The 62,867-nt window shown below is 32.4% G+C and overlaps 6 protein-coding genes and 1 long non-coding RNA gene across 7 annotated transcripts; 3 read left to right on the forward strand and 4 right to left on the reverse strand.

The window, feature by feature from the left end:
- Positions 1-2,068: 2,068 nt before the first annotated feature.
- LOC125609569 (transcription factor bHLH95-like) lies at positions 2,069-4,704 on the reverse strand. The gene is made up of 3 exons (XM_048781079.1): positions 4,115-4,704; positions 2,743-3,252; positions 2,069-2,653 (listed from the first exon to the last, which is right to left on the reverse strand). Exons 1-3 carry the CDS (start codon positions 4,439-4,441, stop codon positions 2,549-2,551), a joined length of 942 nt encoding a protein of 313 aa, XP_048637036.1. The 5' UTR covers positions 4,442-4,704; the 3' UTR covers positions 2,069-2,548.
- A 10,428-nt stretch (positions 4,705-15,132) lies between these two features.
- Positions 15,133-16,216, reverse strand: LOC125608517. The gene is made up of 3 exons (XR_007339400.1): positions 15,978-16,216; positions 15,723-15,902; positions 15,133-15,630 (listed from the first exon to the last, which is right to left on the reverse strand). It is a non-coding gene; the product is annotated as an uncharacterized LOC125608517 (long non-coding RNA).
- A 5,006-nt stretch (positions 16,217-21,222) lies between these two features.
- LOC125608719 (uncharacterized protein At4g06744-like) lies at positions 21,223-24,572 on the forward strand. The gene is made up of 3 exons (XM_048779180.1): positions 21,223-22,388; positions 22,533-22,693; positions 24,046-24,572. The coding sequence occupies exons 1-3, from the start codon at positions 21,298-21,300 to the stop codon at positions 24,459-24,461; spliced, it is 1,668 nt and encodes a 555-aa protein (XP_048635137.1). The 5' UTR covers positions 21,223-21,297; the 3' UTR covers positions 24,462-24,572.
- A 23,694-nt stretch (positions 24,573-48,266) lies between these two features.
- Positions 48,267-49,445, forward strand: LOC106451693 (probable carboxylesterase 5). Its single transcript, XM_013893654.3, has one exon. It carries the CDS (start codon positions 48,310-48,312, stop codon positions 49,348-49,350), a length of 1,041 nt encoding a protein of 346 aa, XP_013749108.2. The 5' UTR covers positions 48,267-48,309; the 3' UTR covers positions 49,351-49,445.
- Positions 49,446-49,827: 382 nt separating this feature from the next.
- LOC125608925 lies at positions 49,828-52,825 on the reverse strand. Its single transcript, XM_048779579.1, has one exon. The coding sequence runs from the start codon at positions 51,977-51,979 to the stop codon at positions 50,249-50,251; it is 1,731 nt and encodes a 576-aa protein (XP_048635536.1). The 5' UTR covers positions 51,980-52,825; the 3' UTR covers positions 49,828-50,248.
- A 3,764-nt stretch (positions 52,826-56,589) lies between these two features.
- Positions 56,590-59,325, forward strand: LOC106451694 (polyadenylate-binding protein RBP47A-like). Its single transcript, XM_013893655.3, has 6 exons — positions 56,590-57,137; positions 57,462-57,942; positions 58,014-58,081; positions 58,156-58,286; positions 58,375-58,468; positions 58,912-59,325. The coding sequence occupies exons 1-6, from the start codon at positions 56,787-56,789 to the stop codon at positions 59,038-59,040; spliced, it is 1,254 nt and encodes a 417-aa protein (XP_013749109.2). The 5' UTR covers positions 56,590-56,786; the 3' UTR covers positions 59,041-59,325.
- A 1,213-nt stretch (positions 59,326-60,538) lies between these two features.
- On the reverse strand, positions 60,539-62,279 carry LOC125608926 (transcription factor HHO6-like). The gene is made up of 5 exons (XM_048779580.1): positions 61,974-62,279; positions 61,709-61,893; positions 61,349-61,610; positions 61,176-61,252; positions 60,539-61,091 (listed from the first exon to the last, which is right to left on the reverse strand). The coding sequence occupies exons 1-5, from the start codon at positions 62,191-62,193 to the stop codon at positions 60,852-60,854; spliced, it is 984 nt and encodes a 327-aa protein (XP_048635537.1). The 5' UTR covers positions 62,194-62,279; the 3' UTR covers positions 60,539-60,851.
- Between the last annotated feature and the right edge of the window lie 588 nt (positions 62,280-62,867).

The following is a 62,867-nucleotide window of genomic DNA, read 5'->3' on the forward strand; positions in this document are numbered from 1 at the left end:
TTACTCTTTCATTAATGGCAAAATCGTCATTTCCCTTTAATTGGTCCATGTTAGATTTTTTTTGGATGTTGTAGACTTTTTTTTGACCATTTGGTCCATAATAGATTTTTGTCCGTGGCAGCGACTTGTGGCTCCTGGTTTCATCATCGTGGATCAAGTCTACCCCGGTTGGGTTTGATCTTTGATCAATCGTACCATGCTGGCAGTTTTCGTCAGTCTTGAGCGATGAATCAGTTCAGTTGTCTCCAGCGAGAAGTTTTTTGCACTGGTCTCGAGCGAGATGTCGGCTTCCTCAGTCTCGGGACGTTGGCTTCATCGCGATCTCATCAGATCTGTTGGGCCTAAATTATCAAACCAAATGTGTAAAATAATATAAGGCAAGAATTGAATAGAAATGGGCCTACGGGTTAATAAAAAGCCTTTTGGCTTTAATGAAGAAACTGAGTAAAGTTTCACATCGGTTGGGAGACTCAATGTTGAGTTATATATATATGGCTTCATGCTATGAGAGGTTAAACAGCTCAAGGGAGAGAAGGCTCACCATGCGCGCCGCTGCCGCCGTCTAGTCGGCTTGGACTTTTGGCCCGATAAGAATTATTTTTTTTTGACCAAGTTAAGCTCAACGTTGGTGGGCCAGCTTGATGATAATGAACCGTAGAGAGTACTAGACCTAATGCTTGTATCATATAGATGATCCAGTGGTGGGCTTCGCCGACTAAACCCAACTCTATCTTGCCCATATAATATCATCGACAGTAGGCCAGAAGTACTGATGGGCTATGCATGAGCCAGACCTCACAAAAACGATAAAAAAATGGTAACTCAATCATGAAAATGTACAGTTTTGTAGCTGATAAAATCTCTTTGTTGTTTTGAGTTTGTTTCTTTTGTGTGGATCTTGTGTGAGAGAAACTTAGATACCGATTGTATAGCAAGTATATTTTAGCTGCTGAAGAAGTCTTGATAGATGTTGCCTAACTCTTATTAGAGTTAATGAAATTGTTGTAGTTTATTGTTTATTTTTTGGGTTGTTGTGGAGGTCACACTATTGTCAGGCTTGTATGAGGATTATTTATTGTCGAGTGGTGGGTCTCATGTGGGGTTATTGTCGGGATTACTTATTGATTTTAGGCCTTGATTTTATGTAAGGTTAATTTTTTTTTTTTTTTGATATTCTATATTGACGAGAATTCAGTGAAAGTCAATGGTGGACAATTTAAAAAGGAAGAAGGGGTCTTGACTTTCGTTGATGGAGAACTCGTTTTGTTCACGGTGGATTTAGCTTTTGTCTTCACAGCTTTGGTGTTAAAGCTGTTTGAGAGAAGGATCGTTATTGGGAAAATGTGGTTCAAGCTCCCTTCTGAAAGTCTTGACGTGTAAGCCTTTGTGCGGAAAAGTGGAGCTTAACAAGAAGAATTTGGAAACAGCAGCTCGATGGTATAAATAAGTTGACATATACATTGAAAAATCTGTTTCTGAAGAGGATAAAGAGACGAGCTTACATGAAAAAGAGAAAGAGAATCATGAAGAAGCAGAAGGTGGTAATGTACAATTCACACCCAAAAAACCAGCGGCCAAGATTCTTATGTCCAAGACGTGAACACCTTTGATGGCATACGACAAGCACACATTTTTGCTACCACCACAACCTATGTAACTAATGTTGCTTGATGACCACGATCTTAGATCCATCTATCGAACAAATCAATAACACCCTAACAATTGAACAAAAAGGAAATATCTCTATACAGTGTTTAACGATTATTACATGTTTCGGTATGTGGAAATGCGTTCCTCGACTTCGATTTTGGTGTATAGGTTCTTCGACTCTCTAATCTTCGAAAGAGACAATATAGAGTTGAAGCAATCGTGTTGGGTCATATTTTTATTTAATTGGGTCGGATGGGTCAGAGAAATCATTTAGCAGACCGACCGAAAAACTGACGGTTTTAATGTCTTCGGCGTCCATGTGACGACTTCTGATTAATGTAATTAGGCTTGTGATGTTCATTATATGACATCATAAATTTGAAGGATGTTAGCATGTATAACATATATTTCATGTGGGTATATATACATTAGTTTATTTTGCATGGTTAGCCATGTGATGTGATGGTCAGTATGTACATCAGGTAGTTATCAACCATTTTTCCAAAATAAAATACACCAACAGTATTGTTGTTTTAAATTTATTACGTATGTTGGAAACATGTATTGGACAATAAAAAATAGGGTAAATATAAATGCATCTTCATCATACAGAACAATGCATTCTATATTCTATTGGACAATGTTTGCCAATATACATTGATTAAGGAAAAATAAACTAAAATTTCCGGGAACAAGCACTAAGACAACAATGTTCCAAGAAGATATCACTTCTCTTTATTCTTGTTTTGTTTTCTTATAATGGGTGTTAAAGTTCAAAGTCCAAACTAATCTATACATGCACATAAAAACAAGGACTTTGCAAAAGACCCTAAAGTGCTTAAAACTGAAAATTCATTTTATGACCTGAAAATAAATTTAAACCGAAGCCATATTTGATTCAAGAAGATGAAAAACATAAGGCCATTTCTTGAGCAGCTTGCTTGAAAATTTCCGCAGCTCCAAACCCATCTCCCAATAACTGATTCTCATAGCTCGGCTTTACCTGTTCCATTACAAAGAAAAGAACCATCATAAATAACAAAAACTACAACATATAACATGAACATGTTATGACCATAATATATATTATACTTGTGCTTGGATCATGTAGGTGCTCCGGAAAACATTAGAGGAGACACTAGCAAATATAACGTCAATGTTATACTTCTCAAACAAGTAACACATATTAGTGAAAACCCCTGATTTGTCTTTAGGGCAACACAAACTGAAGAAAGCTTCATTTCCACAGATATTCAGCACGGCGTTACGTGTGGACCAAGTATCAAACTCAGCAGTCGGGTCATCACAAGGGTAGGGCAGGTTCATGCTGGAAGAAGATATCTGATTGGCCAATAAAGCTTCACGGGAGTAAGAATCTGCTGAGGCGGCACCTACGGGAAGGATATGGGGCTGGTTTGATATTGGTGTGAGGAGAATTGTAGGAGAAGAAGATGGATCATAAGGGAAAGCAGTAGTAGCTGTTGTGTTTGAAGCCGAAGAATATTGAAGTTTCTCGAGTTTTCTCATCTGGAGATTATGTAAAGTTTGTTCAAGGGATTTGATGGAGCTCACTGCCTCGTCTACGATTGTTGATTTGTCTGCCTGTGAATCATGGATTAAAATAGTATTTAATACATGATTTTGCGTAACGTAAGATATCCGACACATTAACATCCCCACAAATAAAGTATAACAAAAAGGAACCAAGGAATCGAAAGCCTGGCAGGTTTGCCAAATTACACCAAATCTAAGTGACATATATATATATATATATATATATGTTTGTGTTTATATAAAGCGAAAGGATACGAAACTTAACTTGAAAAGGAAGAAGCATAAATAGTTGAATAAATCGAAATCTAAAATATAATTTTTTTTTTTTTTTGAGAAAATGGCTAAACATAACTTTTTCTTGCTACTAAAATTAACATAAATTAAAATTCCTCAAACCAATGAAGATTTGACATTTTGATTTATGTGCGATCACATCATCTGCGCCTTAAACAATTGTTCTAGATGAAAAAAAGACCACAAACGATTTAGATAAATTGTTCTAAAACATAATCTTATGTTAGTTGTTTGAGAAATCGTTTGTAACTAATATATATATATAAGAATGAGAACCGTATCTAAGTTGATACTAACTATCTTTCATGATGTAATAAAAAGAATGAACTTTTTTAAAGGTAAGATTTGCAGAACTAAATAAGATGGATGAGGTTGACAAAAAAAAGATGGATGAGTATATAATTTCATTTCACAAAAATTCCTCTTTTGAAGAGTTGGATAAGACTGAACCATCTCCACAGTATTATATGATTAGTGTTCATACGCATAATTTCTTTATAAAACACAGTAACCTGATCCACATGCAAATTACCTATCGAAAACTGGACTTAATACGAAAAAAAATATGAAGACTAAAAAAGCATTGATAAGTCGTTTATTATTTAATCAGGTATACCTTAGGAGGAAGTTGGGGAAGCAAAGCATGTAGTTTAGCAAACATATCTCTCATCTTCTTCCTCCTTTCTCTTTCAGTCCATATATGTATTTCATGATCGGGTGATTCTTCTACATGATTTTTCTCATTTCTTTGGGTCCTCTTTTTTCCTTTTGAAGCTTTCTTATCGGATGTCGGAATTTCAGACGGATGAGAAGGACGCATTAGAGGCGGTTGCTTGTCGATTCTCTTGCAGCCACCTTGAGAATCATCAGAATTGGATATGCCCCACACAATACTCTCTTGCCCCAACTCTTGAGCATTAGTCATATTGAACTGAATGCTCATTTTACCTTTTTGCTTTGTTGTATTTATTATGCTTCTATGAATGTCTTATATAAAAGAGAGAGACGTTTAAAGATGGTGAAAGAAAGAGAAATAGGAGGAGATATAAATAAAAAGATAAGTGAACTATTAGGAAAAGTCCAAAATATTATCGAAACCGTTACTAAGGCATCAAAATAAAAACGATGTAAAAGTTTTTATTCGAAGCAGTTGTGTAGTTTTAACCTGATAGTACTAAAATATGATACGTAGTGTACCATTAGTCTACCACGATCCTACGTTATAACGTTCAATGCACTTGCCCATATATTACATATAAAATGGAAAATTCGTTTCTATGAAGGAAACAAAAATTTACCAGAATATTGATTTACGAGTTAACTCATCATTATGCCACAACACCCTGATTTGTCTTTAGCATATTTTGGTTCTCAACGTTCGGATTATTGTGTGGAACAGTGAAGTTAATCAGAATAACAGTTGTACATGAAGTGTATTTTGTAAAACGTTCAAATCAAATAACGTATATTGTATAAATTATTTGTTTTTATTGTTCTTTGGAAATGCCGAAAATAGGTTCCAAAACATATTTATTTTTTTTACTTTACTCAAAATTTCCAATCTGTGTCAGTACTACTTTAAATAAATCTATATAAAAGTTTGAAATTTAGTTATAATTATGAGATAGACACACAAAAATACAAAAGATATACATAATACAATGCTTAATCAGAAGATTTCTCTTGGGGATCATGGTACCATTTTTTATCTTTACCACCACTAAAGACACATTTTCAAAAATCTCTTCTTCATTAAGTAACAAAATACTCTTATATCTTTGTTATCTATATATAATAAATTATTATTTAAATAAATAAAAAATAAAAAAATATATAAAAAACACTCTAATTATGACCAATTTTCAAAAATATAATTTCTCTATCAAAGACTAATTTAGAAAATTTAATTTATTAAACTAGAAATATCATTAGAGTACTAAGTATTTCAACGAATTTTTCAAGATTTTTCGCTATTCATTTACCAGTTTATTTTATCTGAGAAGCAAAGAGCTCATGTACCTAGTACTAATAAAATTGGAAACCACTAGAGAAAACAAACTGAATACTTAAATATTTGATGGTAATATATTATAGAATATATTTAAAATAATAAAATGCCAATGATTAAAGAAAATTTCTAATATGTCATGCACAACTCACTAGTCAAATATTTTATGTGATATTTCATTTGATTAATACTACGCGCTAACTCAAAAATAAAGCAACATAAATGAAAGAAGTTACTCTTAATTGAAAAAGTTGTTACTCTGATTTTAAAAAGATGAAAAGCTAAACTTAAGATCCTTAATTAACTTGTGATTATGTTAACTGTCTAATAATTATGTGGTGGTAAAAGCGAGCGTTATCTTCATGGTTTTCAGTGCATGTAATCATTGACATCCAGAGATTCAATTGTCTTTTTCTGATTTTCTTTTGAAGTTAATATATAAAAAACACTTTTTACACTTAACTTTAAATTGTCTGAATATGCTCATATTCACTTGTGAAGTTGCAAGTTTAAACGGACTAGATTTCGATACACTTTTACATGTATAAGCAAAATTTTGGTAAGTCTTGTGTTATGTAACGTGGCAATCATTCACACATCACAATTCTCGAGTCCAATATCTGAGCGATAGAAAAGGGGAAAAAACTATTAAGAAACTCAAACACATTATTATTATTATTAATTTTCCACACTTTTATGGTTCAGAAAAGTTTCACATTTTCTATGTTTCCATAATTTCTTATGTACAGAAATCTACACAAACAAAATAATAAATTAAAAATTAAAATTTATTTTCTAAAAAGAAGATGATTTCACCTTTTTGCTGATAATCCAAATAATGTAATATATTTTTTCCAACGAAGATTGAATTCGAGTGGTGAAGTGCATACTAAACACTCTTTTATCACTAGGCCAACAACTTGTTGATAGAAAAATATTAACATTACGTGTTCATAGTTTTCTGGGTAACCTAGCATTTCATAATCTTAATCTTCAAACATACAGTAGATTGAGAGAAATTATACATCTTCTTTTATTACAACAATGAAATTTTAAAACAACATAAGTTAAAGTACATATTTTCTCCTGAAGAAAATGATAGCGAACATGTAACTATTTAAATGCATGGATAACAGACTCACGGTGTAACTGCATTCAGAAAACATAATTAATCACTTGTGTGTTTTTGATAAATATGATGTGATGTTGAGGACCACCTGTACCTCATGAATTCATCGATAAGAAGAATCCAATTACATTTTTGGTCTCGTATAGAACACTATACAAATATCAAAACAGTGAAGCAGTTGGGAAACTTTCTGGTATTGCAGCTATCTCTCACAGAGAGAAGGGATGGTGGGAATTTTTCTTTTTGACCGGAGAGTAAGATGATGAAGATCTCCCATTCTCCCCCGTTGGGAGGAAGGTAATAATCAAATTTACCAATAGTCTTGGGACAGATCCTTTAAAATTCACACCTGTTACGGGGTGATAAACAAATGAATCAGACCTACTAACCAGATAATGGCTGCATGTGTTATAAATTAAGTTTTACAAAACTATGTTTATAATTCTTAACATTTAATGTTTCTTATAATATGATTTATACAAATTTAAAGATTACATACAATAAGTCAACTATATCACTACAAGAAAACATATTTTTTACGAGGGCAATATACGTTGTAACTTCGTCGTAAACGGGGTGTTACGACGAATGAACCGCGAAACACGTTTCGTCGTAAAACGCCCGTCGTAACCGACGTTTCGTCGTAAATGACTTGTTAAGTTTACGACGAAATATATTCCTCGTAAAGCGCAGGGCAGAGATTCGTCGTAAACGACATGTAAAATTTCGTGGTAAACTCCACGTAATGGATTCGATGTAAAGCACACGTAAACATTTTCGTTGTAACATCCTCGTAAATGTTTCGATGTAAACTACACGTAACAGTTCGATGTAAAGACCACGTAAAATCTTCGATGTAAAAGACTCGTAATTATTTTCGACGGTAATCAGTTGTAAATGTTTACGTCGAGCCTACATCGACGTTTCGTTGTATAATATATTTTGAATATTATTTTTAACCTCAAATATATATATATATATATAAATTTGAATTTATTTAAAATTCTGAATTTTAAATAATTTTAATTTTAAAACGAAATATGAAAATAAAAAACATTTATAAAAAAGCATTTAATATTAAAAAAACTACATATCATCGAAGTAGTCGGTGGGGTTGCTCGGCTGTTGACGGGTTGGATCGGACTCTTGGGGATCTCGTACTGGCAACCCAAGAGCGGCTCGTCTCTGACTCAACATTCTCTGCATAACCGGGTTTCCCACGGCCATCACGTCTAGCAAATCCTCAAGAGAGTCTAAACGAACCTGCTGGCTATCCATTCGAGCTTTCATCTGAGAAGTCTCTTCATCCCGTCTCGAAGTGTATGACGAAGTTGCCCTTGCAACTTGGTTAACAGAGCCTATACCGACTATTCGTCCCTTCTTTCTAGGAGCCAGCTATAAAATTAAAACATATATTAATATAGTTATTAAAAATAATGTAAACAAAAATTTTTAGTTGTACTACCTCTTCGAAGATTCTGTCGGCTTCTTCGGTGGACAATGTGACGGGTAATCCATCGGGAGACTCCTGAGTTAGTTGCGTCTCCCGTTCTTCAATCCGAGTAGCCACTGCTTGAGCGAGTTTCTCAGATGCAGGATCCACAAAAACTCCGTCGAATGTGGCGTGAGTCATCTTGAATAGGTCAGACAGAGATGGTAAGACTCCCGTCTTCTCCAACTACAAAAAAAAAATATTAAAAATTATATTAATTGAATATTTTAAAATAAATATTTAAAAACAAAACTTACAACTTCTAGACGGATGCCTGCATGTGGTTTTTGGCCGGTTCTGTGAAGCATGGGCAAATTACCATCTTTATTCTTCGTTCTTCGAGAAGCCGAGCACGAATTGGCCTTTTTGATCGAAGAGGGGTGCTTCCAGTAGGCGATGAGGCCATCCCACACATCCTTCGTGAGCTCAGTGGGCTTTCCCTCATACCCGTCGAGCTCCCACTTGTCCTTCCAATCGGAGACTGTGTTGCAGAGGCGGATCTTTGCTTTTGCAACGAATTCCGCCTTCACCATCTCGGTGATTCCCAAAGACCAATGCCACTTTTGCTGAAACACAAAAAATTTGAAAAATTACAATTAATAATAATATTTAAAAAATATATACATATTTAAAAGTGAAAATTTAATTAAATTTAAAAATCTTACCGCAAACATTTTAAACCAAGTGATCTTAACGTGATTTGGAGTCTTGCTCCAGTTCGGATATGCCCCGTCGTAGTAACCTTTAATCGTTTTCGAAACGCTCCGGCCAACACGGTTGTTAGCCCCAAACCTGAAAGGAAAACAATTTAACCGTTAAAAAATAAAAATAATTTAAATTTTAATGTAATAAAAATTAATAACTTACCAATAAGTTCCTCGGGGTCTATCGGGGTCTAGAACATCCAAACCCTCCCGTCCAGGCTGGGCAAGCAAATCCTCTACCGTATATCTCGCGAATGGGGCATATGAAGGCACACGCAAATCCGGATGAACTGCACCTTCTGGGACAGGCTCAGGTGCAGCCGCTGGAGGAGGAGGTGGAGGCATATGCGGTGGAGGCATTTGCGGTGGAGGCATATGCGCTGGAGGAGGGTTGTTTTGGCTGCTGATGACAACCGGAAGATGGGAACAGGAACGTTTCCATTGCTCTTGATATGTAACTCACTTCTTGAGCAAATATCAGGTAAGTCCATCCTTGACTTTTTGTTATCTTTTGTCTTCCCAGGGACGTTAAGTAATGTATTCATGATGTTCTCAAAAAAGTTTTTCTCGATATGCATGACATCCAGATTGTGGCGTAAGAGAAGATCCTTCCAATAGGGTAGCTCCCAAAATATACTCTTCTTATGCCAATTGTGAGATACACCATACCCATCAGGCATATTTCCAGGAACATGCCAATTTCCTCCAACCTTAACTGTTTCCTGAGCTCCGTAATAATCAATGTCCGCTTCGATCTGCTGGCCGGTGAGATATGGAGGAGGACTGTCTCTCACAAATTTTTTGTGTCGAAACAATGTCTTATTTCTTCTGTACGGATGGGCAAGTGGAAGAAACCGACGATGACAATCAAACCAACAACTCTTCCTACCATTCTTCAGTTGAAAAGCATCCATGGATCCAAGACAATACGGACAAGATAATCTTCCATGTGTTGTCCAGCCAGACAACATCCCATAAGCAGAAAAATCACTTATCGTCCACATCAGAACTGCTCGCATCGTAAAATTGTTTTTCAAGGAACAATCGTACGTCCTCACCCCTTCTGACCACAATTGCTTTAGCTCTTCTATCAACGGTTGAAGAAAAACATCAAGAGACCGTTTTGGATGCTTCGGCCCTGGGATTAATATGGTCAAAAATAGAAATTCTTGTTCCATGCACATATCCGGCGGTAAATTATACGGCGTAAGAATGACTGGCCACAAAGAATATTGTCTACCAGACATTCCAAATGGACTAAATCCATCGGTGCATAACCCAAGATAGACATTCCTAATATTTGTAGCAAAATCTCCGTGTACCTTGTTGAAATGTTTCCACGCTCTTGCGTCTGATGGATGTGCAACCTCACCATCTCTCTGGACATGTTCGGCATGCCACCTCATCGACGCAGCAGTCCTCTCAGATAGATATAATCTTTTCAATCTGTCTGTAATTGGTAGGTACCACATCCTTTGGTACGGTACCCTATTCCTCCCACGGCCTTGCGGTTTGAATCGTGGTTTTTTGCAGAACGACACTCTTCTAACTTGTCATCTTCCTTCCAGTAGATCATGCAGTTGTCGATGCAAACATCAATCATCTCCGAGGGTAACCCAAGACTATAAACCAATTTCTGAATCTCATAATAAGATTCAGCAGACACGTTGTCTTCTGGCAAATACTCTTTAAACAACTCCGCCCATGCATCCATGCAATTCTCAGGTAAATTATGATCCGTTTTAATATTCATCATCCTAGCTGCTAGAGACAATTTAGAGAGACCTTCTCTACAACCAGTGTAGATTGGTTGATTTGCAGCATCTAGCATTTCATAAAACCTTTTTGCATCCAAATTAGGTTCTTTTACATTTCCAGTTCCATCTGCTATTGTTGTAGTTGTTTCTAAAAATGCATCACTAATCATATCTTGAACCCTATCATGATCTACCATCTGCTCCTCTTGATGATAATTATGTTCATTATGCACATGATTCAGTTCTTCATTATGATAAGCATCCTCAAAATTAGCATTACTACTACTAGCTTCATTTCCCCCATAACCCTCTCCATGTTGATACCAAATGTAGTATTGTGGTGTAAATCCTTTGTTTACTAAATGATTCCATACAGTTTCACTACGTGCAAATTTTGAATTCTTGCATTTTGAACAGGGGCAGAACATCTTACCGCTTTCCTGCGTGATCGGTGTACAGCCCGCCTGGTGCATGAATGTCTCTAGTCCGTTCAGAAATGCATTCGTCACTCTCCCGTCGGAATCTTTGTGCAAATACATCCAACTTCGTAACTCGTAAATACTACCGCCACCGACCATTTTTTCTTCTATTTTTTTATAAATTTTTTTTTTTCCGTTTGGGTCTTGTGAGGAAGAGAGTTGTGTGTTGTGAGGAAGAGAGTTGTGGGAAATGACATATATATAGAGAAATTTTCGAGTTGGGTAGTTGAAATATAACAACGATTTTACAAGGAAACTTTTACATGGATTTTACATAGTTTTTTTTACAACGACTTTACAACGAACTTCGATAAGTTTTTCACCTAAATATAACGGTAACATGATTCGTTGTAATATTGATGTAAAGTTTTCTTTTCGACGTACTTACGTCGTAATATTACATGGGGTTTACGACGAAATTTGGTTTCGTTGGTTTCGTCGTAATTGCGTTGTTAACCCACCATTTACTATTTCTAAGACAACGATAAGGAACCTGTGTCGTTCGTCTGTCTGCCAATTCAGTGGAACGGCAAGGAGAAAGTGGACGGAAGTGCAGCTGGTTTGTACTTGAGAGGAACCTTTGACGATGATCGGAGGTTCCACTCAAGTATAAACCAACTGCACTTCCCTCCATTTTCTCCTTGTCGCTCCACTGAATTGGCAGACAGACGAATGACTCATGTTCGTTATCGTTATCTTCGAAATAGTAATTGGTGGCTGAATGAGGAGTTGTGTGTTGTGAGGAAGAGAGTTGTGTGTTGTGAGGAAGAGAGTTGTGGGAAATGACATATATATAGAGAAATATGAGAAGTTTTACATGGATTTTACATAGAAAATTTACAACGCGTTTACAACGAATTTAGGTAAGTTAAAGCACATTGAATACACGTTTTCACCTTTATATAACGGTAACACGATTCGTCGTAATGTCGATGTAACGTTTACAACTATTTTGCATTCCACGTACTTTCGTCGTAAACTTACATTGACTTTACGACGAAAACGTTTCGTCGTAAATTACCATGGAGTTTACGACGAAGTTATGTCTCGTCGTAATTGCGTTGTAAAGCGTATGTAAATTTACGAGGAAATTATTTCCTCGTAAAACGCCGTTGTTACTGCTACGTTTTCTTGTAGTGTATCTTAATTTATCTCAAGTAATTTTTTTTTTCCAAAAATCTCTACACGAAAACAAATCAACAATCTCCGTTTTCCGCTATCCCTATTTTCTACCACTCACTTTCTCCATACATTTATCGTTGATTACCATTTTAATAAAATCTCCAAAGAAAAAAATCCATCAATTTTTTATCAGAAGATATAACTTTTTTTCTATGTTCGTTTAGATGGATTTATCACAACTAATACTAGTACTACTAGTAAAAGAAAAAATGAATTGAATATTATAGAAAAATCCTAACAAGTTTACCCCAACAAATTTCATTTGAAATCCCAAGAAATTTCAAATATTAAACATAATATTATGAGTAGATCCGAAGAGGTTGTACTAAAATATAACATGAAAACTTATAACACATAATCTCAAATGACCACTACTCAAACAGTGATTTAAAAAATTAACTTTTATTGGATTTTTTCCAAAAAAATAATTCTTAATATTTTTCGAGTAATATTGTTTTTCCAAAAATCTCTACACAAAAACAAATCAACAATCTCCGTTCTCCACTATCCCTATTTTCTACAACTCACTCTCTCCATACATATATCGTTGATTACTCTTTCTATAAAATCTCCAAAGAAAAAAATCCATAAATTTTTATAAGAAGATGTAACTTTTTTTTTCTCTGTTCATTTTGATGGATTTATCACAACTAATACTGCTAATACAATTAGTAAAACAAATCATCAATCAAATATTATAGAAAATCCCAACAAGTTTGAAACCCCAACAAATTTCAATTATGAGTAGATCCGAAGAGGTTGTACTAAAAAATAACATGAAAACTTATAACACATAATCTCAAATGACCATTAATCAAACAGTGATTTAACAGAATAAAAGCTATGCTTATAAGTTGCCTGAACAAAGTTGCAAAGTTGTATTAATTATACATTTTCTAGTTGTACCAGCTATACTAATTATTTGTGTTCTAGTTGTATCAGTTATAGTAATTATATGTGTTTTAATTGTAAATGTTATGCTAGTTATATGCGTTCTAGTTGTACTAGTAATACTTTATGTTCTTTGTTGTCGTGAATCTTGTACACTGAAGATAAGATTCAGTTTTATATGAAATAAAACTGAATTGAGAATGATGATGGATTGATCAATTTGGGATAAGAAGAAAAATTGAAGGTTTGAAGATTTTTTTCTATCTCGATTTGGACTATGGGATAGCAAATCTTGATAACCAAATGTGAATTTAAAAGTTGGGTTTCTAGGGTTGTGAATTGGGTCAAGTATCAGGTGGGGAGGTGGGGCATGATCCATGTTGGTGTAGGATGGAAGTTGCATGAGGTTGTAAATAAATTTAATTACTTAAGTTTTTTTGTCATCAACATAAATAGATTCAATTAAGTTTCTCGTACATTACATTGTCCATATGAGAGCTTCTACCTCAGAGTGTAAAGGTGGTAGAGTTGGTTTCGTATTCCTTGCACCCATCAATCCCTTCAAGCCTTATAATATACTATACAACCATGTGAATATTTTTTTGGTCCTTTAAAATTTACTAAATTTAATTACTTAAGTTTTTGGTTGTTTTACTTACTTAAATTTAAATATTAAATAAAAAAAATAAGACGGTCCATTTTTGAAAATGTTAGTCCCTTGAAAGCCGTGTGAGACAATGATACGAGAAACATTTAGCCTAAATTCTTGTGACCCAGTTTTACCACACTAAGCGCATGAAACAATTAAGTTATATAATTAATGTCAATGTTGGTTAATGTCCTTGTTCTACAACGCGGAAAATAGAAAAAACAACTTGAATCTTTGATGATTTTTGGCTCGGAAATATGTGTCTATCATATGTTTTAGAGCAATTTTTTCAAATGGCTATTTTTAATTTTTTGTCACCAAAAGATCTCACAAGGAGGAAAATGACCAAATTTTTTTTATTTAAACGGCAAAAGATCTTTATAACTCTTGCTTTACTGATATAAAAATATAAATAAATGATTAAAATAAATTATATTTTCGAATTATATGTTTTCAAATTTGAGCTTTATTATAAATTTTCTATTTTCAAATAAAATTTCAAAATTTCTTTTCAAGATTTTTCTTTTTCAAATTTTCTTTTTGAAGTTCCAAAAATGATGTTTGAAACTAATTTAAAAATTTTGTTTTGAAATTTTTAATTTTAATTTTAATATTAAACTCTAACCCTTAACTCTAAGAGCATCTCCAAAAACACTCTCTTTTAAAGTTTCCAAAACTTTATATTTGAAGATTCAAGGTGTTATTTTCCAAAAGCAAAACTTCAAACGTAACCTGAAAATTATTTATATTTTACACTATAATCTTTATATTTGTCATAATTAATCAAATCCATATAACTTTTATAAATAACTAGCACATATATAAAAATATTACAACAATATTAATTACTATAATCTTGCACTAAAATATAAAATTGTAAATAGAAATACATAATTAATTATTAAAATACAAGCAAAATACCACATTATTCCATAAAATTATTTCCATAATGCTCCATCTTTGGTTACAAAAAAAACAATTTGGATAATATTTTGGAGATTTTGGAGGTTCTGAAAAAAATTAACAGATTATTTTTTTCGTTTGATATTTAAATTTGTGTAATAATTATGTCTTCATGTACCTTTCTAAAATTTTTTTTATCAAGTTTATTTTGTAATATTCTTGTTTTCTAATTCTCATTTTCAAATATTATAAACCTTAATCTAAAATTTTTATTTAATTTATGTGTAAAAATTCAATTTATAAAAACAAATTTTAAATATTTATGAGATATAAAAAATTAAATTAATATGATAATTGAGAAAATACTTCAAAATCATAATTGTGATGTGTAATTAATTGTAAGGACAAAAATGTAAATAAAAAAATGAAACTTCAAATTTGAAGTTTTGAGTTCCATTTTGGATAGAAAAAACTCTATATTTAAAGTTATAGTGTTTCTTTTGGATATGCTCAAAATCCTAAGTCTAAATTAATTAAGGGAGAATTGGGAAAAACAGACACTTTCAATTTTTATATGTCCAAATAGGATTTTTGATACTTTTGGACATGTTTTACCCTTCTATAATGGAAAAAATAGTAAACTAAAATTTTAAAATATTAAAAAATATGAAAACCATTTGAAACATTAGTATGACTATTTATATATTTATTTAAACAAAGGTAAATGTTCAGAAACCCTATAAGTTCTGCATCTTAATTATATCAAACAGAAAGCGCAAGAGACCTTGGATAATTTACGGGATGCAAATAGGAACTCTCCTGTCAGCACCACGCGGTCGCTCTGTATCTCTGATGCTACAGTTGGAGAGTCCATCAGTGACTTCCACAAACTCTGTTGTGCCACCGCATGGTTGTTATCAGGGTACAAAACACAAGCCCTGCAAAACATAAGAGCATAGACTCACTGTACTGTTCCCAAAAGAATCCCAAATCATCAAATGTTCACAGAATAGTTATGCTCGGAAAGTACCTAGGATACATAAAGTTCGTTGGCTCTGATCCATCCAAGTATTTTTAAGCATCTTTGGCTGATACTCGAGAGACTCCCTATAAATGAGCTCTCGCACGTCCTCTTCTGTTATCCTCTGCCTCTCAAAGAGAGCTCTCTTTCAACCTTAGCTAAATTCTTGAAGTACGGATCTGCAAGCGCCTGTGAAGTAAACACATAAAACCATAATTTTAATTTTAATCCAACCCCACTTACAATATTGTAATAAAGGAATACCTCTTCAGATGTAAGCCTGTCTCTGGGTTCAAAAGACAACATGTTCTCTAGAAAACGAAGAGCGAGAGGATTGGCATGTGGGAACTTATGTGAAAACGGAATAGGCGATTAGAGACGAAAAATCGATGATTTCGGATGAAGAAACAAGGATTCTCACACTAAATCGCCATTGACATGGCTTGAAGGTTTCAGCGGAGAAGATGAGTAGAGTGAAACCCGAAATTAGGGTAAAACACGACAGTTAAGTGTTTTTTTTTTTTTTTTTTTTTTTTTTTTTTACCTCTTTCACGATTTGTTTCCTTTCTTTTTTCTTTTTATATAAAATTAAATAAATTACCATTAATAAAAATTAATTAGGCTAATTGAAAGGTATAATGGTATTAAAAAGAATATAAATCCTAGCTACCTAAACAAACTTCTACAAATCCTATTGGGATAAATCTAAGTTGATAATGTATCTTTTTCCCAATTTTCTCATTAATTAATCCTAGTGGTATAAATGTATGTTTTCCTTTTAATTAAAAAAATTAGTCATTTTACTACATGGGGTTCTTTTGGTGAAAAACAAAAACTAGAAAAAAAAAACTGTTTTTCTTGAAATACTCAAAAACTAGAAAAACTATCCTAATGAATTTCTCTATGTTGCTGACAAAAAAAAAAAAAAAAATGAATTTCTCTATGTTTTACAGATTTTTGTTTTTGAGAAAATATGTTTTACAGATTTAGTATATAGATCTATTGAGTTTGTGTTAAAAATTGTTGAAATTTACTAGAGTATAATCTGCACGCCCATGCGGATTTGTTCTTACAGTTATATATATCAATAGTTTTCTATAGTTTTTGGTAGTGTATATTTTTTACATTTATTGGTATTAAATATTTGTTTATATAACATTTATACACCAAAGTTTTTATTTATATGTGTAATTTTATTTATTTATCTAACTGTCAATTAGATTAGTTTTTATAATTTGTCTTAGTAGATTCGCATTGGCATATAGTTATATAAAATATGCATGAAATAACATATTTAAACAACCATTTTAATTTAATATATATTTTTATTGATTATTTACATGGGTTTGTAAAGTTTTATTTATTAGTAATAAATATTAAGGAATAGACTACAATAATTTAAAGAATATTTTGTTGAACAATTATCTCATCTGCTTAAGGTGAAACATATAGCTAATGAAAGATTATAAGTGAGCTTAAGAAATTTTCATCAACATTAATATTTGGGACTATTCAGATAGATGTCTAATTTAGTTTTTCCAGCTTTGATATTGTATATTTACTTATTGTGTATTTTTTCTTATAGATTTTTAATATAATATTTCTATTTCTTATATTGTATATTTTTCTTATTTATTTTACTATACACTTTTGAGAGAGATGTTTAATTTATTATTTTCATTGCTTAATTGTATTTTACCTATTACGATAGATGACCAAAATAGTTTCTTTTAATTTAAAAATTTTAATTTTTTTTTCTTTTTTTTATAATTTGAATTATATCTTCAAAACTCCACTCATTAACTCTAAACTTAGGTTTAAAATAGGTCATTTTTCTCATTGAGTGTTATTTTGCGACAAAAACTTAAAATAGGCTATCCTAGAAAATTTCTCTATATTTTATATTAATTTATTCTAATTTTCTTGCTTTTAAATCAAATGGTAATATTACGAAAGAAGTTTAATGTAGTATTTCTATTTCCAATATTTTATTTGCTTATTATTTATTTAACTATACATTTTCCATTTAACTATAGATTTTTCAGATAAATATTTAATTTAGTTTTTCCATTTTTATATTGTATATTTACTTACCGTTTATCTTTTTTATTTTGTATATTTATTTATTCTAAATTTCTTGTTATATCAATTTTAATATTATGATATATATATTTAATGTAATATTTTTATTTCTTATATATTATATTTACTTATTATTTATTTATTTTTTTATTTTATTTTATTTAACTTATTATAATATGTAACAATTATATTTCTTATATTTTATATTTACTTACTATTTATTTCTTGATATATTGTATATATATTTACTTATAGGATTATTTGTAAATAATAAAAATGTAAAACAATACATTTTTCAGGTAGATATTTAATTTTGTTTTTCTATTTATTATATTGTAAATTTATTTATTATTATTATTTCTTATAGTGTATATTTACTTCTTTTTTTTGCTTTTATATCAAATGGTAATATTATTTATAGATGTTTAATGTAATATTTATATTTCTTATATTGTATATTTACATATTATTTATTTTACTTTACGTTTTTCAATTGTTCAATTAGTTCTTAGATTTCTTATTTTGTATTTTAATTATTATTTATTTTTGTTGTAATATTTTGATAGATGTTTAATGTAATATTTGTGTTTCTTATACTCTATCTTTACTTATTACTTATTTGACTATACATTTTTCAAATAGATGCCTAATTTAGTTTTTCCAATTCTGATATTTTATATTTACTTATTGTGTATTTTTTCTTATATTGTATAACTTATTCTAATATCACGATAGGTTTTTAATATACTATTTATATTTCTTATATTGTATATTTACTTCTTCTTATTTTACTATACATTTTTCAGAGATATGTTTAATTTAGTTTTTTAATTTTTAATTGTATTTTATCTATTGTTTATTTTTTCTTATATTGTATATTTAGTTATTATAATTTTCTTGCTTTTACATCAAATAAAAATATTATGATTGATGTTTAATGTAATATTTTTATTTCTTATATTGTATGCTTGTTTTTTTATAATGTATATTTACTTATAAAAATATTTAGAATTAAGAAAAATATGAAACTATACATTTTTCAGATAGATGTTTAATGTAGTTTTTTCATTTTCTATATTGTATATAAATATTTATTATTATATATTTTCTTATCTAATTGTTTAGCTTTTATATCAAATTGTAATATTACAGTAGATTTTTAATGTAATATTTTTATTTATATATGATATATACACCTTTTTAATATTTTAAGATAGATTTTTTATGTATTTTTTTATTTCATATATTTTATATTTACTTATTATTTATTTTTCATATATTTTATATTTACTTATTATAATAGACGTTTAATTTAATATTTTAATATTGTATATTTACTTATATTTATTTAACTATACATTTTTCAGATATATGTTTAATTTTATTTTTTTTCATTTTTATATTATATTTACTTACTGTTTATCTTTTCTTATTTTGTTAAATTTTGAAGGAGTTATAAAATTTAGAAATTCTATTGTTATTGGTTTATGTATTCTTAAAATATTAGTAGAATCTTTTTTTATTGATTTATGGATTTTTAAATTCCATACAAAATCTTTTGTTATTCAAAAAGTTTAGTTTTTATTAATTTTGTAATTCAAGTAAACTGGACATAAATTCTTTCTAGTTTTACTCATAACACTCAACTTTACAAATATCATCTATACTCATAAGATTCTTAAAATCTATGTAACAAAAAACACAAATATACAAACACAAAAAGTTTTGTATTACATTTTTTATTTTCATGTGAAAGATAATTGTAAAAAAAAAGAAAATTAAATTTTGAATGAGTTATAAAATTTAGAAATTCTATTGTTATTGGTTTATGTATTCTTAAAATACTAGTAGAAATTATTTAAAAAATAACAAAATTATTGAAGTAACATAATCTAGAATTAGAAAACTTTAAACAAAAATCAAACAAGACAAATCAAAATGTCAAAATATTTAAAAAATCAATAAAATTTATTTTAACATCAAATAATTATATTTCTTGAAAGAAAAATTTAAGTTTTTTATAGAAAGATAATTTGGAAAGAAACTATATATATGAAAATACATGATAATCAATCATAAGCAATGACAATTTATACAATATGTATGGCAAAAATTCATCAAATCTACTTAACTCTTAAAATTCTTTTAAATTTAGAAATTTTCAAACTCCACTCAAATTCTATTTTCAGTAGGCCCCCTTAGTGTATGTGAAAGCATGATTAAGGCATTAATTCAAATACTTATTAGGTTAAAGTATGTTTAAATATATGTAATTAATATATCACTGAATTGACTAGATAGGTACTGTTGAAGTGAAATTGGCAGATTTCCAACTTTAAGATAAGGACAAGTCATCGCCTTTACCTTAAAGCATGGGTGTAACTCATCATAATTTGGCCCAACTTTTATTTGCCATTTTCTTCTCGACTGTAAAAAGCACTTTAGGCGAGATCAACTAGGCATCCACAGGCATTAAATGTTACTTCAAACGAAAGTGCGTTTATTATTCTGAAATTTTTGATGTCTAATAAACTACCATCAAAATATCATAACCCATCAATCGAAAGCATATTGTATTTAACCATATATTTCTCTACAACTAAAAACGACTTGATTTGATTCAATCATCTAGAAACTCGATCTACTAGCAAGGAAGGATCCGGTAGTATACTCTTTCATTTAAAATAAATATGGGAACAAAAATTATGGGAACAAAAGCCTTACTGGATTTGAAAATTTCAACACCTTGCATAAGAAATATGTGACTTTTTTTTCTTCTTTTGAATACTATGAGGTTAAACCTGTAATCTTCCAAATCTGAAACCACAACATTCAATGTTAGTTTCGTCTCTTCCGTATAAACTTTTGACACAATGGCCAATGTCATTTTCAGTTGAATTAAGGAAAAAAGTTCTCTGACTACATAAAGTATTGCTTCCATTCATGAATCTTCTTTTTTTCTGGGATTTCGGGAGCTACCACAGAGAAAACGAAACAGTTAGATGATAAGGGTCGGGTCGGGTCATTTTAGTTGGATTTCGGTTGGATCATATTATATTTTAAAGAATTTGATTAAGCGCCAAAAACTTTTGATTAGATCTAATTACACCCCTAGTGATGAATTCGATATATTTCAGTGAGTTGATGTAGTTTATGACACATTTTAATACTTTAGGGGGTTTCAGATACATTACCCAATAGTTTATGTAGCTAGAGAATTAATGAACTATGTATGGTATGTTAACCTTTTACCTATATGCAAGCTCATAATAATAGTTATCTCAGAATCTTATTTTCTCTTCTTTTCTCAAAGCAATTTAAAAATTTTCTTTTCTTTACCAAAATTTCTACAATAATAACAGACCCACCCACCATTTCCAAAAAGATGTCCATAGACTTTTAAATTCTTATAAGTCTTCTCATTTTCTCCTCTAAAACAAAAGTCTTGCTATATATAGTCCCAAGCTTCTTCTCAAAATTCACCTCATAATTTTTCTAATCAATGGCTTCAATCTATTCACTTCTTTTTCTTTCACTTTTACAACTACATTGCACTCTATCTACTGGGAACAACCATATTATCCACAGAAAATCCTTAGAAATCATTTCCGGCAGTGGTGTCGGTGGCATTCCACCACCGTTACCTTCACCGCAACCAAAACCTGAAGAATGCCCTCCTCCGTGCCCGCCACGGCCACTGCCTCCACAACCTGAAGAATGCCCTCCTCCACCACCTCCTCCATGCCCTCCTCCACGGCCACCGCCTCCACAACCTGAAGAATGCCCTCCTCCACCTCCTCCTCCATGCCCTCCTCCACCGCAACCAAAACCTGAAGAATGTCCTCCTCCACCGCCTCTTCCTCCTTCTCCTCCACCGCCTCCTCCTCCATCGCCTCCTCCTACACCTTCCCCCAAAACACCACCACTTCCTCCGCCGGAGTCGATACATTCACCACCCAAAGCACCGCCACTTTCACCGTCGGAGCCATCACGCTCACCGCCTAAACCACCGAAATCACCACCGCCGCCGCAACTAACTTTTGCGAGTCCACTACTAAAGAAAGTCTACCCAGTCCTCCAAGCTTTCAAGAAACTAGTCGAAGTCGATTCAAAGAACATTCTTGCTTCTTGGAATGGTTCCGACATTTGCGGCAAATACCGCGGACTCGAATGCGCGACGTTCCCTGGAACAAAATATCAAGCAGTCGCCAGCGTCCAGTTTAACGGGTTTAACTTCTCCGGCAAGAACCTTCGATTAGATAACTTTCTCGACAAGTTAGACACAGTCACCATCTTTCACGCAAACTCCAACAACTTCTTAGGCTCTGTCCCTAAAGTCAGCAACTTGAAGTACTTATTCGAGCTTGACCTAAGCAACAACAAACTTACCGGAGAGTTCCCAGCTTCTGTCTTAAAAGCAACAAATCTCACGTTTCTCGATCTCAGGTTCAATACTTTCTCAGGCTCTGTTCCACGTCAGGTCTTTAATCTCGATCTCGACGTCTTGTTCATCAACAACAACAATCTTGTTCAGAAACTTCCACACAATCTTGGCTCCATCACCGCTCTTTATCTCACATTCGCCAACAACAGGTTAGATTCCCGATTAAAGTTATTGGGTAAATTAAAGTAGCTAAGTTATTTTAATTTTAAAGATTTATTTTAAAATTATTTATGGTCCCTCCCTATAGTTTTTTAAACCGTAAATTATTAAAGTAGCTACTTTCTTTATGACAGGTTCACTGGTCCAATTCCTGCTAGCATAGGCAACATCAAGTACCTACAAGAAGTACTTTTCTTGAATAACCAGTTAACCGGATGCTTACCATATCAAATAGGCAAGCTAAACCGAGCCACTGTTTTTGATGTTGAGTATAACAACCTAACTGGTCCTATACCATATTCTTTCGGTTTTTTTTTTTTTTTTTTTTTTGGTAAAAATGTTAAGATATTATTACCAATTTTCAATTTTTGACAGAAATACAATGGGAAACAAGAAACAGAGGAAATGAAATGCAACTAAACACATACTCTTCCTAGACCAGAATGGGACTGACACAACAAGCTGAACAGCTAACCACAAGCCTCGCCAAGTCGAAACATGCCACTTGCCGCAAAAAGATGAACCACAGTGAAATCGAGAGTCGGAACCCGGTAGAATTTGGCTTGCCCGATGATCCGCTCTTTATGATAAGGCTCAACCAAGAACAGCTCGTGGTAGACCAACTAAGCTACAGCCAAAACAGCCAGACAGTAAAACCCGAGACCAAGCACCCGCACAGCCATGGTCGAGCAAAGGATAGACAAGCCTCCAAGAGCTACACAGGTCGAAGACCCACACAGCCCGAAAGCCTCCTCATCTCTTCCTCTTTGCGATTTGCTCCGGTTTGCCTCTCTTTCTTCTCATCTCCGTTTTGCTCGGTTCTGTGGGCGGAGCTCTGGCTCGGGTTATCTAGAGTTGCTCCGGGGAAGTTTAGATCCGTGGCTAGGGGTTCCTGTTCTGGAGATTCGGCACGGCGGTGAGGGTTGTGGGCCGCCGGAGTCGGCTTTTTAGGGTGAAAGCTTTGGTGGTTCAGGCTTTTCTCCTTCTCTGTCCTATTGAAGCTTTCGGTGTTGTTGGCGGGTGGTGTTCGTCGACGTCTCTCTCCTCCAGCTGCGAAGTGGTCTTCGTCGTGGTGAGGAGTCGGGGCTTTCTTTCTTTCTCTTGCTTGGTGTCTCGCATGGGAGGGAAGATCGTACCTGGCTCAAGCGAGGTGATAGATGTCTTCTATCGGTTCGAGCACGGAGGTCTGGTGACTGTGTGGTGGCCGAGCTTCTGTGAGTCCTCGTCTGCAGCTTTCTTGCCGGTTTGAAGGAATGTCGTCTATGGCTTCTCCGTCTTCGGTTGTGGCGGTTGCTCTCTCTTTGATGTCGTGAGCCACTCCTTCGTATCCAGTATGCTCTGTCTCTTGTCTGAGGCTTTGAGTTCTTCAGTCCTTCTTCGTGGGCCGTTTCAACTATGGCGAGTACTCCGGTGTGTTCCCGTCGAAGCGCAGCAGTGACCGGCGGCAGGTTCTCTGTATCCGGGACAAGGCGTAGAGTAGAAGCGTCAGTGTGTCATCTGCATCTTCTTCTCGACGATGGAGACTTGTTTGAACTTTGTTCATCCCTGTGCCAGATTCACCGGTGGTGTGATCCGGTAGAACATTGTTCATCTCTATTGCAGGTTCTGGAGCTGGATTTGGTTGGTGCCTCTTCGCTACCCGTCTTTCATATTCTTTCGGTTGCTTAGACAAGATGGAACAACTCAACTTAGCCAGAAATAAATTCTTTGGAACCATACCAGAGATCGTATGCGAGATTTCTAGTCTCAAAAACCTCTCCCTCTCCTATAATTTCTTCACTCAGGTCGGTCCAAAATGTAGGAATCTCATCAAGAGAAACATTCTCGACGTTCGTATGAATTGTATACTTGATCTTCCAAACCAGAAAACGCCACTGGAATGTGCGAACTTCTTCATGCGGAAACATACATGTCCTAATTCCAAGTCCATGTTTCGGATCCCTTGTGGTAAAAATCCAAACAGGATCAGACTGGATCAAGAGCAGTTGAAGGACGAACAAGCTCAAACTTCTTCTCCGGTATCTTACTGGGCACTTAACCCGGACCGGATTCAAAACAGATAAACTTTTTTTGATGTATTATGGCGTGTTACAATAAGTGTTTATACCATTTGCGGTTTATAAATTCTATATTAAGTATTAACTAAATAAATGCATTTGTTAACTAGTTACGAATCATGACTTCAGATATATATATATATATATCTTCAAAATAATTTTAAGTTTTAAGAACATCCACATGGTAGAGTATTTTCCAAAGGTTATCTAATATTTTAATACCAATATAATATTATTAACAAGGAAAATCAATCCAACTGATGTAAAGAGAGTATATTTAGGGTTTGAATAAAACACAGAACACATGCAGAATAAATGTAGTTTTAATAGGATGCAGATTGGACTGTATGTTTTTTTGCCATTCACCTTAAAATATGCAGAACACAAAAATATCTTAAAATAATAAAAAAACTGCATTCAGATTAATGTTATCATTAAATTGTCTGATCTGCAATGAAGAAGAAAAAAGGGCTGGACAATTGCTCTCCATTAAATTTGCACTAGGTGACCGGCCCGCACCCTGTGCGGGCATAAGAACATGATCGGTCTGCACCATGTGTTCTCTATCGGCCTGTACCTCACGAGAGAAAACACAGTAACGTCAGTATGAAGAAGCAGATATTGTGTGTATGTATAATTGCAACGTCACAAAATATTTTGTGTGTTTACGAAGATACTTTCATTCAAAAAATGGAATAAATAGTGTATAGTTTTAGAAGTAACATATTTTATATTATCATTAATTAGAATTGTATTGTATATGTTTCGTAATTCTTTATTTTAGGTGAATAATATTATTTTTCCATAAATAATAAACAAACATTTATGTAGACATATTAAAAGAAAATATAATTAAAATCAAAATATTATCCATAAATAATATAAATTATGAAGTACATTTCTCGATAAAGAAAGCGAATTCAATTAGAAACGTGCAAAAAATTAAATAAATTTTGTAAGCAATTTGACGGGTTAACATTATTTGATAAATTTCTAAATTTCTAAATTTTATTGAACATGAAAAATATTAAATTGACATACCGTCATCGGTCTCCTAACTCATCACAACCCATCTGGCAAATACAAAAAATAAATAATTGTAACAGTTTATATATTTTAAAATTTGTATTTGAAAAAAATAGATTAAAATTACGTACCGTGACTACGGAATATTCTGAAAAATTTGTTTGTAGACAACATTCAATGGTTTGATTTGAAAGTGCAACTTTGCCTTGCATTTTGTAAGCATTTTATAAATTATTTTAAAATTATGATAAATTTATTCTTTAAACAACGATAAATAATTTAAAAAAATATTAATAAACATTTTTGGATTTTGTAATATTTAAAATAGTTATTATATAATTATATTCGAACACTGTTCATCAAGTAGAGGATAAAACTATTATAATTATCTTATATAAAATTTCGTTCATTTTATTTTATAGGTTATAAATATTAAAAGTAATAAATAAAACATTATTAATCTTTCAATAATTTCGAGAATAGTTTCCATAAATTGTTATTTGTAATATTCGTTAGATTATATGGCAAGTGATGTTAAACGTCAATAAGTTAAACAATTCTTCCATATTTGGAAAACATATATATATATATATAACAATGACAAATTAAATGGTAGAGTATGTAAACACATGTTTTCTACCAGCGTGAGTTAGAACACAGCTGTATTTAAGAATCATAAGGGCCTCTACAGGTCTTTAATCTTCGCCTTCATCATCCCACTTCAGCGGCTTCAGTTGAACCTTCCTGTATATCCCTGAGAAATTTCCTCCCTGCGCCATTCCAAAAGGTTCTATGCTGTGAGAAAATGACCTCATGAATTAAATAAAAAATGCATAATGCTAGCTTACTTATAAGATAGTATATTTAACAAAAAAAAATGATATAAGATAGTATTACTAAATGATACTATGTAATACTTTCCCGGACAATATTCAACAAAGAGAGAGAAAGTACTAAAGAACCTCTTCAAGAACTGCTTTAACTTGGCGAAGCTTCTCAGCATGTTCAATCAAAGTTTTCTGGATCACTATCACTCTCACGACCTGGTCTACATATAAGAAAAGGAAGACCATATTGTCGTTACCAGTATTCAACACATGGAAAAGATAGACCAGAAATGCTTTTTGGAGACAAGACACAAATAGTTGAGTTCAGGGTTCTAAAGATGAGGAGCCTTTGCGTCTAAACACATTTTTCTTAGCACACAAGCAACATTGTCGTAATACCTTAATAGTATGAGAGGAGAGATTTGTGAATAATACTTTAAAGAGTGAAAAGAGAATGTTTGTATTTTAAGACCTTGGGTGTCTCCTATATATATACAGTCGATTTATTCTCATATTAATGATTTTAATATTTTGCACAATAAATAATAAAATCGTTTAAAGAAAGATATTAAATGTGTATTGTCAAAAAATGATTTGCATATGATATGATGTTAACTTGCGCAATTAATCTACATTAGAAAGGTAAGTTATTAAAAACAAACAACCTAATTAGAAACATTAAAATATTTTGTAAGCAATATAATAAATATGATATCAACATGCGCAAGTTTACCGTTTGAATAATAAGGAAAGTTTTTAATATTTGTCTTAATTCTAAATCTTGCCCAAGGGTAAACTAAATCGATAAAATTTAATGATTTCAATTTGCGCAAGTAATCCATATTGTGAATAAGTGATTTGCATATTTAATGATTTCAACTTGCGCAAGTAATCTATATTAAAAAGGTAAGTTATTAAAAACAAATTTTGTCAATAAGTTATTTGCATATTTAATGATTTCAACTTAATCGATATTAAATGTGTATTGTCAAAAAATGATTTGCATATGATATGATTTTAACTTGAGCAAGTAATCCATAGTAGAAAGGTAAGTTATTAAAAACAAACAACCTAATTAGAAACATTAAAATATTTTGTAAGCAATATAATAAATATGATATCAACATGTGCAAGTTTACCGTTTGAATAATAAGGAAAGTTTTTAATATTTGTCTTAATTCTAAATCTTGCCCAATGGTAAACTAAATCGATAAAATTTAATGATTTCAATTTGCGCAAGTAATCCATATTGTGAATAAGTGATTTACATATTTAATGATTTCAACTTGCGCAAGTAATCTATATTAGAAAGGTAAGTTATTAAAAACAAATTTTGTCAATAAGTTATTTGCATATTTAATGATTTCAACTTAATCGATATTAAATGTGTATTGTCAAAAAATGATTTGCATATGATATGATTTTAACGTGCGCAAGTAATTCATATTAGAAAGGTAATTTATTAAAAACAAACAACCTAATTAGAAACATTAAAATATTTTGTAAGCAATATAATAAATATGATATCAACATGCGCAAGTTTACCGTTTGAATAATAAGGAAAGTTTTTAATATTTTTCTTAATTCTAAATCTTGCCCAATGGTAAACTAAATCGATAAAATTTAATGATTTCAACTTGTGCAAGTAATCCATATTGTGAATAAGTGATTTGCATATTTAATGATTTCAACTTGTGCAAGTAATCTATCTTAGAAAGGTAAGTTATTAAAAACAAATTTTGTCAATAATTTATTTGCATATTTAATAATTTCAACTTAATCGATATTAAATGTGTATTGTCAAAAAATGATTTGCATATGATATGATTTTAACTTGCACAAGTAATCCATATTAGAAAGGTAAATTATTAAAAACAAACAACTTAATTAGAAACATTAAAATATTTTGTAAGCAATATAATAAATATGATATCAACATGCGCAAGTTTACCGTTTGAATAATAAAAAAAATGTTAGTTTTTAATAAAAAGTTACATCCGAAATTTAAAAAAAAATAACTAAATTAATGTCTTTTTAGTTTTAAAATGTTATGTCCAAATCTATTAACTATTCAATCTATTAAAAATAAAAATTAGCTAACTGAAAGTTATATTTTTAAATATAAGAAACTTGAGAAATGAAAATTTTAATTTTTTTTTTCAAAATCTAAATATCCGAACCAGATCCGAAATAACCGAATCCGAATTAAAAATACTCGAACCCGACCCGAAGTACAGAAATACCCGAACGGGTTCTACACTTCTATACTGAAATACCCGAAAATCCGAAATACCCGACCCGAACCCAAACGGGTACCCAAGGCTAAACTAAATCGATAATTATTATCCCCTAGCTATATATGGGCTTAACGAAATCGACAATAGTTTTGGGTTTGTCTACATAAGCGATTGATTAAAATAAATGAAAAAAGAAAAATTCAAAAAAAACCAGCCAATAGAATTATAACGTTTTTCCTGAGAAGCTCTATATGAGTGCCACCTCAGCAAAAATCACTAAAGTGACTTCTCTTTTAATGTATAGGGGGATATCTTTTAAAGTAAAATATATACCATATAAAACTAACTAATTATTTAAATTTAGATTTTAATAGTTTCATTGTATTTTTAATAATAATTATGGATTACTAAAAAGAATATACTATTTGAATTTTATTAATATGTGATTGATTATTTTATTTAACAATATTATGGCTGTACAATTTAGTTATTTTGTTTTTTTAAATTATTACTATTATGTTTTTGCGCTTGTAATTATGACAAAATAATTTATGGTGTATGGATTTTATTTTATGCAGTTATGTCACGCACCAGTTGTGTTGATTTATTCGAAATATATTTATTTCATTTGTTGTGTGAATAAGGTAGTACAATATATTTCATGGATATATTAAACCGTTGGAACACAGTAAATACATATTAGGGACTTTGTATTTGAAACCACTAATTTGACTTATGTGTAAGTTTTAATATGATGATTTTCATCAGAATGGGAAATGTAAAACTCTAAGATAAGAGAGAGTCGTTTGTTGACGAAATTTTAAATAAAACAGAGTCAAGAGTCTCAAAATATTAGCATTTGTAGCTTTGAAAACGATGTTTCCGTCGAATCTTAAAAGTGTTGGAGAACACATTGGCTGATGTTCCTGGATGAAAGTGATGCAGTCAGTATTTAAAAAAAAACTCATTAGAGATAACAGACTAACAGAGTTTCCGTATGTCAAATGCCTAAAATCTTTATTATAAAGGCTGCCAAATTTTGATTCAAGCAAATACAGTGAAACCTCTATAAATTAATAATGTTGGGACTACACCAAAACTATAAGCTTTTTATTAATTTATATAGATATTAATTTATCGATATACTAATTAAGCCAAAACCTCAATTTAGGACTAAAATTATATTATTTTAAATAGATTATTAGTGTATATTAATTTATAGAGTATTAATTTAAAGAAGTTATACGGTATGCACATCTTTTTTTAGTACCTGTTTTTTTCTAAAGGAGAATACCCTTATTTTCTTTTAGGGTATATTTTGTGGCCTTATGGTTTATATCATTCGAGTTTTGGTTAACCAGTTTATACGTTACATAAGCATCGGTAATTTTTGGATGCGTTCGATCCATATCTGAAATTGACTATTCAATTATTTGGCCATCGTTTTGTTCTGGCAAGAAATTATTAGTATCTACTAATTAATTTATGCAATGAAGCAGTTATAATCTCCAGACTTTTCACTAAATCGTTCAATGTGTATATTTTTCCTAATTGAAACTTTTTATAAAAAGCTTATTGTCTATTTGTTTAGTGAATGTGTTACCATGATAACGAATAATAAATAACTGCAGTAAACGTTCCATTATACATAATGAATATTGTAGTAATATTCTTTTAGTACCTGTGTTTTTTAGAGATCATGTGATATAGAATATTTTTTTACATTTTAAATGTAATTAGTGGAACATAGGACACCCAACATAGTGCTTCGCGTGCATGTCAAGTCAGCTAAGACGTGGACCATTCTAGTATTGAAATATAATCTCACCGTTAATGTCCCAAACACAAAGTGATTTGGTTGTTTAAATAGAAAATGGTAGTCTCTAAATTTGGTCGTTATATTATAACATAAACTCATTTTCGCCTAAATTAAACCAATACGATTTAAATACCTGTATAAAACAAAATAACTTATACCGGAATGCAAATAAACTTTATAATATAAAATTGAATAAAGATAGTCTGAAACAAACTTAAATTGTCCATATAATTGGAATATCCAAAACAGAAATAACATAATACGTGAAATTCAACAAAGATGCATAAGCATTATTTAAATTAATATGTCGTGTCGCAACTTCCAAACTCGTGTGCAATGAAGTGAATGCGTTTCATCGATCTGTAAATTGGGTTGGCTATTAGGCTAAATTTTAAATTGTATTCGGGTTGGATGGGCTTTAATATTGCTTCACCATGTAATAGCCTTTGGGCGTTTCCATAAATGAAAAATGTTGACAAAAAAAAAAGTTTTCTCCCCTCTTCTATCGTCTTCCTTCTTTCTCTTCTTCTCTGGTTATTTTGTTATTCATCTTATTTCTTTTGTTTCTTATTACTTTTCTGTCAAAATCCGTTAAGCACAACCATGGGCTTAATAATTTTTTTATCACCTTTTTGTGTTGTTTATTAAGAGAAATGAACTGATGATTTTTTGGAAGAGAAGTTTCATATTTATAGTGGAGGAATAACACAAAGGAATGAATGAAGGGATTATTCAATGTGAGATTGTGTGAGAAGTGGAGAATAGGTATTAATGCGAATGTTAATGAAGATGCATGAACCAAGTTAATTTCCGTAACGGCGCCAGATTAAAGAAGTCTATTCGCCAAAAACGATGGCTTCTAACTGACATTGATCGGAATTGTTCGTCACTGGTGAAACAGTTGGATTTCTATTGACAGTTAACTGAGCAGGAATTTTTTTCACGGCTGCCACATTCCCTAGGTTTCGTATACAGTTTTTTTTGAAGAAGATGTATTTGAGCCGTAGTAGGCACATAAAGCTCAATAAACTCAAAAATAAATGAAACATTGAGTTTTGATTAACCGTGACACGTGTCGCCACCACAGACTCAAACTTAGTGACATGGAATCTGATGTGGATGGCGTAGAAGTGAAGGAAACCCTTATATATATATATATACTAGGGCCGACCCGCCCTACGGGCGGGATGAAGATTTGAAAATTATTTAAATAGTTAGAATAATTTTTTTAATATAAATTTTTATGTATTAAAATATACATATTAGCTTATTTTGGAAGGGGTTTTAAGACTAAAATAATCATGCAATCTCGATAATTAATTATTTTGTCTTGGGGTGGCATTATTAGTATTTTAGATTAGGTAAATATATCTGAGAAAAGTTAGTATTTGGACGGTTTATTATTAGGCATATGTGAATAAGTTTGTACGATATATTCCATAGATATTTTTAATCGGTGGAATACAAAATATACATATTTGGGTCTCTGTATTTGAAGCCAATAATTTGACATAAATGTAATTTTTAATATGATATTTCTCATCAGAATGGGAAATATAAATCTCTAAGATAAGACATAGTAGTATGCTGGTAAAATTTAAAATAACACAGAGTCAAACGTCTCAAACTAATAGCATTTATAGTTTTGAAAATGATGTTTTCGTCGAAGCTTAAAACAAATATTGGCTTGTTGATTTTTTATGTAATATGTTTTGTTTTTTAAGTGGATAAATTAATTGTTGACAACAAAAGTGAATAAATTAATTCTGTATTGGTAAATACGAAGAAGACCAGTTTTATTGGTTCACAGACTAACCCATGACTTCTACATTTATATTCTACAATCGTGTTTTGCGTGTGTATGACGTAACCAACCCTAGACAAATTAAAATTAGCAAATAGAAACTTTATAAGCTTAAAACAATATTTAAATTTAAACTTTAAAATAAAGTAACAAATTTTAAACTTTATAAGTTAACAAAAAAACTCACCAAATTCAATTGTCAAAACAAAAAATTTTAAAATCTGACCAATACCAAATATTATCTCACCATTAAGAAATGGTAAGTCTCCCAAACACAAAGTGACTTGTGACTGTTTAAATAAGAAATGGTAGTCTTTAAATATGGTCAGTCAAATTATAACAGAATTTCACTTTCGTCTATAGGATCTATATTAAGAACAATTTATACTGGAATAATAAATATACTCCATAATATAAAATTGAATAAAGACTGAAACAAACTTAAAGTACCCATATAATTGGGAATATCCAAAACATAAATAACCAAATACTTGAAATTAAACAAAGATGCATAAGCATATTATTAAAACTGAGATTCTGATCATAAATTTGTTGCTGCTACATCCTAAGCAACACGCGCTTTCTTGACCACCTTAGAGGATGAGACGTCCGGATTCTTACGTGCAGTACCGTATAGACCCGTCTTAGCATCTGATCCATTACCAGTGGCCCTTCCAGATGCAAACCCAATAGGAGCTGGCTTGCCATTAGGCATGTTGTCATCATCATCCTTGTTACCTCCCTGATCCATTGAGATTGTTATACATATGTGTATTCGTAAACAGCAATAAGACAGTGAGATAACGTATTACAAATTATATTTACATTGTCGTCCACGTCATCGTCTCGCACACGACCAAGCTCATCAACAATGCTGAATATCAATCTAAAAAGTGTACAAAACGTGAGTGGAATGCTGTCAATAACCTAACAATATTAACACTATTACACATTATGCTTACATTGTTGTTTCTTTCTGAAATGTTGCTTCATATATCATGTTATGGTGAACGTCTTATGATTGCCCATGAAGTTATACGCAGTGACCATCACCTGAAAAGTGTATGATTTTCCTTCCATATCTGCAATGAACGGAGGTATCCTAGAGTCTTCAGGGTTCACTACGTCTACAGCCTAATTGACAGGAAACCAAATACAAATTAAGCTTTTATTTAATAGGCGATAAAAACCCAAGTAGACAGAGGTGTATTTTACCAGCATCTGAACAGCCTCACTTGCTCTGAGATTATGTAGTTTCGTCATCACACCATCAAACCAAACAAATGTTCCTTCGGCAGTATTATCAGCAATAGCGTCTCAACACGATAGCTGAAAGAAGATGGTAATGAGGAAGCCAAATTATTAAGATAAACTTGTATATGTGTAGATGTATACATACATAAATATATAGTAGGGATGTAACTCACCGAAGTTTGAAATATACGTCATAGATATATATATATATATATATATATATATATGGGTCACCTGAAACATATTTTGAAATAGATCAGTGCTGATTAACAGAGGAAAGTTAACCGGAAATAATTATCAATGCTAATTAACAGCAATCAAAATCAATGATAACAATCAGGACGAATTTTTACTGGAAAATAAAAATCAGTGCTAATAAACAGGAAGAGGAACTATCAAAATCTGGAAAAAAGGAACTTACATTCACGTCAACCATTAACATATGGACCCACATCAGTTCACCACCACGCTTAACATTTATAGACTCCCAGAACCGCAGGAGCCTCGCCTCGACGACGGAGGAGCAGTTGCCGGACTTAAGATCAGAGAAAAAAAACCCTTGAGTTAGTCATAACACAATCTATTAGTATGAGATTTAAGAGATACGAAGATAAAATCTCACACGTATTTATACCGTAATCACAACATCTCAGATCGAAAAGCATTGAAGAAGACGAAGTGGGGGTGTGAATCAATGGGAGTAATCAAGTAGCCTTTACTCGAACCGTTTCAAGTTTCAGATGGTGAGAAATCGCAAACGTCGCTGCAGCGCCGTCGCATGTAGAGGATAGACAGACTTCGTTTCTTCGCTACAGTGGATTAGGGTTAAAGGGTCTCCTTCACTCCGGGCCCTGATTATTTCCAATCTAAAGCCCAATTACACAATATTTACAACACAAAACCCATGACGACAGATCTTTAAAGAACCGCTGCGTTTTTATTAAAGCAGCCACGTGTCGGCTTGACATCATCCAAATTACTGAGCTGGAATCCTAGGTGGACACCCTGGAAGAGAAACAATCTCTACTTTATATATAAAGATATATATATATATTACACTTTCTTTAATTTTTAACTAGATCTTGATCCACGCAACCGAGCATGTATTTGATTTCATTTTTATATACATATATTTTTTACATCATTAGTGGTATATATTTTTAACGTTAATCATTTACTTGAATGTTTATACAGCTATTTTCAAATACAATAGTTTTATAATTTACTTGTTATAGTTAATCAATTATTTAAAAATTAAAACAATATGTATTTGTCATTTTTTATTATATATTTATTTTATTGTATTTGCATTTACTTGTTAAGAAAATTGGTATATATATTTAAAAATTATTTTGTGTTTAATTTATGCAAAATTTTAGATAATATATTATTGTATATACAAAAGTTTAAGAATGTTAATTTGTAGACATGTATTATATAGTTGGGATAATGCCAAAAATACAATTTTCAAAGTACCACTTTTCATATTTACACTAACCACTTTTATCATCATCATTATTGAAGGATAAAAGACATTTATAACTCTTTGATTAACTTTGACAAAAAAAAAACATATGGTTAACTCTAAACATAAAACATCAACTTTAAACCATATAAATCATCAACTCTAAACTGTGAAACATCAACTCTAAACCCTAAACCCCGAAACATCAACTCTCAACCCTAAACCTTCAAATCTAAACCCTAAAACATCAACTCAAAACCCTAAACGTAAACCCTAAATCTAAACTTAAAACATCAACTCTAAACCGTAAATCATCAACTCTAAACCCCAAACCATGAAACATCAACCCTAAAACTTTAAATCTAACCCTAAAACATCAACTCTAAACCCTAAACGTAACCCTAAACCCTATATTTTTCTGAAATTCAAACCCTAAACCCTTAAACCCTAAACCTTCAAATCTAAACCCTAAAACATCAACTCTAAACCCTAAAACTCTAAACCCTAACCTTTCAAATCTAAACCCTAAAACATCAACTCTAGGGTTTTAGGGTTTAGGCTTTAGAGTTGAAGGTTTAAGGTTTAGAGTTGATGTTTTAGGTTTTAGGGTTAATTTTTTGGGGTTTTGGGGTTAGGGTTTACTTTTTAGGGTTTAGTGTTGATAAATTAGGGTTTAGTGTCGATGGTTTAGGGTTTAGAGTTGAAGTTTAGGGTTTAGAGTTGATGTTTTAGGGTTTAGAGTTGAAGGTTTATGGTTTAAAGTTGATGTTTCAGAGTTTAGGGTTTAGAGTTGATGTTTCAGGGTTCAGGGTTCGTATTTCAAAAAAAAATATGGGGGTTTAAGATTGATAGTTTAGGATTTAGGGTTAACATTTAAAAAAAAAATAGGGTTTACGATTGATGGTTTATGGTTTAGAGTTGAGTTTTAAAGTTTTTGAATTTCGAAATAGTATAACTCCAAAAAAAATTAAAATTATTTTTTAGATTTTTTATTTATTTAAATATTTCTTTATTATATATGTAAAGAACAATATAAGAGTTTTTTTAACACTTAATGAAGAAAAGTGATAGCATGAAAGTGGTAAACATAAAAAAAAATTTATATAGTTTGCTAATTTTAAGCTGTTTTGTCATAAATAATATATATTGTTAACATAAATAGTTTATATTTACGAAAGTAAATTTTATCAATTTAATATACTTTTATCATATTTTGGTGGATATAATAATTATAACTTGATGATTATAATGATAAAGTAGATAAAAATATGATAGAATATTAATTTTTCATTTTATAAACAAAAACTTAACATATATTAATGCATAATAATAGTTCATTGCTAATTACAAAATTAGTGAAAATATTTACATAAACTTTTTGAAAATTAGGATATCGCTAAAATAGTTTTAAACATATTTATCAGAATTTTTAGAATATAATATATATATAAATGTTTATTTATATTTAAAATAAAAAGATATCATGATTAAAGTATACATTGTTTTTCTATTAGCTTTAATGAAATACATGTTAATTTTAATACATATATTATATAGTTTACTAATGTTAATCCGTCTTACCAACGTATAATTTGTTTTATTTTAACAAAAATATTTTATACTTATGAAAATAAAAATTAAAAATTTAATACATGTCTATAATATTTAGCTCAATATAATAATTTTCTTTTAATATTATTGATTATGATTTACAATAGATAAACATAGGAAATAAATTTTATTTTTCATTTTAAAAAGGTTAACTGAATATATTAATGTATAATGTTTCAAAACTAATTTCAAAATTAGTGAAAATATTTAAATAAAAATTTTGAAAATCAACATCTTATGAAAATCTTTTAAAACAGATTTGTATGAATTTTCGAAATAAATATATTTATATTTAAAATGAAAAGATATCAAAACATATTATGATTAAAATATTTCATAGACTCTATATATTATTAGTCTTAATAAACTACGTTTAATAAAAAATTTCAATAATGGTCCAAATAAACAAAATCATATATAAAATAAGTCATAAATTCTATATTAACAGATTTTTTTTTTGTCACCGACTATTTTAATAGATAAGATGTGATTGTAATAGGGAACAAAATATGACCCAAATCTTTCTTGTTCCTTAAGTTTAGATTTTTAATATTTTATGATTGAATGGATTTATATTGTAAACTGTTTAAATTCTTAAATATTTTTAAATAAATAGTGTAAACTTGTCTATAATCACGATATGGCCATTATATTTTTTTTAATACTTCAAGAATATCATAATCCTCAACTCTAAAACATTAAATAGTAAATCTAAAATGTTTAATAAACATAACTTATTTAATCCAATATGATTGCCATACTTTTTAATATGTAAATCTTATGAAATTACAGTGTGTTGGTCAAAGTATATGTGAGTTCATATGTATACATTATGTCTTGCATTATTAATTTTTTTGTTATAATCTATAAGAGAAGCATAAACTATACTCAATAAAAACATATGGCAAAAAGAAAAGGTGACTTTAGCTTGCATAAAAAATATAAATAAAACAATACTGGATAAATACACACTATATAATTATTGTTAGATATGTTAAGAGAAAATATTGTTTTGGAATATGTAAATCAAACAATATTTTTTGGATTAAATGGTATTTTGTTGAATATATCTATAATTAAAAAAAGCATAGGTTTTGCATAAAATTGTGGTCTGTAAATATTTTCAAAACATAAGGGTACCTAAAAAACGGGTCTTCTGTTTTAATAGTATAGATAAGTCAAATATTAATATAATCTTTAAAAAAATTAAGTTATTTAAAAAAATGTGGATACTTTAAAGGTTTTCAAACGAGAACTTATTATTTATCGCTAGTAAAAAAACGCAAATAGCAATAAAGGTGCTACGGTACGTTTGTAGCAAAAACAAAAGTTACAAACTTGTCACTTTTTGCTACGAAAGGCAAACTGTAGCAAATAGAAGCTATATCGTAGCAATATTGCTACGTTTTTGCTACAAAAAAAAACGTGGCAAACTTTGGCAACAACATGTTAAGATAAAAAAAATGTGTCAATTTGTGTGTTAATAAGCTACGAATTGGTTCGATACTATCGTAGATTAAGTTTTGAAAAAAATAATGGAAACCTTAGCTACGGTAAGAAAACCGTATCAAATTTATAGCAAACCCACCAAAAACGCCCCACCAGTCAAATCGTGTGCAAGTGTCGGGGATAAAAAAAAAAACACGCCAAGTTTTAGTAGCAAAATTCGTGGCTTGCTCTAAATGTAACATCCCTTCGGCCCGGCAATGTGCAGGCAAAATAATTCAAGATATTTAGGAGCTTTCTACCAAATCGTAATGTAGCAAGATTCGCAGCATTTTAGTAGCAATTCATGGCAAAAAAATGTAGCAGATACAGTAGCAAAACGTACCAAAATTGTGACAAGCTATTTTCTATAAAAGCAAGCGAGCACTGCACTCTCATTACAACGAGTTTGATATCAATCTTAAGAGAGTTTTTATACAAGAGATTTTGATATTGGTGGGGGGAAATTTGAGAGTTCAATGTCTGATTATTTTTATTCAAGAGAGTGGATAGATCGACACACTGATCCGATCAATAATTGTGTTTCTCGTGAGTTTAAGGAAGGTGTTGATGTTTTTATAGCATTTAATTGCAAAATTCTTTTATAGAGGGGAAATCCATGTTATGTTCTTGTGCAAGATGTCAAAATCGATAACAACGACACTCGAGAACCATGTCTCGCCATCTTTACCAAGTCGGGTTCAAGAGTAATTATTATTTATGGTCAAGCCATGGAAAAAATTACTATGACGTTGGTGAATCATCGACAAGAGGTCAATTTATGGGAGAAGAAACACTGCATACAGAAGAAGAGACATATCAGGAGAACTTTCCGAATGTACTGGGAGGAGAGATTGGATCAACTCATGTATTGGAGGATGTGATGGAAGCACCCAATGAAGAGCAATATGAAGAAGGCGTGTTTCAAGCATTTGCAGCCGCTAATGAACTATGAAGGATGTGTTGAAGGTATTTCTCAGTTATACTTGGCGTCACGTTTAATGAAAGTAAAAACCGATCATAATTTACCGGAGTCATGTTTGGATGAGATATCACAAAACTTTTGAGATGTTCTTCCACAACCAAACAAAGCTCATGCATCATATTATGAGACGAAGAAGTTGACAAAGGCGCTTGGTCTCCCTGTTGTGAAGATTGATATTTGAGGAAAACTGCATGTTATTCTAGAATGAAGCTAACAAGTTGTTGGTGTGTCAGTTTTGTGGGAAAATATATATCACCAGAACCGTGGAAAGGGGAAAAAGCAGCCAAAACAAAGAATGTTTTACATGCCTATTACAGAGAGGTTGAAGCGGTTGTACCAACTGGAGGTAACTGCATCACTAATGCGATGGCACACGGAACATGAATCCCCCGAAAGAGAAATGCCTCACTGTTCTGATCGAGCAGCTTCGAAGCATTTTAACAAGGTATATCCTAAATTCGCTGAAGAAAGTCGGGATATATATCTAGGATCATATTAGCAACATATGGCTTTAATCCAGTTGGTATGAGTGGTGAAGCCCACTCGATATGTTCTGTAATCGTTACTCCATATAACTTACCTCCCGGTATGTGTATGAAAAAGGAATATTTCTTTTTATCAGTCTTAGTGCTCGGGCCAAGACATCCAAAGAAGACCATTGATATTTATCTGCATCCGTTAATTGAAGAATTACAAAGTTTGTGGAGTCACGGGGAAAACAACATACAATATCTCGAGAAAGGAAAAATTCACGATGCGAGCCGCACTAATATGGAGAATTAACGACTTTTCCACTTATGGCATGATGTCAGGTTGGATGACTCATAGTCGTTTAGCTTGTCTAGATGATACACAGTCATTTTTTTTTTGCAACATGGAAGGAAGCATAGCTGGTTTGTTTGTCATCGAATGTTTTGGCCTAAAAAGCATCTTTACAGGAGAAATGTCCAAGCGTTTAGAAGGGGGAAGACAATAAACTGATGATCCTCCACCATGGTTGACAGGAGAAGAAATTCTCTACGAAAGATTCAACAACATCGAAGGGCTGAAGAAAACTGTTGAATGCGGAGGAAATGGACACGAGAAACCTGCAAGCAACATAGACGGCTATGGAAAAGATCACAATTGGGTAAAGAAGAGTATTTTATGGGAATTTCAGTATTGGGAAAACCTTCTTCTTTGCCACAACGTGGACTTCATACACGTTGAGAAAAAATTCTTTGATAATCTTATCAACATGGTGCTTAGTTAATGCAAAGTCAAGGATGGATCTACCTGATTTCTGCAGAAGGAAGAGTTACATAACAAAGATGATGGAACGATGCCGGTCCCGATATTTCGGTTGTCCAAGGAAGAAAAAAAAAAGAATTCTTGTGATGGTTGAAGGGATAAAATTTCTAGATGGGTACGCTTCAAAGTTTAGTAGATGTATAGACGAGACTAATTTGAAGCTTTCAGGCCTAAAAATTCATGATTTTCACGTCATCATGCAACGACTTCTCCTATTTTCGTTTATAGAACCAAGCAGCTCGTTACGTACAAAGATTCATAACCAAAGTGAGGAGAGCACATTACAGATAATTTTTTTTTTTATTACAGATAAATTTTCATTGTCCATATAAGAAACTATCTCTAAAGCTATTATTGATTTTCATCATATTAAATTTTTAAGCATGCACTATTAATTATGTACTAGAGATTGATCCGCGCATCCGCGCGGATATTAGTTATTACATTTTAATACATTGATATTTATTTTTCATAATTAGTGTTATATATAGATGAGTTATAATATAACTAATTGTATTCAAAAGACATGGACCGAATCAGGTAATTGGTACAAATATATGAACTCGTTTCAGATACATTTGTTATTTAAATATTTTTAGGTTCCTATATATCAGAACCAAACTCATCTAGACCCAGAAGGACCCAACTCAAAATATAATATTCAAACGGAGCCTAATTTTTTTAAGAAAAAGCAATACCCGAATAAAACAATTTGTACCTACATGGATAGCCAATGCCTATGCCTAACTGATTTTATAAACTAATAAAAAGACTCTTTATATGTGTTCGCCTAAAGTAAGTGAAATAAAAAAAAATTATTTAGTAAAATAATTAAATGGAGTGAAAACTAAGTGACAATAAATGTAATACATTTTATTATTTTTATTTATGTTATTATTTTATTCACAAAACATGTAGGTATTTGAATTATGTTTTTGGCTACATAATTTCCACCAATTGAAACTAAAATTATAAAAAAAAAAATTAGTAAAAAAACTAAACCAAACGGTTAACCATATGCAAAACCTGGTTATTTTTCATTTTTCATTTTATAATTGGTATAAAGTTAATGTTAATTAACTAATAAATAAGAATATGCAATATTATTATTATGGTAATATAATTAATGATATGATGTATTTTGAATCTAATATAACTAATGAAATTGTTAAACTGAGTGAAATATGAAAATATAATTAATGTAATTATATTAATGAAATTACTAAAAATACAATATACCTTTTTTTTTAATATTGCTATCCATATTTTTAAACAATTCTCATTTATGATGTTATCTATATATCCAAACAGTATTAAAAGGTATTTCAGTTTTAATAATATAGATAGTTTGTATCACTATTTTGACTTGTCTTTTAGTCAAAATCCGAGAGAGGCGAATTCATGTCAGTTAATATATTTTAACTTTTTTTTGCCAACCAGTTAATATATTTTAACAATTTTGAAAATTATGAATGAAAACATTTGAAAAGATATTGTTGCTTTGAAAGTACTTCCAAAATTTTCTTTAGCATATAAATTAAAATACTAATTAAAATTTAAAATAGAAAAAGAAAATGAAATAGTTTTCATTTGATAACTTGTGAGGTATTTCTAAAATATCTTTACATATTTCAGTTTACTGTTAAAAGTAAAATGGTTATTTTATCTCTTTATAATACAATATTAATATTTTAATTATGAAATATTTAGGAAAAATCACCGAAATAACACATTTTATAGGTTATAATAAATGTATCGCCAAGAAAAAAATCTTTAAAGTACACTCATTTTACTAAAAATTAAATTACTCTAATTCTTTGACTTTAATCACTAAACTCTAAACTCAAATATTATATAATTTGTAATAAATATTACTTTGTGAATTTTTTTCTTGTGTTATTTTTGCACAAAAAGTTGTTTTAATATCTTCTCTATTAAAAGAGAAGTATTATTTTTATCTACTACAAAATAGTCATACTAGAAGTCTAGGTCCATATATTCAAATAATATTTTTATTGTTTACATTAGTTTATTTAATGTATAATATTTCTAAATAATTATAAGGATATTAATAACACATCCATTTTAACTATAAATTTAAATTTTAGTTTTAGGAATAGCAAAATCTGTTGAGAAAAAATCTAACAAAATCTTTTTAAAATTTTAAATATTCTTTTAATTAATGCAGTGATTAATTTTGCAATTAGTAGTATAATGTTATTATAAATTAATTTTAACTACATTTTTATTATAAATAAAATAATGAAATTATTTGCTAATTTTATAAATTTTATATGTATATTATACATTATATTAAAATAGAATTAATTAATGAATTACATATTAAAATTTTTTTTTTGTGGAAACATATTAAAATTATGTTGAATTGGTAAACCAATATGTTTTGAAAAATACTTTCATTAAGATAAATAAATAAAATATCATTCACCGTTTAAAGTGACTAAAATACCATTCACCTTTTAAGATGATTAATATTCATAAATTATGTAATAATTTTTACAAAAAAATAAAATTGTTAACATATGTTAAATTTTAATATTTAAAACTATATATCATCTATTTAGTTATTTTTAAAATGACAGCAATATATTATCATATAAAAATAATATAAAATTTTATATTTATAAATGAAATGTTACTCACACGGGTGTGCGGATTAAAATCTAGTATAAATGTATGATTTATGATGTAAGTGTGAGAAGATTGTACGTAGGACAACTTTTGACTTGCATTAACTAGAGTATCATCAATCTTAATTCGTTTCTCCCACTGAGATGGAGATTTAAATAAAAACAATTTCATTTATATTTTATTCGTAACTCTAAAATAGAAAAAAATGAGATTATTTCATAAATAAAGTAACATATTTAATTTCCATTAATTATTACATTTGGATTTTAAAATACAGTACATTTGAAATGAAATTTAGTTTTATTATGGAATAACTTTATTTCAAAGAAAATTAAAATAATATATTAGAAATATTAATAAAAGTATAAACAAACAAAAGATTTGGTTGTTTTGAAGTTAATTTTTTTTGTCGGTCCATTTTCATTATCATGAGAAAAGTCCAATAGGGCACTATAAAGATGTATAGGCTAACCCAACTTTCATCATTTTTTCAGATGAAAATTCCATTGACTGAGTCAACCGAAAGTTATTCTTGGGTTCATCCCCTAGGGTGAAGATATAGGTTCACAAACAAATAGAATTTTGTTATTTTATATTTAATATCTTTTAAAAACGAAAACAAAATATTATCAAATTATATTATTTTGTTAAAAACAAAAGGGAAAAATAAATAAAAAGAATAATAGTTACAAAAAAATATTAAATTTTTTTTATTGTCGTCAGCAAAACACTAAACCTTAAACCATAAATCATAAACCCTAAGCCGTTGGGTAAACCCTAAACTCTTGGGTAAATCTTAAACCCTAAATCAAAAACAGTAAACACCAAAACACTAAAACCTAAACCTTGAGTGTTTTAGTGTTTAGTGTTTTTGATTTAGAATTTATGATTTATCTAAGGATTTAGGGTTTACCCAAGGGTTTAGGATTTAAGATTTAGAGTTTAGGATTTATTGTTTTGCTGACGGCGTTAAAAATATTTTTTTTAACTACTACTATTTTTATTTATTTGTTTTTTTTATCTTTTTATTTTAAAAATATAGTATAACTTCACAATATTTAATTTCTTTTTTTTTAAAACATATCAAATATAAAATAACACAATCCTATTGGTTGGTGAACCCAATAATAAGTCTTCTTCTTTTTTGTCAGCGTTTGGGTTTATCATTCATATAGGCTTAAGGTTGTGGGTTCAATTTTCTGCCGAAGGATTTTTGGAGGTTGATAAAAAAAATGAAGGATTTTTGGAAATTTTTAATTATAGGCCACATTTTTCTATGGACAATTCTTTCAAATAGACTTTCTTTTAAATTTATGTCACAAAAATAGACTTCAAAAAATAAAATGACCAAAATAGACTTTTTTATTTTGAAAACTTTAATATTTTTTTAGTTTTTAAAATTTGAAATCATATCTCCAAAACCCCACCCCTTAACTCTAAACCCTAAATTTTAAATTTTAAATTCTAAATTCTAAACCTAAAAATACACCTCTTAATAAAACATTTTGATCATTTTGAATTAAGATCTATATTTGTGATAAAAACTATTTTAAATCTATCCTAAGGATTTTTTTTTTTATGTACGCTTCTAGCAAAGAAATTGCTAATATCGGTTCTAGTGGCGACTGATGGTAAAGAAGTCACCGCCGAACACCAAAATTATTATCATTTTTTTTCTGTAACACACGTTACACACCAAAGTTAATTACATTGAGGAGTTTGGTGAGAGATGCGAGATGAGACGTTTAGCGGTTTAGAGAGAGTGTGTATATACTAAAACAAGAGATAATAACACTGCAGGGCAGTTTCAAGTTTTAATTATCACCAAAAGGCAGTTTCTTATACAAAGGTAGTTTGTACCAACTAAAGACTTTGGGTATAACTAAACCCCACTAACTAACTAAACAACACACTAACTAAATGATTTTATGAGCGGGAACGCACCGTAGCCGCTCATCTCGCCTTTATTTTAGACGTCTCAGATCAATTCCCCTTTTTTTATGATTTGACTTATATCTACCTCTAATCTCAGCCCTTGGATAATACTTTTGTTTTTCTAACTCGACGGTCCAGATTAAACCCTCACCAAAAAGTCAATCTCATCTCCATACTTTTTGTTGTCTCTACGGTTTCTCAAACAAAGCTCCCCTCCGGCTTCATCCTGGTATTACGGCAAAGGTATTTTGCAATGACCTACTAATTATCCTGCTGTCTTAAGTTTCATAGGTGTAAGCATGGCTGACCATTGCATGGTTATCCCCGGCGAATGGAACTCATCAGGCTCGCTTTGGGAGTTTGTAATCGACAAGAAGAAGATGTCTAAGAGCGTCCCCGTCTGCGCCGGAATGTCCCTCAGTGAATTATAGACCAACGTCGTTCAAGAATTCGTTATAACCCACACTCATCGTTATGTACACATAAATATGTACTGATACATATGTGCAAGCCTACGAGTATACATACGACAGTGTACATATGGGCTTCTACATCTAAGGGTGTACATAAGGCGGGGTACACCCATATAGATCAGCTTGAGTGAGTGGTTGAAGTTGGGGTTGAAGCCAGATAACTACATACGGCGGTGTACATATGAACGTGTAAATCTAAGGGTGTACATATGTCGGTGTACATATGGACGTGTTCATTTAAGGGTGTACATATAGCGGTGTACATATAGTGGACATATAGAGTGCATGTGTGCGTTGAAGGGTGTACTGTTAGTACATAAATAGTGACCGTGGACATTAAAGAGTGTACAATAAAAGGTGTGACTATATGGGTGTACATATAGTGCATATATAGAGGGCATGCGTGCATTGAAAAGTGTACATAGAGTATATAGTAGACGTGTACATATAAGAGTGTATATTAACGGGTGTACACGGCTGGGTGCAAAGGCACACTCAGCGACGTGTACATTGGTTGCCTACATGTACACAACATGTAACTCTACACATATAGTTCGACCTACCTGTACACATATATCCCGCCGTACCTGGTTTACCAAAGATATATATCCGAGTTAGTGTACACATGAACACCTAGACATCATATATATATTGTCGTATGCTCTAATTATAACATGCAAGGCATTACGCTAAAATGATTATAACAGGCAAGGCATTACGTTAACACGATTATAACCAAAAAAAGATGTCAATGTCACAAAAAAACAAACACCTCATAATGTTTTGTTCTAAACAACCCAAACACCTAGAATCCTTACATAAAAAACACAGTGCAATTGGCCAACACGATAGGTTTTCAAAAAAAAAATGGAGAGCCACCCCTGCGAGCTACAATCGGTTCTACCTATTAAGATATAGAGGAAGCACCACCCCCTTGTAGATATCCATCGCATAGTGCTTCCTGACATGGTTGGCCTACGATTCCCTGTCGCATGCATCTCCAAGAACTTCACCGCCACTGGCCCGCAATTGACACACTTCCATACTTGCCTCTTCGACATGGACATCGCGTTGGGCCTCACCCAGTGCAATGAGGTTCCACAGATTTCCAATCCCTCGCCTCTACGTTTATTACGTGTACTCCTATGCGGTTTCTTAGTACTCCTTTGTGTTTTCTGATTGTCCCTCCCCTCTAACGACAACTTCAGACCATTAATTAAGTCCTCATGTTTCTTACAGACCTCGCGCATGATAGCAACCTTCGCCACCATCTCATCGACACGTCCCTCCAAAAGCTTTAACTTATCGCCATATGTGTCCACGGGCACAAAGCGAGTGCTATGGTCAGCCACACGCCTTTGCTTGGTAGGCGCTCCCTCGTCGCTATCCACTTGTTTTTTACTTTTCGTAATCCGAGCCTTCGCGCCGTACACAAACAATGGGTCCCCAGCATCGCCTCCCAACCACTCCGCGTTCGTAAACACATGCCCCCCTTCAATTAGCTCCAACATAGAATTGACTCACTTGTCGTAGTTCTCATCGTCCCACAAGGTCCACCTATCTTCGTGCTTACCAGTAGCAACATCATGGGCTTCACTGCAAGCTGTTAACACCGATTTGAAACCAAAAAGTAAACAAGTGTCACCAAATAGGCAATGAATGTACAAAAACTCTGTAATGTACACGAAAATGATCCGAAACTCCGAAACTCCGAAGTGTCACCAAAAAGACAAATGAATGTACAAAAACTGCGTAAACTAGTATACAATAAAAAGACATGTTCACATGTACATTAATATATATAAAGCGAAAATGTACACGAAAAGTTAGTTCATCAGTACTTGCGTACAATAAACTATGTATATTGTCGCACAAGTGAGTACATAAACCAATTTAGTCATGTACACGAGTTGAACTTAACTAGGTTAGCACTATTTTAATGTACACGAAAACATTAACTTCATCAGTGCACGTGTACAATAGATTATGTATGTTGTTGCACGGGAACCTATGTACAACAATTTTGTCGTGTACATATTTGAGCCATTTTCAAGAAAAACATTTAAAATTGTCCATAGAAGCTAGAGTTCAGAAAACACTCACCGCAGGGTTATGTTCCGCCTTCCTTACCGCCGCCTCCGTTAGACCAGAATGCTTAGGTAGTGAACTTTCAGGGTAGTTGAACACAGGCCACATCTCGTACTTCTTCTTCGTGACAACCTGCCTTGAGACGGGTACCGGTCCGTGGCGAAGAGTCTCACCGGAAGGCCGTTGTCTTCTAACTCAGAATTCACGGGATCTACACAGACAAATAACAAATCCAAACATCATATACAATCCTCTTTAAAAAGCGTTTGAGTGGTCATATTTGCACAACTCACCACCCGTTTTGCTCTTCCCACGATTACTCTGACTCGTCGACATCGATATCGCCACCGCTACGTCGTCTGGTTCGGGTTTTGCCACCGTCGTCGAATCTCCGTTATGCGTCATCGACATCGATATCGCCTCTTCGCTCTGAATCTCGATATCACCGTCGCCGAACATCGATATCACCATCTGGCTCTGACTCGTCGACATCGCTATCGCCTCTTCGCTTTTTCTCACTTGCACGGGAGAAAAGTAAAAAGTCACATTGATTTTTACTTTCAAACGCTGGGCCCACGTTTTTTCAAAATTTGAACCCACTAACCAGAAGCAAAACCCAAATGAGCCACCAATTAATCCAGTTACCTTTTGGAAGGGCAATTTAAGATATTTCACATGAAAACTAACCTAGTAGAAGTAACTGTCCCATTGTGTAAAAAAAACATAGAAACTGCCCTGCAGTGTTAATAACTACTCCTAAAACAATCCATTTACCTCGATACTTTGTCATGTTCGTTAGATATAAAAATAAAAATAAAAATATAAAAGATATGTGTCTTGTATCAATGCTACGTGTTCGTATGAAAACAGCATAGATTTATTTTTTGTTTAAATGATTTTGATATGACAAGCCAAGCAAGTCACCAACCACTCTTTTCATTACATTACTTCTTCAAATTTCATTCACATTCCAAAGATCCAAAAATGGAATCAGATCTTGTCTCCGAGCATCCTCCCTTCATCAGGATTTACAAAGACGGTCGCGTTGAGCGTCTCACCGGCACCGAAACCATTCCAACATCACTAGACAAAACAAACGACGTCGTTTCGAAAGACGTACAATACTCACGGGAGCATAACCTCTCCGTCCGTCTCTTCCTTCCTCACAAAGCCACCGCCGGTACCAACAGTAAGAAACTACCTCTTCTCATCTACATCCACGGCGGAGCTTGGATCATCGAGTCACCTTTCTCTCCCACCTACCACAACTACGTAGCCGACGTCGTCAAATCTGCTAACTGCCTCGCCGTATCGATCCAGTACCGCCGCGCGCCGGAGCATCCGGTTCCGGCGTCTTATGAGGATTCATGGTCGGCGGTTGAGTGGATTTTCTCACATTCCGATGGATCTGGTCCAGAAGATTGGATCAACGAACACGCCGACTTCGGTAGAGTTTTCATCGGCGGAGACAGCGCCGGCGCTAACATGACTCATCACATGGCGATGAGAGCCGGTAAGGAGAAGCTTGATCCCAAGATCAAAGGTATTGCGGTTGTTCATCCGGCTTTCTGGGGAACAGATCCGGTCGACGAGCACGATGTTCAAGATAGAGAGATGAGAAGCGGAATCGCTCAACTCTGGGAGAAGGTCGTGAGCCCTAACAGTGTTAATGGAACGGATGATCCGTTGTTTAACGTGGTTGGATCCGACTCGGATCTTTCCGGGTTGGGATGTGAGAAGGTTTTGGTTGCGGTGGCGGGGAAAGATGTTTTTGTGCGGCAAGGTTTGGCGTACGCGGCGAAGCTGAAGAAGAGTGGGTGGAAAGGAGATGTGGAGGTGGTTGAGGAAGAAGAGGAGGGACATGTGTTTCATCTCCAAAACCCTAATTCTGACAATGCTTCCAAGTTCTTCGAGAGATTTGTCAAGTTTATAACCACTCCTTGAACAATGTTCTTGATGATGATGTTGATTAAGTATGGTAGTACGTATAATTTGGTTAAGTCAATTATGCTTGCAAGAAATAAAATTCATTCACATGATCTGCTTTTAGCAAAAAAAAAAATTCATAGCTCCATTTCTTGTGTTCCGACCAAACATAAGTACACGTGGTCAAGATTTGGATGAGGTATTGTTGCCCACATTTAGCAAGCAATCCTTGTCGGAGAATATATTCCGATAGCCACCATGCTCCGTAGAAAAGCCCTCACTAGTATCTTTATTTTTTCCTTTACTTTAGATCATTCCTTGGCTTTGAGCAGTTAATGTTGCAGGTCCGAACGACACACTTTGATCTGGTTTCTGCACTCTAGATAACTGTTACTACAGAAAATTTTATCCTCATTGTGATCACTGCAGCAATGTCATTCAGAAGACCTTTAGGTTCTTTTATCTTGATAATCTCCTTCATCACTCTCTTCAATCTATTAAAGAATTGATAAAGCACCAATCCTCCTTTATTAATTTATCAGAAGAATTACAAAAGCAATATTCGACTCTCACACAATAAAACTGCATAGCTAATGAACAATTCAACTCAATGTATACAGACTCGGACTTTGACTCTGACTCTCAGCTTATTCTTTTATTCGTTAGCTAGTTCCACCTCAGCCTCTTCTTCTAATTTTTCTGTTTCCCTTATCCTCATGATTCTTCTTGTCATGTAGTAGTGGTGTCCCAAGGGCAAACCAGGCTGGAATAAACAAGTCAGACTACAGAATATTTCATTGTCACACTTGTATACCAATGTGTATATGCAAGAGAGTTATGAAGGAGATTATCAATTAATAAAGGAGGATTGGTGCTTTATAAAGGAGGATTGGTGCACCAATCCTCCTTTATTAATTTATCTTGTACACACTGGTCTTGTGTTGCCATTGTTATATTCAATGTCAACATTTTTGCCATTTATTTTGATGATATGGTTCGCCTTCATGTAGTAGACCTCCTTTCCCAGTAAACATCTAACCTGAAGAGTGACTCTACAAAATTCACATGTGTAAAACCACTTGGTTGCATCTAATTTATTTTCACAGATCTCACACCAATATTTGAGATCTGTTGTTTCTTCTTCTCCGTAGCAAAGAGTGACTGGATGCTTATCGGGCTTGTAGTGAGCCACGCAAGGCAAAGTAGTGCAATGAAGACACAAAAAGGAGGATTCACACTGAGTACATTCTAAGTACTCACTATGGTCGCATGCAACAGACTCGAAACCCATGCAGGTACCACTGGTGAAATTGAAGAAGAGAGGGTGATCACGTGGATGGCAGTCATGGATTGAAGGATCAGGAAGAGAAGCGCATCTTACATCTAGCTGAAACTCACAATCCTTTTCGCTGCATCTGTATATGAAGCCACAACAATTACGAGTACAACCATCACACGTGAAGAAACCGTCTCTGTAGTACTTCCTTTCAACCTTGTGAGGATAAGAAGAGGATGGATGGAAGAGGGTCAGTGGGTGTTTGTGTACGGGATGGTGTTTTCTCCGAGGAAGGTATGCACATGTTTCATGGAGGACAAACTCACACTTTATACAGCTATAGAAGCGATCTGAAACTGTCATGGGAAGGGTGCAGGCTTCACAAAACTTGTTTTCATGGCTGCCACCATTCTGACGAAGCTTTAGATGGTGATGATCATGACTGAAATGTTGTATCGTCTCTTCATCAATCCACAAGAAGGGCTCAAGTATTTCTTCTTCTTCTTCAGGAACTCCTTCAAGATCTTTCCCATCCCAAACTTTTTTGTTTGTTGCACACTTGGAATGGAGGGCGTAGTGACATCCCTTGTTGCAAGAGTATGATCCGTAATTGACGTCAACTGTTTTGCGGCAGACTCCACAAGCTAGCTCACGGGAAGGTACAATGGAGGAAGTGTAAGAAAGACGGTGTGGGTGACGGGTAATCTTAAAGACACGAGGTAAGTAAATACATGTTCTATGGACCATGTAGTTACAAAGCAAACAAGAGTAAACATGATCAAAGAATGGAGCGTCAAGAGAGAAGCCACAAGCATCACAAGGCAAAGGGACTCGTCTAGGAAGGGTAAGAGTATGGTCATGGCATTTAAGGTTTTTAATAGTGAGAGGTGGTCTAATATACGCGCAAATCCTGTGTAAACTGAAATTGCAGGTAGAGCAATGATAGTATGCCATCCCAAACTCTTCTGGTTGAAGATTTTTCCGACAATAATTGCATTTAACAATATGGCCTTCATATGATCCAGAGTTTTCTTCATATGAATCATAGTCATCTGACTCAGAGGAGGAATCAGGCCAGTCAATGGGGATTCTAGAGCTTTGAAAATCAGGATCTAAGAAGATGAGAGTGAGAGGGTGGAGAAGGTGAAAAGGGTGTTTGATTTCGGGAGGAAACAAGTGACAACCTCTGTGAAATTCCAAATCACAAGTAGCACAGTAGTAATAGTACCTTCTATTCTCTAAGTGTTGGCCTTTGCAGCTGAAGCACACCGAGAGTGGTGGATCAAATCGTCGGCAAAGGTTGTGAGGGTTATCTGGATATGACAAACGACAAACGGGTTTAGAAACAGGAATAATTTTGCTTAGTTTCATTGATTTTTTTTTTTGAATCACAGTTCCATTGATTATTAATATACTCCCTCTGTTTCCAAATGTAGGTAGTTTTAACAAAAAGAGTTTGTTTCACAATAGTTTACATATTTCAATGTATATTTTTCATTTATTGGATATTGTGTGATCAATAAAATAATGTTAAACTTTTTATAATTGGTTGAATTAATTGATTAAATGATATATTTTTTTAAATAACAATTTTCTAAACATACATGCTTTTAAGTAAAACTACTTATAATTAAAAACAGGGGGAGTATTATATAATGAATGGAGTAAATGAACCATATGACCGGAGAGTAGCAACCGCTTGTTTCAACCTATATTTTAAGACCAACAACCTAACTTAAAACAAACATGTTTTTAATGTGAAAAATCTCATGACCGACATTTTTCCCTTCTGGTTTGGTTTATTTTGTTGGGCTAAAGTATTAAAGTTAGCTATTGCATTGCTATATGTAACTAGATTTTGATCATCATTGTCAAAACCCGATATTGGTTTTGTTTATAAATTATAATTGCTTTCACAATTTATCAGTTTATATACTTAAATTTGTGAATATTATTTATTTAAATTTAGTTCTGAATTTTTCTAAAAAATCATAATAACTTTTTTATATAGATTTTCTTTTTGTCATATATATAATTTCTTAATTTAAGTATTTAAAAGTTAGATGAAAATAACTAATGAGAAATGGTTTTTAGTTTTACTAAATTTGTATAAGAGTAGATTTCATTCATAAATTTGTGAAATAAAACGAAAACATTAACTTGATATGTTAATATATTCATGTTTTAGACGTGAGAAGAGTAATTTTCAATACAATTTTTTTTTAAAATGATAGTTATTCTATTGATTAACTCGAACTATAACACAATATCATAGTTTTAAAATTTAACATCTTTTAATAAAATAATCATTGTTAAGTTTAATATGTATTGCATTAAGTTATAGTATTTTGTTTTACGAAATAACATATGTCCATAAATTTTTTTTATGTCTTTAATAGTATATCATTAAATTAAAAATGTATATAAATTTAGCAATATAATAATCAAATATTCAAAATAGGCTAACTCATTTATTTAGTGTGTTTTGCATTTATTTTATTTATTTTTAACAAATTAAGAGTAATACATCTTTTAATATGTCTCGCGCTGGTCATATTTTGTTTTTATAATTTTTCATATAATTTAAATGAGTTAATTTGTTTGTTAAAATGTCTGCTATTTTATTAATATATTACATGATTAATGAAATAAACCATACATTTTATAATAGTAAGAATATCAAATGTAACCCATTCCACTATATTATAAAATAATATAATATAAATTAATGTTATAGAAATTAGTGTACCTCTATTTTTTTTAGAACAAACAAACTTACCATGAATTACCTCCCACAAAGCACTTGTTTTAAGTCATTAGCTCAAATTTTTAGAAATCAAATTCAGTCGAATGAGAATGAAGACTTGTTCCAAAAACAAGCCCCAATGTCCAATATTTTAAGCTTCAGCACACTGCTCATGAACCTTTTCACAACTTCATGTCCTCTGTCTTTCAACTCCGAGGTGAGAACAGTTCGAACTTTTGCAAAAAGTTGTGAGATACATTTGCTCACACCTATACTCAATTACATAATTAGATTTGCTTTCAAAATAAATATTAATGTAATTTTGATAATATATAAAAAATCCTAATTACTATAAATATAGTAATTGGCCACTAAAATAATGAAATAATTATATACTATATATAATGTTATAGTAATTAAGATTAAAAAAATATTATTCAACTTACACGTTTTTTTGTAGAGAGGTATGAATTTATCTCAATATCTAGGTTTGGGCATTTTACCCGATACCTGAATCCAAACCCGAAAAATCCAAACCGAAGTAATAAAGTACCCAAACGGGTATTGAGTTAGGAGAGATTGGATATCCAAATCCGAAAGGGTAATACCTGAACCCGAATGGATATCCGAAAATAACCGAACACATGTATACCTAAACTATATTTCTAGTTTACCTCTGCTTTTATTCAAAATATTTATATTGATGTTATATATGGTCAAGATCAGATAATGTACATATAGTTGTAGACAAAATGATTTGCTGTTCATTTAAAATACACTAGATGATAATCCGCGCCATATGCGGAGTGAATTTTTAAAAAAATATATTGTAAATATTATAAACAATATATATTTTGTTATCAATAAACTTTTTTACATTTGATTAGAGGTGGGCATTTGAGTACCATTTGGTTCGGTTTGGATCTTTGCAGGTTTGGTTCAGTTCCGATCTTTACTTGTCTGGTTTGGGTTCAGATAACCTATTTATTTATTTTTTTTAAAAACTAAAAATAAAAATAATATATAACATATAAATTTGAATAATGTATGTCGTAATACTTAAACTTGACATAAAAATTGGTTTAGCTTAAGCATTTGGATATGAAATCAATAGATATTTTAAGTATTTTTAAGTGTTTTAAGTATCGATTAGCTATTTTAAACATGTACTTATAACTATTTGTATATATTTCCAAGTATTTTGGGTACAACTTAAAAACATTTTATATATTTTGTATATTCTTTTAGATATTAAATTTAAAAATAATTAATATATTTAAGTATATAAATCTGGTTCAGATATATTCGGATATCCAAAATATTTCGGTTTGGATCGGGTTCGGTTTTGGTTCTCTAGATACCAAAATTTTGAACCCATTCGGATATCTAACCAGTTTTGGTTAAAGTTCAGTACTATTTTTTGGACCGGTTTTGGTTTTTTTTTTGGATTCAGATATTTTGCCCAACCCTATATTTTATTATGACAAAATTTTAACCGAAAATGATGATGGTTCATATTGATTTTGGGTATGCAATAAATTTTAAACCAGAACACATTTTACTATGTATATGGTCCATTTAGTTAATCATTAAAAATTGTTTAGGCCAATTTAAAGAAAACAACGGGCTGAACTTAAGAAACTTCCATTTCAGATCGTCAATCGACACTTCCAATATTCTCTGTCAGTGTTGTGACGAATATAAAGGGGGTAAGGGTTAGGAAAGTAAATTTGTTGCGCAATCCATGTTCTCGCTAAATGATTTCAATAGCTTCTAAATAAATCTTAGTTGTAGCGATCTCTTGTAAGATTTTCGAATAATATTAACTAATAAATCTTACACATGCTGAATTGTTTCTCAGTTAATATATAGGAGATTAAAGTAATCACATAAATCACCATAATACCTCTTGTTTATTCTAATATATTTATGGTAAATAAATCAAAATAATTATTTTATTTATTTTATATGGTATATAATTATATTTTAATGATATTTACATAAATATATAGTATATTTGAATATAAATATTTATTATTAACATTTGTATATTTGATGTAACAAAAAAATGTAAATCATTAATCCCAAATTTTTTGATGTGATATTTTTTTATCTAAATTTCAAAATTAAAATATTAATGTTTCGATACTCCTTTAATGCAAATTTCAAAATTAACATATTTATGTATTTTTAAATGGCACATAGTTTAATTTTAAAAAATATTAAAATGGATATATATATATATATATTATATAATATGAATATATATTAAATAAAAATTCATATTAATACGATTTATAATCATTGTATCTTGTTATAACAAAAACAAATTAAGCCACTGATCACAAAATTTTCAATGAGATTTTTAACATTTTTTGTAATTTAAAGTCGTTTAAAAATTTTAAAATATAACATAAAAGAAAAAGCTATTTTTATTATATTGTTAATGTGATTGTTTAATTTCTTTTAATAATATGAAATTAAACAAAAATGAGAAAGTATAAAAAAATTGTTATCAAATCTTTATTATTCATAATAATTAATTGTTATATATATGTTAATCATATTAGGTAACACTGTAGCTTTTATTTAAGGAAAAAATGCAACCTTCTTATAATTTGGGTTAATATAATGTCTCCTACCAATTGGATATTGGATCTACAAATTATTCAATTGATTTTTATGCTACCACGTAAGACAAATTAACTTTCTAATTAAATGACACATCATCAAGTCTCTTTTGTAATTAGTACAAAATATATGTTACAACTTTTTGTTTCATGCATCAACTTGCATCCAAATTCTCAAAATAACAACTAGATTAGTTTTTTTTTCTATTTTCAAAAATTTGTTTCCAACCTATTAATCGTCTAATCTATTAAAATTTTAAAAATCAATTATAAAGTTTTAGGCATAAGAAACTTTAGCAATAAAGAATAAATTTGTTTTTTCAACATCTAAAATATACGAACCTGACCTGAAATAACCGAACCGACCTGATATGCAAAAATAACCGAACGGGTTCTATAATCTAAAATATTGGATCTGAATCTAAACGGCTACCCGGCCGGAGCGCTATCAATAAGGTTGAATGATTTTGTATTTAGCCGGTTTGGCACTTGGATCATGATCAACTGTCATCAGTTGATGTCAAACCTAAAACTACGGTAGAATGAGAACCGTTAGATCAAAGTGGACCCCACGTTAATCCCACCACTTCTCTCTCTCTCGTCAGACCTAAGCCTTAAACCCTCCGAAACTACTCAACTCTCTCTCTCTCTCTCCGCCTCCATCATCTTCGAAAGACCAAATCTAGTCCTCTCTCTCTCTCTATACCCGTGTCCGCCATTAACAGAGAGAGCTCCCACAAGCTTGAGAGAGAGATATTTTGAGTTTCTGAGAGTTTCCAGATCGGATCGGACATTTTCAAAGATGCAGACTGCAAACAACGGTCAAGATTCGTCGTCGGCTACAGCAGCCGGGACAACGCCACCGTTGCAGCAACCTCCTCCTCCTCCTCCGCAACAACAACAACAGTGGCAACAACATCAACAATGGATGGCGGCTATGGCTATGATGCAGCAGCAACAGATGATGATGTATCCTCCCCAATACGCTCCTTATCATCATCATCCTCAGTTTCAATACGCTCCTCCTTCTTATCACCAGAAGAATCAGCAGCAGCGTGGTGGTGGAGACGATGTGAAGACTCTCTGGATTGGTGATCTTCTTCATTGGATGGACGAGACTTATCTCCACACCTGTTTCTCTCACACCAACCAGGTTGTCTTCTTTCTTTCTTTTGTGTAAAATTAGCAACGTATTGTTTGCTTCTTACATCTTCAATTGTGATTATGTAGAAGCCAAAGTGGTTTACCATTATTAGGGTAATAATGGTTGACCTTAACTTTAAATGCTCCTAAATAAATTAAAAGTACCTTTCTTGTTATGGGGAGACAAATAAAAAAAACATGTCACCAATTGGGTAATAAGATCAGTTACAGAAGATCGTCTTTTAATGTTTATGTTTAGCTTATTCTCTCTCTATCATAAACTTGTTGTTTTCTTTTTTTCCTTTTTTAGCTTATACTCTTTATGGTTTCTTAGGTTTCCTCTGTGAAAGTCATACGAAACAAGCAAACTTGTCAGTCAGAAGGGTATGGTTTCGTCGAGTTCCTTTCACGTTCCGCAGCTGAGGAAGTTCTTCAGAGCTATAGCGGCGTAACAATGCCCAACGCAGAGCAGCCCTTCCGTTTGAACTGGGCATCTTTCAGTACTGGTGAGAAGAGAGCATCGGAAAACGGTCCAGACCTCTCCATATTCGTAGGAGACTTGGCTCCGGATGTGACTGATACTGTGCTGTTGGAGACCTTTGCTGTATACCAATCTGTCAAAGGTGCAAAAGTTGTGATTGATTCCAACACTGGGCGTTCCAAAGGTTATGGCTTTGTCAGGTTTGGCGATGAGAATGAGAGATCAAAGGCCTTGACTGAGATGAATGGTGCCTTCTGCTCAAGCAGGCAAATGCGCGTTGGTGTTGCAACCCCCAAAAGAGCCGCTGCTTACGGCCAACAAAATGGCTCACAAGGTAAGTGATGGTATATGTTATGCTTTTAACTTAGCATTTGAAGTGATTTGTGATGTTTTTTATTGAACTAGCTCTGACATTGGCTGGTGGACATGGAGGAAATGGTTCTATGGCTGATGGGGAATCAAATAACTCAACAGTTAGTTTCTTCTAGCTTTTTCTTATGTTAACTACAGTATGACTCACTGCTTATTGTCTTTTATTACATTGCAGATATTTGTTGGGGGCCTTGACGCTGATGTTACTGAAGAAGACCTCATGCAACGTTTCTCCCAGTTTGGGGAGGTTGTTTCGGTGAAGATCCCAGTAGGAAAAGGATGCGGTTTTGTTCAATTTGGTAACAGGTACTAACATGCTTTGTGCTTGTCAGTCATGATGAGCAATCCCCCATATTCTCATTTTAACAATGAAGGATGCCATTTGTTTTGGCAGGCAGAGTGCTGAAGAAGCCATCGGGAGCTTGAACGGGACCGTCATTGGGAAGAACACTGTCCGGCTTTCTTGGGGAAGAAGCCCAAACAAACAGGTACAAGAAAGTGTGTTTTATCTTAATGGGAATCTTTATGCATTTCTCTACAAGTATGGTCCAGGTCAAACTTAGTTTTAGTGTTCTTTCTTTTTATTTTTGGTCTTTATGTGGTGGATAAAGTTATAGAAACACTTAAAAGCCAAAGTCAGTTGTTGACAATGGATAGTAGGTGGAACCTTCTCGCGTGTTTCGTTGACTATTTTGATTGTCAGCTTGTCTCCTTGGCCCACATGTCAACTCCATGAACATTGCCAAATTTCTGAAGCAGTTGTGGTGATCTTGTGTTTCTTACAACTGAATATATATACAGCTATGAAGATTAGCTGTGAAACTAAGAGAACTGTTGAAATCAGTGGACTAGTTAACTGAGTCTCTCATAGTCCCTTAATGTTTTTGATCCGTTTCCTAATATTGGTCAACTTCGAATCTTCAAATGACAGTGGAGAAGTGACTCGGGCAACCAATGGAACGGAGGATACTCAAGAGGACAGGGGTACAACAACGGATATGCAAATCAGGACTCAAACATGTATGCTACTGCAGCCGCTGCTGTCCCTGGAGCTTCTTGAAAGTGTTGGTATGTCACTATGATGGAAAAACCCCGTGAGTCCTGGACTTGCGGGGCATTGGTTACTAAAACAAGCCATCGGAAATGTCCAAACGATCCGATGATCAGTTGTTGGTTAAGGGGTTAGCTCTCAACAACGAAACTAAAAGCCTCTAGTCTATCCAAAGATGGTCTTGTATCCTGGATTTGAATTTTTAATTATCTTGCTATATCTGTCAAAAATTTTGGGGTTGCTTAGACTTGAATTTTTGTTCTCAGTTTCCTAATTTTATTTGTCATGTTACCAATAATTTAGTTTGCCAAATGGTGGAGAGTTTCCATCTCTGTGACTAGAAAATCAATTAGGTTTCTGCACAACAAAGAGAAACTGATTCGTAACAACGGTTAAAAAGAACATAGAGTTTTTGGAATAAATCTTTGTACTAATAACCGAAATAACCGCCAGAATGTGATTAATCATCACTCTCCTCCCTGTTGGAGACCATCAAGCAAAGATTTCACTAAAACGGTCTACTGTAAAGACCGAGCAACGGTTTTTCTAGCAGCTTCCTTCAATGCATCTTTCTCTTCTGCAGATACATTCTTGGGTTTCTCTTCTCATCTCGTCTCTCTTATTGTTATTGCCAACATCAACAGATGAAGCAGCTCCTTTCATAATTCTTTTCGGGTTTAAAGAAAGCCTAGACAACAAGCCCAGGTGGTGTCACCATACTTGGTCCAGCTTATGAAGAAGGCACAGGCTTTTCAATGAGAGGTACTTTAGTTCCTTTATCTGATGAAGTTTTGACCGCAGTGTGTGAATCGTCTTGTATAACCCAACTTCCCGTTGCATCACCAGCCCAAGTAAGCCCACACAAGTAAACTGTACACAAACTATGTTTGAAAACAAGCTCAACAATTAATACATAGCTATTGAGTCACTGAAAGAATCAGACTTTGAGTCATAGTGCAGACCGTTGATCTGGTTGTAAAAATATCCAGAAGCACTGTCAAGCATCAAATCTGCCATGATAATATCAGTACTACACAGATCATTAAAAACACATTTATAAAAAAGAAAAAGACTTGAGAAAAATTCCAACTCAACATGCATGGAAGAATCATGCTTCTTTTTATTTCATATAAAAGGAGAAAAACAGCTAGGCTTCACACCAACTCAACAAGGACGGATCCTACAGTGACCATTAAAGACATTCAGCAGACTCTTCTCCCAATCTGGTTCCAAATTTATCAAATCCCCAGACAATAACTAGTTTCTTGAGCTTGAATGATATAATTAACCACCAAGTTTAAATACTTCCCTTCAAGTGTGCAATATCAAGATTCTTATGTATTATAAAAAAAGATTCTTATGTATAGAGGGTCTGATCATATTCAAATGATGATTTAAGTAATTGTCACTTCATAAACCAATCGAACCAATATAACTAATTCATTGTTTCAAAAAAAAAAAGAAAACTAATTCATATTTTCGTTTAAAGAAAAAGATAAAAAAGGTATGAAACAAACACTAAAACAATATTATTACTTGGGCAATGCCTCAATTTAAACCCAACCAAAAAGCCATACACAAAAACAGACCTCCTAAGTCCTAACAATCCCTGCAAATAATTTGATCAACCACATCCTTCACTCGTTTGCTCCCTCTCTGTCTCTATCTTTTTCTCTCTATGTATAAAAATAAATCTATATTTTTTTTTCTGTGATTATATTGTCATTCACTAGAAGTGAATCCAAAACTAACAAAAAGGGAATCAAGAGTTTGGTTCTTGGAAAAGGATCTTGAGATTTATGGAGATCTCAATATCTCCTCTAAGATTTAGCATCTTCAGCATCTTCCATGCTACTATCACCACATGTTGTGGTTGTTGTACAAGGTAACTGCAAAGGACCTTGAGGAGAATCCGACTGCGAATTGTTTCTCTTTGATGTTTCTCCTCCTTCACCACTTTCTTCTTCTTCTTGTGATGAATTCCACAAGTTAAATCCTAAAACAACTACTGATTGTTTCTCCAGATTCGAGTCAGACTTCCTGATGTGTAACCGGTATTTCTGAATATAAGAGACAAAGATGGGTTGTTAGTAAGAGCCATTAAAAGAATCAAAGATCTTAACTTGTTTTCTTTTAATATGTACCTGTAAATGACTCTTAACTTCATCATTGGTTAGGCCTTCTTCTTGCATATGCTCTCTGATTTGTTTAGGAGTTGCCACTGTTATCTCAAACAGACACAAAGATTACATACAACACATTCTGTTTTAAGTAAACAAAACTTCAAGAACAAGAAGATGGATTTGTCTTTTTATACCTCCAGGACCACCGAGCTGTTGCAACGCATCAACGAAAAGGCGATGTAACTCAGGTGTCCAACACCTTCTTTGCTTCCGCAACGCTTGCTGCTGAAGATACGGTGGTGGGTGTGGCACAGAGCTAGAGGCAACTAGTTTTCTTCTTCCCTTAGCCATCGAGCTCGAAGTTAAACCGAGGCCTAAACCGGTTTCCACCTTTGGAGTCGTCATGCCAGGACTCAACAACATATATAAGCTATTGGAAGATTTCTCCTCATCTCTCTGCAATAATTGGATCAAAATAAAACACAACTCTCAAACTCAAATCCTTGTCCCATCTTAAAAACATGTTTTTAAGTCTTCAGGGTTCTTATTATTACCTCAATCTCTAGCGTGTCTGAGAATCCCGCGTTGGAGATGTGATCATTTTCTCTCCATAGCTGAAACTTCTTCTCCTTGAAAAGCTCTTCGTCATGTTCTTCTCGAATTGGTTTACTGAGAGAGATGAAATCTTTCAAGAATGGCTGAGTATCCGTCTCTCTTTCTTTCTTGAGATACGAAATCGCTGCACGAAAACAAACACACTCATTCATGATCGAGAGATAAAACAAAAGTTTCAGCAACCTTCTGATGAATCAGACGAACCATCGTTTAACATCTGCAAACAGAGAGGAAGCTCCAGTTCACTGCCTTGGATCTTCCTCTTCTCTTCTTCGAGCTTCTGAACGTGTTCCTCTAGTTTACAACCTTGCTCCACGGCAACATTCCTGATCTTGGAAGCTTTTGTCGGAAACCGACAGATCGTTGTCGGAATGGAACTGTGTCTCCTCTGTCCTAGACTAAGTTCATCTCCTAAAGAACCCATTTCTTTAGAGATTAGTGTTTTCAACTTTCTAAGGAAAGAGACGAAGAAGATTGATCGAAGGAAGAGGAAAGCTAGAAGATTCGTGTGTGGGGTATTTTAAAAGACAACAAAACTGTTCGCTTCGTCGCGTATCTCTCACATTCCTTATCCTTCTCACTCGCTTTGTTTCGAGTTCTACACGATACTCGCGAGTTGACTCGTTCTCTTCTTATTCATACGAAATCCGTGATGGTTTTTTTTTTCTTTACTTTTTCTTTAACCATTCACATTCCATGCTTTTACTTTTAAACATTTCACATTCTCTTAGAATTTTAGTGGGTTAAAAACCTGATTACTAGACCAAAATAAATTTCGCTTAAATTATTATAGATAATTAAACAAAATATATTATTTTATATTTTTAACGTCTAGCTGATATTACAAACTATAAAATATTATATAGACGATTCTAGAACCAATAATTATATCAACCATATTTAACCGCATTATTGGAGTCACCTAATGAGATTCAAGCTTGATGGTATGCACCATGATGAAAATCTTTTTGAAACCATTTTCCAAAAAATATTTGACTTTAGACCTACTGAGATTCATTATACTGAAGATTTCTTTGAAACCATTTTCTCTATACCATTCATAATTTGCATTATTTGGGATTTAAGCTTTGGACTTCA

This window comes from Brassica napus, chromosome A5, assembly GCF_020379485.1.
Source record: "Brassica napus cultivar Da-Ae chromosome A5, Da-Ae, whole genome shotgun sequence".
Classification (NCBI taxonomy): Eukaryota; Viridiplantae; Streptophyta; class Magnoliopsida; order Brassicales; family Brassicaceae; genus Brassica; species Brassica napus.

Bases quoted from the DNA above. Each gene is read 5' to 3' on its own strand.
- LOC125609569 (XM_048781079.1), bottom strand. From the start codon at position 4,441: ATGAGCATTCAGTTCAATATGACTAATGCTCAAGAGTTGGGGCAAGAG. The intron at 3,253-4,114 runs GTATACCTGATT...CATGATTCACAG, and splicing joins TTCCCCAACTTCCTCCTAAG to GCAGACAAATCAACAATCGT. The intron at 2,654-2,742 runs GTATAATATATA...GTAATGGAACAG, and splicing joins CCTACATGATCCAAGCACAA to GTAAAGCCGAGCTATGAGAA.
- LOC106451693 (XM_013893654.3), top strand. From the start codon at position 48,310: ATGACAAGCCAAGCAAGTCACCAACCACTCTTTTCATTACATTACTTC.
- LOC125608926 (XM_048779580.1), bottom strand. From the start codon at position 62,193: ATGGGTTCTTTAGGAGATGAACTTAGTCTAGGACAGAGGAGACACAGT. The intron at 61,894-61,973 runs GTTCGTCTGATT...GTTTTCGTGCAG, and splicing joins TTTGCAGATGTTAAACGATG to CGATTTCGTATCTCAAGAAA. The intron at 61,092-61,175 runs GTACATATTAAA...TCTTATATTCAG, and splicing joins AAGTTAAGAGTCATTTACAG to AAATACCGGTTACACATCAG.
- LOC125608925 (XM_048779579.1), bottom strand. From the start codon at position 51,979: ATGAAACTAAGCAAAATTATTCCTGTTTCTAAACCCGTTTGTCGTTTG.
- LOC106451694 (XM_013893655.3), top strand. From the start codon at position 56,787: ATGCAGACTGCAAACAACGGTCAAGATTCGTCGTCGGCTACAGCAGCC. The intron at 57,138-57,461 runs GTTGTCTTCTTT...ATGGTTTCTTAG, and splicing joins GTTTCTCTCACACCAACCAG to GTTTCCTCTGTGAAAGTCAT. The intron at 58,287-58,374 runs GTACTAACATGC...TTGTTTTGGCAG, and splicing joins TTTGTTCAATTTGGTAACAG to GCAGAGTGCTGAAGAAGCCA.
- LOC125608719 (XM_048779180.1), top strand. From the start codon at position 21,298: ATGGCTTCAATCTATTCACTTCTTTTTCTTTCACTTTTACAACTACAT. The intron at 22,389-22,532 runs GTTAGATTCCCG...TCTTTATGACAG, and splicing joins CTCACATTCGCCAACAACAG to GTTCACTGGTCCAATTCCTG. The intron at 22,694-24,045 runs CATATTCTTTCG...CTACCCGTCTTT, and splicing joins CAACCTAACTGGTCCTATAC to CATATTCTTTCGGTTGCTTA.